The sequence below is a fragment of the Hibiscus syriacus genome, unplaced genomic scaffold (genome assembly GCF_006381635.1).
Source record: "Hibiscus syriacus cultivar Baekdansim isolate YM2019G1 unplaced genomic scaffold, ASM638163v2 tig00111095_pilon, whole genome shotgun sequence".
Taxonomy (NCBI): domain Eukaryota; kingdom Viridiplantae; phylum Streptophyta; class Magnoliopsida; order Malvales; family Malvaceae; genus Hibiscus; species Hibiscus syriacus.
The window spans coordinates 1035187-1107275 of record NW_024062980.1 but is presented as its reverse complement, the minus strand read 5'-3'; the positions used below and the strand labels follow the sequence as shown (position 1 = coordinate 1107275).

Here is a 72089-nt window from a genome sequence, read left to right as displayed (position 1 = left end):
TTGACCCGACCCGACCCGACCGTTGACCCGACCCGACCGTTGACCGTTGACTGTTGACCGTTGACCGTTGACTTTCTTTGACCAAAACTTAAAATGTCTTTGACCGAGCATTAAACGACCGTTATCTTTTCCCGAGTATACCTATCCTGATATTTCGACGTCCGAATCCGTTTCCGCTGTCCGTTTGTCAAATCGAACCCGAAGGCCTCCGAATCGACGGTCAAGTGGTTGACTTTGACTTTGACCAAGAATCTGAATTTTTGGAAAGTCAAACTTTATGTTTTTTCGACGTCCTGATTCCGATTCCGCAATCCGTTTGGCCAAATTCAGACTCGAAATACCCCAAAATGATAGTCAAACCCAAAAAATGCTTATATACTTAAGATTCTAGTTTTGAACAATTAATTAAGATTTGGGGCTGATAGATTATTATTGTTTGAAGGTACAAGAGACTCTCCGGATCGTTCGAAAGCTCGACCCAGCTCTTCTAGATCAGTTAAACCACGTGTACCAGTATTCACCCGTTCGAAAATTGTAGCAGAGCGTGGTGAAACCAGCAATCAGTAAATTTGCTATTTGAACCTATTGTCGATGTGTGTTCCCTACTTATATTGAACTGTTTTATTGGTTTAATATGTGGTACACCGAATTCATTGGCTATTGTTTTATGGATGCACCAATTTAATGTGACAATTTAGGAATATGGCTGCTATCTAATTTTTTGTTTTGAAATGGTATATGATTACCATGTTTTTGGATTTGTGAAATTTATGTCACGGTGCAATTGAATTGGAATTTAAATACGATGGAATAGCTCTGATCAAGCTAACTGGGCCTAATGTGACTCTTGAGGGCCCCAAGATGTTTCATTAGGTCGGCTTTCCTTTGCTGTGTGCTTAGGGTAAGCTATATGGACTTATTGACTTGGGCTAAGGATACAAGCTTCATAGCCTATCCTTAAGTCGGCTTTCTTTTGCTATGTGCATAAAGTAAGCTATGGAAATTTTTGGGAACTACTGATGGTGTACCAGAAAAGGGTTTAAACTATGATTTGCAAAAGTTAAACTCTTTACGAATTTATGAGATTACTGGACTATGATTTGTACCTATTGTGATTTTATGGAAATGTTGGGACACACTGAGCCTAGCTCACCTTTCGAAAATGTTTTCCCCTTTCAGATACCGTTGGTTAGATACCTCGGTTCGAGCACTTGGAGGATCAACATAGCTCTTGAAGTATATCTGATTGTAATGTTTTTACCTTGCAAGTTGACTTTATTTTGTTGATATGGACCTTATTTTAAAGTATGGGATTTTAATATGATGACACTTTTGCTATTACTATCGGTTTATCGTGATTTGATTTTTAAGATATGTTTTAAATTAATTTATTACCTATTGGTATATATTACAAGTTGGGTTTTGATAGTATGATTTATTATAATTTCATGTCATTTATAATGTGATTTTACATTGATTTAATAACGGTTTCGGAAAAATGTTGTAGACATCATTTTTTTTTTCATTTAAATTTATTATTATTATTAAATTTATTATTATTAGTATATTATTTTTAAATAATTATTACAAACCCATTTACAAATCCCAAACAATAACCCTAAACCCAACTAGGGTTTTCCATCTCACCACCAACGACGCCCTCGCCAGAAGCCTCCAGAAGGCCAGCTGCTCCCCACATGTCACGGCTATGGGGTGAGTCTCCACATAGCTCGGTGACTCACCGAACTTCCCCCTCTAGACCGGTCCGAGCATGGCTCGGTGGTGGCTATAAAAGCCACCGGATCCTGCAAAACAAAAGACGACAACAAATGGACAACAAAAAAACAGAAAAAAAAGACAGAGAAAGAGCTACACCAACGATCCCAGAAAATACAAACCAAAAGAAGAGAAAAAGAGACTACCGAGGAAATCACCCCGCCGAGAGCCTCCACGAGTCATCGGAGAACCGAAACGTCGAAGGAAACTATCTCAAATCTACGACGATTGGTAAGCTTTTAGGTTAAAACAACCTTAGATTGGGCTTTAGGGTAAATAGAACATCGATTTGGGGTGTTTTGTAATTTCCGGCCACCGTAGATGGGGGCCGGCGGTGGTACCGTGGCAAAATACGGCGACCGGTTGTTGTCTGGTTTCCTCCGACGAAGGAAACTATGAGAGGCGAGAGAGAGTTTACAAAACTCTCTCAGCTAGAGAGAAAGAAATGAGAAGAATGAGCTGCTGGCCCTTCGGGCCAGCTATGAGGGCTTAAATAGCCCTCCCCAAACGACGCCGTTTTGGGGAGGGATCTGTCCGTAATTAACAAAAAGATTAATCCCGTCCGCCATCCTTTATTTGTAATCTTTACCTTTTAGTCACTGAATCAAATTTTGATCCTTTTAATTTGGTCTCTACATTTTATTTATTTATATTTTAGCCATAACCGTATTAATAATATATTTAAGATAAATATCATATTTAGTCCTTTAATTTTAATAATAATATTTAATCCCGAGTATATATTTTTTAATTTATTTTAATATGATATTCGAATTTTATATAGTGTTAATTATCACCAAATTAATAAATAAGGAAAATAGCATGTTTAATCCCTGAAATTTTAAATAATTAATATGAATTAGGTTTTAATTTTAATTTTATTATAATTTAGTCAATAATTTTAAATATTTCATTTATTTATGCTTTTAGATATATTTCTAATTGTATTTTTACTGTTTTAATTTTTCTTGTTTATATATTTAAATATTTTTATTTATTATTTTTTTTCATAAATTATTTTAATATTTATTTTTCAATATCGAGGAAAAGGCAGTCTTAATACAACTGGATGTCCTATTCTGGTATTTTAAATATTATAAAATTATAATTTAATTTTATTTAAATTATTATATTAATAGTATCGAAGAAAAGAGCTGTCTTAAGACACCTAGAAGTCCTTTTCTGATATTCTAAATAAATAAATTTTATTATAATATATATAAATTATTTTTTCTCATAATTATAATTTGAAATAATAGGATAATAAATTAAATATTTTGAATTTTTAAATTTCTAATAATAGAGACAATTTATAATTAAAAAGTACCAATTTTGGGCGTTGTAGGGTGCTAATCCTTCCCTAAACGTAACCGACCACGAACCCCTTTTATTATAAAAAAAGAAAGAATTTTGGTTTAAACGCAGATCAGCTCATCTTTTAACAGATGTTTCTTAAAAACTCTGTTAAAAGATAATTTTTAGATATTCGACCTACCTGACCCAAAAGGCCGATGGCGACTCCCAAATTATTTTCAAAACCATTTATTCACATCACTTTTCCCGCCAAGTATTTAAAATTTGTGCCCGGACGAAAACCAGTTACGACATCTTGGCGACTCCGCTGGGGACCTGTCAAATTTAAAATCATTAAATTGTCTCTATTAATTAGAATTAAAAATTCATTTATTTAATTTTTAATTCTCTTTTCAAATTTTTATTTTTATATTAATATTGGTTTTTTATTCAGGTATTAATTATTTCATTTATGTTAGAGGTTTGAACATTTCTCCTCACACAACACTTGCATTGCATAACATAAAGCTCTATAATTGAGTTTGTCCCTTTTAAGTGGGAGGAAAGCGACGTCTTCGTGAGAATTTATTCTCCGTGTCAGACCTAGCCAGTACTTTCGGGGTTCATATGCTCTATGTCTTCGTGAGAATTTATTCTCCGTGTCAGGCATAGAGAAATGTATCCCCTCGAATTGAACTCGATCCACTTTAGTCTGTGATGGACTAGGATTGAGGTTAACGGCCCAAGGGGCATCAACAAGGACAATTCGAGTACCTTTACTCTAGAACTGAAACTCTGCATATTATAAACCTAGAAATTCACCTAATCTAAGACAGTACTGAACCTTGTTCATAGGTGTACACAAAGGAGAAATAAGCTCAGCTTTAATTTATTATTATTTTTTCTCCCTGAATAAATGCTGCGAACTAGAAATCATGCGATTAGGTTAATTTTTCCAAACAAGCATGAACTAGAAAGCATGAGGTTAGGATTTATTATATACCATGATAAATAAATTTTTTCTTTCAATTAGTTGGTATTAACCATTTTTTTTTTCTTATTTTCCCATGTATGTTATTTTTGCTCTAATTTGTTTAAATTATTTTCTTTTGTTTGCATTGCATGATCATGACCAAAAGGTGTTAACTGAAAAGACTGTTCATCAAATTAGAAGAAATCATAAATGGACAAAAGTTTTATTATCGAACAAAATATGACGCGGCCAAGAAAAGACATCCTAAGGAACTCTGAAGATAGAGAAGAGCTATGCACCCAAAGATTGTATGCCCATGAAGAGCAAAAGGAGATACGAGAAATAAGAGAGCAAGTGTCCAAAATGATGGATAGAATATCTGTTTTGGCCAAAGAGAGAGATTCTGCACAGAAAGAGAGAAGCTTAATGACATAATCCTGCAATCTCAAATATGCAAGGGACTTCTGATCTAATCAATTGGAGAAGTTACAGACAATCATCATCCGTATTCACAAGTCATCTGGAGATACCAAAAAATGATGACAATTGTAAAAGCTTCCAGAGAAGAGAAGAAATCATGTAACCTGAAATCATCGAAGTTTAGTATGCTCCGATATATAAAACTCAGGTTCAATTCAAGACAAAAGGTGGTTCTCATCTTGATACTATCCCATATCATATAAAGAGTTGTATGAGAAGCTACTTGAAGCACGAGAAGTGGATCCATATTATAAAACCGTTCTAACCTCCGTATCCAAATTGGTATGACATCAACGTTCATTGTGAATATCATGCCGAGCTCAAGGACATACCATCGAGAATTGTCTTGCCTTCAACGCCGAGTCCAAAGTATTTTGGATCATGGAACCTTACAATTTATGGTAATAATCGACCTAGTTTGGTAACCGAGGGTCCTGATAGATTAATACCAAAGTCTTCAAAGGTAAGAATATCAGTAGGGGCGCCCAGAGAGAAGAAGATTTGCTGAGGTTTGAAGCTCAAATACGTCATTTGAAGATTGAAAACGATAAATTGAGCACCAAAATGGAAACCATACATGAAGACTTCCATAAGGTCAATCAAGCCTTTCAAAATGCTGGTAGGAAACACCCCAGAAGAGTGGATAGCAGGGTCACCAAACTGAAAAAGAGTTGCAACATAATAGATCTTGTCCAAAAACTTTTTGAACACAAATGTTCTCTCACAAAGGAAAATGATCAACTCCAAGAATTGACATAGGAGATGAAAGAACACCAGAATGTAATGGAAGAAGCTGTAGTCCAGACAAGCAATATGGCCCAAAAGCTGATAAACTAACTTGGTTTTAGAGAAGAAATGGGAAAGTTATTCCCTAATTAAAGTTTTGTTGAAGTTAGGACTGAAAGTTGTCCCCTACATGTAAAAGTTTTGTTTGATTTACTGAAGCTTTTGTGTTCAATGAAATCTGTTCTAAGATGATCACTCTTAAGTAACACCTTTTCATACATGCATTTACATTTTGTATCTGTGCATTTTCATTTTGTATTTTTACTTTTTATATCTTTGAATTGCACATTTTGCATTCTTATTTTTCCATTTATGCATTTTTCACATTTTTATTTAAGTACTGTTATGTACTTTAATTACAAAACATGTAAATAATTCATGAAAGGTTTTGTAACAGTAAAAACCAAGATCTTCATTCATCTTACTGTACCATCATCATGAAAACAATGGAGCAATCTTATGAGGGACTACAAGATCAGTGGCTAGAACAATTGACAAGGTTACTCAGATATAAGGAAAGAAACATCAATTCAGTACCAGATGGATCAAATCAAATTATTCAGTATGTGACATCTGATAAAGAAGAGATAATTTATAAAGAGCAACCATGCTGTCAGATTGAAGAGTCGAAAATGGTAAAACCCTCCGGGGTATCCCAATTGAACCCAAAGAATAGCCTTGTTCATTATTCGCAATATGAGGAAAGATTCAAGAAGATGGATGAAGCAATCAAAAATATGAAATGTGTTGATACTTCCCACAAAGAATTAGAAGCAAGAGAGCTTAGCTTGGTTCCAGATTTGATTATCCCCATGAATTCAAAATGCCTGATTTTGAGAAATATGATGGCACAAGTTGTCCCCTAATCCACCTGAGAATGTTTTGTAGAAAAGGGAGGATATTTAAATTCTGATGACCTGTTAATTCACTCTTTCCATGATAGCCTTGTTCACCCAGCAGTAGTCTGGTACAATCAGTTAACCAAGAACAGATCAAAAAATGGTAGATTTAGCTGATGCATTTTTGGGACAATATCGGTATGTTAAAGGCTTAGCTCCAACCGTATGGATCTTCGAAGAGTAAAGAAGAAAACCAATGAAAGATTTCAAGAATATGCCTTAAGATGGAGAAGAGTGGCAGCACAAGTTCAACCTCCCATGTTAGAAGAAGATATCACGTATGTTTCGTGATTCCCTTCCGCGCCTTTCTTCGAGTTAATGCAGACAAATCCGACAAAGGAATTCGAGAATCTTGTGACAAATGGAGATTTAATTGAGAATGTAATCAATGAAAAACTCAAAAGTCACATCCAAGAGCCCAACGGATCAAAAAGCGAAAGCTGATGATGTGAATGTATGTCACATCAAATCCCCGCAACTGCAAAAGAAAAAGAGCAAGTAACTGTTCGGATCGACCAAAGAAAGTCATGCGATCAAGAAAAACTTTGGAAGTGTTCCAAACTTCTATTCAGACTTATACCATCATTTGGTTAAAGGTCAGTACATCACCAAGACCAATGAAAATGTCACCAAACCTTCTGCTCATAGCTATGATCAAGTAGTGTTTGTGATTTTCACTTGGAGTATTTGGGCATTCCACGGGCAATTGTAGGCAACTGTTAAAAGAAATAGAGATGCTTGACAAAGAGTCTTGACACAAAAATGATCAAGAAATGGGGGGCAAGAAGACAATGACTCTGATCTTATTACACAACCGACATTAAATGAGTGATGATGCTGAACAAGGAAGTGTTATCTACCACTGTAGTACCTTTCTATTTTCAGCATCTTGTTTGAACTTGTTTTTTTTGTTCCTTTCTCCGTTTTTTTTTTGTGCAATAAATAAATGTGTGTTGCTTATTAAGGTTATGAGCAAGGAATCAAGTCTTAACCTTAGATTATTGAGTATCGAGTATATTAAATATCCTTTTAAATTTGCAAGAGTTATAGATCTATTGACAAGTGATAAATTATATCTTCCATATCCCATCCAACACCATTACTCGACCTTTACCAAAACCAAATCCTGACATTGCATTTATCGAGACTCTGAAGAAATGTCTCTACCTGTTTTGAGACACCAACTCTAGATGTTTACCTTATCGGATAGAGTTGATTGATGATATTACCTTCCACCATATATACATTACTTTAAAAATCACACATTTATCCTTCCAAACACAAACCATCATAAACCAAAAGACCTCAAAAGAACCAAACTTTCAATTATTCGTGAATTTACTACAAGAAGAGACGAGATGAGGCATCATGGACCAACTCATTGTTGATAATTTCGAGTATTAGGGCATACTCAAAGAAGAAGGGGAAAGTGATTGATTGAAATAAATATATCATGCATTAATTACAGTTTTTCATGTAAATAAAGTTAATCTTGAATATTCATCCCTCTGTGGATACCTCTTTTACAAAGGTTTCTGTGTATGAGATGATGAACGGCATTGTTTCATTTATCCTTTAATATATATATATATATATATATATATATATCATTTGTTGTCCCGGTTGAGCCTGATGATTTTTCTTCTGATTCAACCCTAACCAAGGATCACCCTCTACATTGGGGGGCAAGGTAAAGGATATGGCTCACAAGAATAAACATTGTCAATACATTTTTTACAAAGACAAGTTTCCATGAAGTCAAGAAAGTTTTGAACTACAAAGTATTCAAATACAGAGTGCTTGAAGATCAATCCAATCAAGAATAATGGAAAACCTCCAAAATGCAAAAGGAAAAGGAGGTGATCAAAGCAATTGAAGTATTACTCATCCAGCAAGAAAGAAGGAAAAAAAAAAAAAACAAAAAAAAAAAAAAGAAAAAAAAAAAATTGAATCAAGATGGGTGAATTATTGAGCCTCAAGTTACAAGGTGATCAAGTACAAACAAGAAAGCAAGAAATGCTGAAGATATGAGAATGGAAATGAATCCAAAATTTGGCAGTCTAGAGGGATCCAAATGATGGAAAAATCCCAACAAAGCAGATCCAAGTTAAGCAAGCAAGATGATGGCATCAGAATGAATTGATCCTTGGTTTGATTACCCTTAAACACTTATTTGGGCTTTTTATCCCTTTTTTTCGTAACCATACCATGACTACGTTACGTACCTGAAAAGTCCATTTTAATCATACATGGATTTCTAAGTAAAAGAGAATATCTTCATATTCATTCCGCCTCTCAAGATTGATTTTATTTGCAAAAATGGTTTTTAAAATCTTTAATGCATGATATGAAAATGATAAAAGGGGGTTCAAGATGTAAATTTTTAAATAACATCTTAGAACCAAAAGAGGATTCGAGTTGAAAACCTGGAAAGGTGGCTCGAATATTGAATGGTGCAACAAACGACATAAGAGATGATCTTAAGCTCTTAAATGAAGCACCATTCTGGAATCAATAAGTATCTCTACAAGATGAGCATAACAACCATTTCTTCAAGTTAGTGGAAGCCCGAAGCGACATACTGAACCAACTGAGAGAACCTACTTTACCAGACCACTATACCTTAAATCAGTCAATATTTTTGACACTTGTTATAGGACTATGATTTTTGAATGATTTAAAAGTGTAGTTGATTTATTAGATATTCATTAAACTTATTGTTTATGATTTGATTATATTGTGAACCTGAAAGGGGCAATACTTTGTAAAATTCTTCAATAAACAAAGGGAAAAAAAACATTTTCAAACAATACAGTCTCAAATGAGGAAGGTCCTTAAAGCAATTGTTGCTTATTCTACCTCTGTTGTAGAAAAAGAATGAACGAAGCCAGAAGAATGAAGCGCTTCACATTTTTGAAGGCAAGTGGTCAAGAAGCCAGAAAGTCTGAGAATGAACTTGTGACACTCTCCTATGACATTAGCAATTCATCAAGAAAGATTATCGTTTATCTCATGCTGAGGGCGATAAGCATCACCAGACAGATTATTTTCCCCAACCATCAATTCATGTTCTCTAGAAGATTACATCATAAAGCCATGAACAAGTTACTACCTGCACTCTGGTGTTAGCTCAAGTCTTGATACATCATTGCTACTTCTTCTACGCCGATCACTTTCTTTGTCAAAATGATATCCATTATGTCCTTCAGAAGATTGTTGAATTTGAATTTGAGGACTTATGGCACAGAATAAGACGTTGGAACAAATTCTACATTTGTATGCCGTACAGGATTCTAAAAGTTGAGATAACCAGTTTTACCATCAACTAAACCTTTCCAGGTTAGGGAAGAGTGGATATGGCAGTGTGTATTTGGAGCAGCAGAATAGACAGTCATTGTGGCAGTCATTGCAAGAAAATGCCTAACAAAAATCTTCTAGTTCATCATGATGATGTTTATTTCTTCCAGTAAGGTTGTTACGCTGGATGACACTGACAACAAGGTCGAATTCGCCAAATTACTCATCAATGCTCCAACCGATCATCATTCAGTTCTTACACATCTGTTTCAAAGATATGCTAAGAATAAAAGGCAATCTCTGCATCACTGATTCCAGAGAAAAGAGACAGGACATTGATAACCTAGAGGAACATGTTCTAATGATCCTCCTCGTGTATGGTTTTTAGGGAAACCTAGAAGCATTTCCACTTCATCAGATTCAAGTGGAACAATTTTATTCTTTTTAACCATACCAGATTCCATTTCAGCACTCATCAAGAACATACTTCTGGATATTCGAAGGTGGCATTGTCATAAACTTCAAGAGCCTTACAAGTCCTTTCTGTCAATTTGGCACTTCCTGTACATATTTATAAATAGTTCAACTTTGTTCTTGGATCCCAGGAAGGCCATCATTTCTTTGTCAATGGAAAAGCATCAGCACATTGAGGAAGCAGAATAAGAGAAAATCTGTTCTCAATTGGCAGAAATATGAATATAGCCCTTTTCAGTGTAGTAGCATGAAAATGCTTCGAATCTACAAATTCTGGCTCTACATCGAATAAGTACTGTGATATTCCAGTCCAAACATTAACTGGAGCAAGTGCCATTTGCTCATAGTAGAAATAAGAAGACTCAATAGCATCTTCTGGAAGTGTTCTTTGAGTTATCTGATCTGGTTTGGTATGAACCCCAAAACCAATCATTGGATTTAAAAGATGAATTTGCTCATAGTAAAAATAAGGAGACCCAATAGCATCTTCTGGAAGTGTTCTTTGAGTTATCTGATCTGATTCGGTAGGAACCCCAGAACCAATCATTGGAATTGAAAGATGAACTGCATGATCATCTTCATTAAGAAGTTTCTTTTCAAGCTTCCTCTGCTTCTTCCTTTTCCACAAATCATAGCCCAAGTTTCGCCTTTGCTTGTAATTGGGATCATTACATAATGAATTCCTATCTTCTACTGAAAGAAGTGCGTCAGCAGCCTTAGCCATTTGGGCAGCACATATAAAATCTGTCAACTCTGTAATTGATGAATCTGGACCACATCTCTCCATGGTTATGAAGCCTCAGCCTCTGAGAATCTCATTTTTGTCAAGTATAACAGTTTACTCTCCTCATCAGAATCAGAATTCATGATTTCCTCGATATCAGAAGAACTATCAATATATGTGAAATCATCTTGAAAGATCGCTTCATAATCAGATGAGTTGTTATCAGAATCAACATGTTGCATGGGTGCAGATTTTTGATGAGCTTGTACCATTGTATATGTAGTCTTGCCATTGCATCAGATTATTGTTTGCATAAATTGGTTTCTCTCCCACAGAAAAGTATATTTCAGATATGGCCTTCGCTAAAAGATGATAAGCCACTATGTCAGCCTAGAACGGATTACCAAGCTATTTTTACTTCACTGTCTGACTAAATCCCTCCAGATACAGAAAATGGTCACCTCATTCAGAAGACACATATCTCAGACGTTTCTGTTAGAATGATTGAATACTTCTTAAGTTTGTGACAACATAAAGAGAATTTCTCCAGTTACTTGACAACATTGCTGTTTAGTAACACCAGAATGAGAGTATTCAAGATAAACAGATTTGGGGCATGAATAAAGCCACAAGTACAACAGTGTATTGTCAAAATTAGACCTCGTGGGGATCATGATATTCAAATCAAACAGACATTGAGAGTCAATCAGAAATAGAATATTGGGGCATTTTGAAGGCTCATAACAATATGAATATTTGGGCATTTTGAAGGTTCATCTCAATAAGAAGTAATGTTGAGCATACTTTTAGCATCTGTATCAGTAAATGTTGGGGCATTTTAAAGGTTCCTTCAGACAGATCCATGTGGGGCATTTTGAAGGCTCAGATTAAGAAGAAGCAAAGGTTGGGGTATGCTGAAATCACATTTCAATCAGAATCAAGAATGTTGATATATTTTGAATGCTCATATTAGCAAATGTTGGGGCATGTTGAAAGCCCATATATCCTGTGTCAAGATCATTGATTTGAACAATATTTCCAATGAGACAGAAAGATATGAAGAATGAAAATGGTGAAACAGTGACAGTCGAGCTGACTATACATAATTGCTTCATTCATCAGGCAGTTACATTATGATCATATTGCTGAACAAATATTTACTCAACAAGTATGTTTTCAAATACCTAATCTTCTTAACCGTATGTCACCTGACAGTGTGTCTTTGTTAAGCTACATCATGGTTGCATGAATAATGGTCCCTTTGTAGACCATTCAATCCAAGGATCAGTTCCTCTAGACCTCGAAATCTGAATTTGGCCTTTTGTGTGTCGGTGATAATTGAAAATATTTCTTTGAGATTCCTGGCAGTTAGTTTCAACCATATTGTTGAGGTTACGAAGCTGTTTTTCACAATAGTTTTTGCTTACTTGATGATATTGAAAAGGGAGACTCGACTCTCAATTATATTACTGTTATTCCCTTTGTTATTGGGATCATCATTGCTAGCCAAGATGAATTGAGTTTCCATCTATTTTGGGTTTTATCATGTGGTTTCATCCCCAGCAGCAAGAAATCTACGGATATCTTTCTATACATTGATCCTATAGCTGAAGGTTCCTACTTTCTACAATGCTCATTATGGAAAAAACATGATCAGTATCACATTTGCCTTTGCCCGAGATGATCAAGAGCAGTTAGTGTCTCCTATTCAATTCAACACTAGCAATTCTGGTGAATTTGACCAACTTCAAGGTCATACCACCATCATACTTGAATCCCCATGGATTTTTGTTCTCAAATGGTCTTGTGACATCATATAAAAGTTTTAAACACTGTGCAAAGAATTTTCTTGAACATCTGAGCAGAAACTACAGGAAAGGATGAATGTGTTATCAATATTTTACAACATCTGAGCAGAAGCCACATGAGAAGATGAATGTGTTGTCAAATGTTTACAAACATCTGAGCAGAAACTACATGAAAGGATTAATGTGTTGTCAAATATTTTACGAACATCTGAGCAGAAGCCACAGGAAAGGATGAATGCGCCGTCAAATGTTTTATGAACATGCTATTCTGATGTTGAACCAATGTTACGATCATATGGTTTCCATTTATTGATCAAGTCTGTCTTCTTCCACCCCAAGATTAGAAGTGAGATATAATGAAGAGTTCTTTCCACAGAAGGGAAGCAGAAATTTTAACAACAAGAAACTAGAGCCAACTAAGATTGAATGACAGATGTTGTTAAGCATCTCGACATGATATGATCCAAGTTACCTTGTTCGAGAACCAATTAAATGTGGAACATGAAAGGAATTGAGATAAATTCTCCTTGTGATTTTTCAAGAGTCAAATTAGAACAAACTCTACTCTCCTAATTAATCCCTGCTGAGTTAGACGATAGATTTTTTTTTTTTAAAAGATGACATATTCTCTTTTCAACGATGAAAGCTTTATCGGACTTCTGCACAACTCCAAACGAAGAAAATTGGTTTTATCCAAGGAAAAATGAGACATCAAGGTCATAGGTTAACTACGGCAAGAGTTCCACAAATGAAACATTCTTTAGAAACTTTCATGAAGCAAAGAAGACATAAAGATACAAGTTGATCAGATGATTTTGTAGAAATGCAAGCTTGACAGCATAAGTTTCTACACTGATATCCAGGTAACCTTGGCAATAAATGATAAATTGAAGGAAGACCAAGTTCACCACTTTGAAGTCAAATGAAGATTGCATCAACATTCATACATTCATAAAATATCATTTACAATAGACAATGCATTATATTGATACATCTGAGTGCATTCAAACATGAAGTTTTACAGATCTTCGGAAGAACAAGAAGATTCAGGGTAAAAAAAATACCTTACACGAAGAAGGTATTCAAAACCACAAATACAAGAATCATGCAAACATCTGAAGAAGAGAGGGACGCAATCCACAAAAATGAGCATTATCTTGAGATTGGGGCATGTTACCCAATCAACATGTTATTTTGAAAAAAAATGAGAAAACGATTTCCATAGTTTCTCATTCAATCTTTTCTAAAAATGAAATTGATGAAAAGTAAGAAAACGATTTCCTTAGTTTTTTTACTTAGTAAACTATTTCCCACATCTATAAGTCCTTCAGTGCATGATGTTTTCAAAACCTTCGGGTCATCTGTAAGTCCTTCAGTGCATGATGTTTCCAAAAAGCCTTCGGTAGCTTTTTGATGTTTTCAAAGCCTTCGGGTCATCTGTAAGCCCTTCAGTGCATGATGTTTCCAAAAAGCCTTCGGGAGCTTTTTGATGTTTCCAAAAAGCCTTCGGTAGCTTTTTGATGTTTTCAAAGCCTTAGGGTCATCTGTAAGTCCTTCAGTGCATGATGTTTTCAAAAACCTTCGGGTCATCTGTAAGTCCTTCAGTGCATGATGTTTCCAAAAAGCCTTCGGTAGCTTTTTGATGTTTTCAAAGCCTTAGGGTCATCTGTAAGTCCTTCAGTGCATGATGTTTTCAAAAACCTTCGGGTCATCTGTAAGTCCTTCAGTGCATGATGTTTTCAAAACCTTCGGGTCATCTGTAAGTCCTTCAGTGCATGATGTTTCCAAAAAGCCTTCGGTAGCTTTTTGATGTTTTCAAAGCCTTCGGGTCATCTGTAAGCCCTTCAGTGCATGATGTTTCCAAAAAGCCTTCGGGAGCTTTTTGATGTTTTCAAAGCCTTAGGGTCATCTGAAGTCCTTCAGTGCATGATGTTTTCAAAAACCTTCGGGTCATCTGTAAGTCCTTCAGTGCATGATATTTTCAAAGCCTTCGGGTCATCTGTAAGCCCTTCAGTGCATGATGTTTCCAAAAAGCCTTCGGGAGCTTTTTGATGTTTTCAAAGCCTTCGGTCATCTGTAAGCCTTCAGTGCATGATGTTTCCAAAAAGCCTTCGGGAGCTTTTTGATGTTTTCAAAGCCTTCGGGTCATCTGTAAGCCCTTCAGTGCATGATGTTTCCAAAAAGCCTTCGGGAGCTTTTTGATGTTTTCAAAGCCTTCGGGTCATCTGTAAGCCCTTCAGTGCATGATGTTTCCAAAAAGCCTTCGGGAGCTTTTGATGTTTTCAAAGCCTTCGGGTCATCTGTAAGTCATACAGTGCATGATGTTTCCAAAAGCCTTCGGGAGCTTTTGATGTTTTCGAAAACCTTCGGGTCATCTGTAAACCCTTCAGTGCATGATGTTTTCAAACATTTCCATCCTAATCAAAAGAAGCCAAATGAAAAAAAAATATTGTCTTTTTCGTCTTTACTCTATCCTTGTTAACACAAGGATGAGCAAAGAGGGGCAGCTGTAGACATCATTTTTTTTTCATTTAATTTATTATTATTATTAAATTTATTATTATTATTATTATTAAATATTATTATTATATTATTTTTAAATAATTACAAACCCATTTACAAAGCCCAAACAATAACCCTAAACCCAACTAGGGTTTTCCATCTCACCACCAACGACGCCCTCGCCAGAAGCCTCCAGAAGGCCAGCTGCTCCCCACATGTCACGGCTATGGGGTGAGTCTCCACATAGCTCGGTGACTCACCGAACTTCCCCCTCTAGACCGGTCCGAGCATGGCTCGGTGGTGGCTATAAAAGCCACCGGATCCTGCAAAACAAAAGACGACAACAATGGATAACAAAAACAGAAAAAAAAGACAGAGAAAGAGCTACACCAACGATCCCAGAAATACAAACCAAAAGAAGAGAAAAAGAGACTTACCGAGGAAATCACCGCCGTGAGAGCCTCCACGAGTCATCGGAGAACCGAAATGTCGAAGGAAACTATCTCAGATCTACGACGATTGTAAGCTTTTAGGTTAAAACAACCTTAGATTGGGCTTTAGGGTAAATAGAACATCGATTTGGGGGTTTTGTAATTTTCCGGCCACGTAGATGGTGGCCGGCGGTGGTACCGGTGGCAAAATACGGCGACCGGTTGTTGTCTGGTTTCCTCCGACGAAGGAAACTATGAGAGGCGAGAGAGTTTACAAAACTCTCTCAGTAGAGAGAAAGAAATGAGAAGAATGAGCTGCTGGCCCTTCGGGCCAGCTATGAAGGGGCTTAATAGCCCTCCCCAAACGACGCCGTTTTGGGGAGGGATCTGTCCGTAAACAAAAGATTAATCACGTCTGCCATCCCTTAATTTGTAATCTTACCTTTTAGTCACTGAATCAAATTTTTGATCCTTTTAATTTGGTCTCTACATTTTATTTATTTATATTTTAGCCATTAACCGTATTAATAATATATTTAAGATAAATATCATATTTAGTCCTTTAATTTTAATAAATAATATTTTAATCCCGAGTATATATTTTAATTTATTTTAATATGATACGAATTTTATATAGTGTTAAATTAGTCACCAAATTAATAAATAAGGAAAATAGCATGTTTAATCCCTGAAATTTTAAATAATTAATATTGATTAGGTTTTTAATTTTAATTTTATTATAATTTAGTCACTAATTTTAAATATTTTCATTTTTTTACTGCTTTTAGATATATAGTTCTAATTGATTTTTACTGTTTTAATTTTACTTGTTTATATATTTAAATATTTTATTTATTATTTTTTTTCCATAAATTATTTTAATATTTATTTTTCAATATCGAGGAAAAGGGCAGTCTTAATACAACTGGATGTCCTATTCTGGTATTTTAAATATTATATAAAATTATAATTTTATTTATTTAAATTATATTAATAGTTATTAATATCGAAGAAAAGAGCTGTCTTAAGACACCTAGAAGTCCTTTTCTGATATTTCTAAATAAATAAACATTTTATTTATAAATATATATAAATTATTTTTTTCTCATAATTATAATTTTGAAATAATAGGATAATAAATAAATATATTTTGAATTTTTAAATTTCTAATAATAGCAATTTATAATTAAAGTACCAATTTGGGCGTTGTAGGGGTGCTAATCCTTCCCTAAACGTAACCGACCACGAACCCCTTTTTATTATAAAAAAGAAAGAATTTTGGTTATAACGCAGATCAGCTCATCTTTTAACAGATGTTTTCTTAAAAACTCTGTTAAAGATAATTTTTAGATATTCGACCTACCTGACCCAAAAGGCCGATGGCGACTCCCAAACTATTTTCAAAACCATTTATTCACATCACTTTTCCCGCCAAGTATTTAAAATTTGTGCCCGGACGAAAACCGGTTACGACAAATGTCTTTAAGAATCATAATGTGATCCACTAGACTTAGTCGAAACGCATAGGCAGGGTCTAGGGGGTTACATTTACACTAGAATCTACAAGTAATTTTATCAAAAACATTTTTTTCAGAATTTTTTTAATTTCGAAATACAAAATTTTGTTTAAATCAGTGTTTTTGATTTAATTATATTGTTTTAATAAAAACTATACATATTATAATTTTTCAAACTTAGTTTTCAAAATATTTTTCAAATTTGCCTATTAGACACTAGTGTTAGAGATCCTTGAATATTGAGGACCCATATTGAGTTTTGGGATTAATTGTGTTACATACATATATTGTTTAATTGCAGGTATACCATTCCTATTCCGATTTAAATAATGTCTAAACGTGCTAGGTCTTCATCAAGTCGATTAAACCAACCACAAAACCCACCTCCTATTCCTCCTCCGAATCCAAATCCAAACGAACCTGAAATGACCATTCTAAATTCTTGTTTCAACAAACCTAACCGTAAAGGTCTCAACTCTAGGTACATTCAATATTTCGAGTCATACAACATTCGGGAAGAGCGTATCCCATCCATTCAAGCCATGGTTAACATGAACTTCAAATACCTTCCTACCCTCAAATCTTGGAAATTTGATAACCTTTTTAAGGTAAAAGCAGTTGTTTATTAGTAACTTTTCGTATTTTTATTCTAATGTCGTATGTGTACAAAATAAGTCCCAAACCATGACTAAAAGTATTCGCTCCTATCTCTTGGGGCAATACCTTAATATAGTCTCGGACTATATATCTAGATCATTTGGACTAGATAACAAAGGTTTAGATAATGAGCGAGATTTAGTGCCTTCACAATATGAAGTCAATTTGAGCGCAAACGTTCTAGACTATCAAGAACGTTTCCTACACTTCATGATCTCTTGGTGGTTTAGACCATCCAGAGGTAAATACTCTAGGTTAGAGCTCTTGACTTATGGTGGATGCATGTATCCAATATAAAAGAAAATAAATCTCCTCAAATTATCTTTGGGGAACTTCTAGAAACCGTAAACAACATTCCTTCAAAATGAGTTGAAACCATATTTTATAGTTGCCTACTAAGAAACATGTTTATCAAATAAGGTCTTAAAGTAGACCTAGACATACCCATCCCTTTGACCATCGAAATTAATCTCAAATCCTTACGAAAATTGGGAAGGACTGGTGACAAGGAAAATTGGGTTCGCTCAACAAACAAAACCCCCGGTGCTAGCTCTTCACGAGCTGCTCCGGCTCCGGCTCAGCTTGAAGACCTCTTACGGGATGTCGACGATCCCGTAACCAGACTGACGATGAGCCAGCCAGGCAAGAGAGTTAAATGGCTTCATATTTTCTCATTCATGGAGACATTCGACTTGCGGTTACATCCTTAGAGTCCCAACCATACTCAACATCTAAAGCAACAGCGGAAAATCAAGCATAAATGCTAGGATCAATGATCTTGCACGATATGGCTGCGATATGAGCACATCAATAGTAAGAAGGAGTAATTTTCAATAATTTTCAAAATGATTTTTCAAAAGAAAATCTTAAAATTTCTAAAATGTTTTGTTATATCAAAAAGGGGGAGGTTGTTGAAAACATGTTGATATTTCGATATAACAAATAAAGTGTTAAGTAATTTTAAGATTTTATATTGATTTAAATATTATATTCGATTAATTATTCGAATATTTCAAATATTACTCAAAGTTTCAAATATTAATTTTACTCCTTACTAAATGAAAATTTGTGATTTATACTTTAAATATATTGAAACAATTTTTACAAAGTATTCGAATACAATCGGTCAAAATTGAGATTTCATAAGGGTAGTATCGATACTGCCTCAACAGTATCGATACCCCCAAACATCGAAGCTAAAACGGGTACCAATACCCTACACGGTATCGATACCATGGTCAATGGTACCGATACTATCTCTTTGTTTTTGACTCCAAGTTTTAACATAATGCAATTGGGTACTGATACCATGACCGGTATCGATAACTTTACATAGTAGCATCGATACCTCCTGGCCAGTATCGATACCGTTGGTTTTGCAATGGTCGAAATATTTGAATTTTATACAGGTAGTACCGATACCCCTATGAAGGAGTACCGATCCCCTATGAAGGGTACCGATACCCATACGCTCCAGCAGACTTTTCAAGTGGATTTCACACAACAACGGCTTTATTGACTCCAAGATCATCACCAACGTCTAGAATTGATCTGAGATGTATTTAAACAAGTCATGAAGCCATTGGTGATTAAGAATTGAGAAAACAAACAAGAGAAAAAGCCTTAAACATCAAGTTTGAGCAATTCAAGCCAAAATCCATTCAATATTCATTTTGGCTTTCAAGAACACAATTTGTGCTCAATTGTATTCATTTTTTAGTGTTATTTCTTTGTTCTAGAATTGTGCAAACATCTTACCTTATAAGGTTTTTCTGTAAGTTTTGCAAAGTTTGTAATTTTCTCTTTGAGAATTGAGTATCTCAAGAATTTGGGGTATAATTCTTGAGGGAGTTGTAAGGTTACTCTTTGTCCTCAAAAGAAGACAAATTAGTGAATTTGTGGAAAATCCTTGGTGTGATAGCTAAGGTAGTGGACGTAGACTTTGGTTGAGAAAGTCGAACCACTCTAAATCGTTGTGCAAATCATTTCAATTTTCTGTCAAAGCTTCCACCAAAATTTTAATTGTCAATTCACCCCCTCTTGGCTATTTCATCTGATTGATTAACTAAACAATTACCTACAGTGCTTTTTTTTACCTTGCATTCTCAAGTATCTCAATCCCCCATTTTATTAGGTATTAGACAATTCCTTCCCCTTTGGACAATAATGTCCCTGAAATAATATAATTATTTCAAAATGATCACTCATTTTGTATATAATTACACAAGTATAATCTATTTTATTATTTTTAACAATTTATGAATTTTTTAATACTTATTATAAAATATATGATGCATATAAAATAAAAGTAAAATAAAAATATATCAAAATTTTATTTTGTTTTGATTATTTTTATGTATGTGTTCGATTCAATTTTATTTTTGTATATGTTTTATTACGTATATATTTAGGATTAATTTTCATAAAATGATTTTACATTATATTTTAATATTTTTTATTAATTTATCATATAATTTGATATGATATTTCATTGTACAACTAAGTGTTAAAATTGTTTATCATATAATTTACTATATAACTTATATAATTTATCATATAATTTGATATGATACTTGTAGCATAAATAAAAAATGTAGCAATTGACACATATTTTCCCAATAATATGTTAAGTAATGTAACATTGGTAAGTAATGTAACATTCTGGTAATGTCATTGTCAATGATAATCTTACATTCCGTGAACCAAACGACCCCTAAGTGTTAAAATTGTTTATCTACGTCTAGGTGGAGGTACGAGAGAGTATTTGATCGAGTTGAGTCAAAAAAATTTGAATTACTCGAGTGATTAGTCTTATTTTATAATTTAAACTTCATTTAAATTTTTTGAGTTGATTCGAGTTTACGAAATTCAAGTCGAGTTGTTAAATTTTCTGTTTAAATTTAATTGTAAATATTTATAATGTTATGGTACTATTTGATTTTAATTTAAATGGTATTTATAACCTTTATGATATCATATGTACTTATCAATATCTTTTTATATGTGATTTACATATATATGCAAAGTTGAGGGACTCAATTCAGACTTGAAAATCAATATACTAGTTACTAAAATTTTAAATTATTCGAATTATATTTTATAACTCAAGTCAATTTATAAAATTGTTAATCAAATTGAAAAAACTCAGATTTTTAGTAATCTTGTGCAACCCCTAATTAAATGCGGCAAGAAAATTAATTTTTTGAGTTGATTCGAGTTTACGAAATTCAAGTCGAGTTGTTAAATTTTCGTTTAATTTAATTGTAAATATTTATAATGTTATGGTACTATTGATTTTAATTAAATGGTATTTAACCTTTATGATATCATATGTACTTATCAATATCTTTTTCATAGTGATTTACATATATGCAAAGTTGAGGGACTCAATTCAGACTTGAAAATCAATATACTAGTTACTAAAATTTTAATTATTCGAATTATATTTTATAACTCTCAAGTCAATTTATAAAATTGTTAATCAAATTGAAAAAATCAGATTTTTAGTCTAATCTTGTGCAACCCCTAATTAAATGCGGCAAGAAAAATGTATCTGTTAAAGTTTAAAAAATCTCGATAACTTAGTAATCAGTTTATAAATGTTATAGTTCAATACCGAAAATGTAAATATACCAAGAATTGGGTGACCCTTAATGCAGTTAACAAACGTAATATTAAAAAAATAAAAAACAAGGAAAACACCAAGATCGTCAATCGTATCCTCTAGCGGTAGTAACACAAAAATTGGAAGAGAAAAAAAAAGCAAAAAAAAAAAAAGATAAGAGAAGAAGATGGCCCATGGTGGCTTAGGTAAGCGGCGCGTGGTGGAGGGGAAGCGCGTAGGAAGAAGATCAAAAGGACCTGGTCTAGACAAGAAGCTAAAGCCAAAAGCCGTCTCTCTTAAGAACCAGATACGCTCCATTGAACGCATGCTGCGAAAGGTAGTCTTCAATCTTCATCTCAATAATAAAAAAAACAATTTCATTTTTGGGTTTTTAAGTTGTACAATGAATCCTATGAATTGCATTCATTCAAGGATCTTACTCCTGAAGTTAGAGAAGCTCAAGAAAATAAATTAGAAGGGCTTAAGAAGCAACAAGAAATCCATACTCGACTCGCTGTGGAACGGAAGATATTCTTGAGGGATCGAAAGATTAAGTTTTGGTAAAATCATATAATATCATTATCTTCTATTTGCTATCATTATTAGTTTAATTTGGAATGAATAATTCCTTTATAGTTACTTTAATTGTTATTGAAGAAAGAAGAAATCGAAAGACGGATAAGGCGGTTGGAGAAGCAGCAACGGACTTCATCTGGTCAGGCACAAGACATGGAGATTGCTGAACAGCTTTCTAATTTGAAAGAGGATCTTGAATATGTCAGGGTAAAGCTTGTAGCTGATGTAGTTCTTTTGAATTTGCATCTTGTTGATTAAAATTAGATGATAGGACTGTACTATGTTTTCTCGTAATTTACTTTTTGCTTAACCACTGGTGTCCAACACCTAAATCCAACGCAAATCGGACCTGAGTATTAGGTTATGGTCCTCCCAAGCTGGGGTAACATGAGGCTTTTGTTATTTAATTGACAAATTCATCATATATGCTAAATTATGGAAGGGTGATGCTTGGTATTTTGTTTTTGAAATTCGTTTTTCCCCAAGACTGAGAAATATGTATCATTATTTACGGGAGGTGATGATTCAGAAGTGATTGATAGGAGAAATAGATTGCGGAAGCAGATAAAACCAACTTAGTTGCTGCTGCTGCCAGTGGGAGAGACTTGGAAGGTACAATCTTTCTTCTCCATGGTATATAATGCTGTCTGAAGTGATTTATTATACTTGATTGCATGATATAATGTAACTAGCTCTTTTAGAATAAACGCGTTTCAATTGTGCCGAGACTAATTTTGCAAAGAAAACTCTTCTATGTGAATTTTGCATAGTAATCGGACTTGTTGAACCTTTTTTGAGTTTTTAGATCAAAACTGTGTATTAAGTTATGGATGCATCATATTTTCTCGTAATTTATGTTGTTTTACCGTTTAAGTTGTTCTTATTAACTTATTTGTCATATTCAAAAGGTGTCTTCTGTTTGGATTTTGCTTAACAGAGACAGGGAGTGAGGATGATGGACTGTTGGATTTGAGCGATGATGATTTCTTTTTGAGTGGAAGTTCCAGTGAAGAAGCTGATGCAGATGATGAATGGACAGAAAGTACAAGGTATATGTTTGCACCATGAGTTAAAGTGCTCAATTGAACTTTTCTTCTTATCTTGATGGGAAGGGAAGTACGGACGCAGATACTCCCTTCACAAATTATTTGTGCTTCATAGATGAAAGTGTTAGTTGATGGCGTTTTTGTTCCTTCATATTGTTAGTCACATTAGAACCAGAATAAGTTACAGATATGATACACTGATAAAACTAGCACTAAACTTCGTTTCACATGGACCCGACCCCTTCATTGTGGACCTGGAATCTGCAGTTGGCAGAAACAGTAGGTTCTATTTGTATTTAACTTCGGCCTTCCACAGTTTGTAGCTATGATACTTGGACTCGGGTGTGAGGTGTTTGATATGGTTATGTATCTGACACAACTGTCTTCAATATTATCTAACTTTTCCTTGTTTTTCGAGGGTCTGAGGGTCATAAGGACCCATATCTGAAAGTGTGTGTCAGACACGGGCACTTAAAGAAAAACTGCAAAATCAAGGTTCGGGTTTCATCTAGCCGAAACTCATTGTACGAGGAGATGAAATGCCTACATCTAGCAACACATCTAAAAGCAGAAGTGCTCTTCCTATAAGGAGGGGATCCTCCAATTCAAAGGCAGGAAACGGTAGTAACTTAAGTTCCATTCAGATGCTCGCAAACCACGTCGAAAGAGGAGACCAAAAAAAGAGAAAGCAACAGGTTTGTTGATTGTGATTATGATTTAATTTACTTTTTTTGTTTCAGATTTTCTTTTCCCCTGCCATGATTCACAAACTACTGGTATCCGAAAACATAGTTTCATGGTAGTGAAGATGGTATCAATAGTTAAAGCTGGGACAATTGTACTTCTTCCTTGTCGATGCTACTTCTACATCATGTGTGGGGACTATGTTGCTCTGGTTTTTCGCCAACTTATATTTGGACATGGATTTGGATATCATCTTATATAGACATTCAAAATACATGAAATCTGAGAAAAAATAGAACATATACCTATTTCAGTCATATAGCCCTGTCTAACACTTGATTGAGTTAGAGTAACGTAGCTAGCGGAAAATTTGTTCATGTAGTTGTTTGTATATGTTTGGCATGGACGTCGACTGAGCTAAAATGTCTTTACCCTGCCTAAGCCCTTGAGATAAATGAACAAACTGTACTTCCCTCAATGGGACGAAAATCGTATTTCTCACAGGATGTTGACAAAACCGGATTAAACCGGATTATATTCCAACTCGATCTTATATATATTCTATTTATATATTTTTTAATATTAAATTATTGTGATTCATCGTCGAAAGTGTTTTAATCCGAATCACCTGAACCAATTGATTGGACGGAAAGTGGAACTCGTATGCGGTTCGATATCTGGTTAACTTGGTTCGGGTTTTCAACATTTTCTAACAACCATTTATTTTTCCATTTCTTTGATTTATAGGTCAAATATGATTTTTTGTTTCTTTTTTCGAAATTATGTTTTGTAAAGTTTTGGTGTAATATGATCAATAGTTAACATACTTGGGGTTAAGAGATTTATGATGGGCCGGCTGCTGCCTCCAATTGAGATTTAAGAACTCTTTTGTAGTTAGGGTGGCATTCGATCGAATCAATAAATTTTTTTTGAGTTATTCGAGTTGACGAGTCTTATTTTACAATTTGAACTTAACTTGAAATTTTTTCAAGTCGAGTCGAGTTTATTTGAGTTTATGCTAATTTTATTATAAGGCTTAATAAAAAGTAATGCTCAAACTTTGTCTCGAAAAATATTTAGTGCTTAAATATTTTTTTCCTAAAATATGTGTCTATGTTTTCTCAGTTATATTTTTAAGTGTCTATTTTTTTAATTTTTTAATGATAAAAATATTATTTTTAATTGAAAAAGAAAAGGAAAAAAGGTTTAATTTATTTACAAAAACAGCCAAACTTTTTACTAAAACGATCGTCGGCCATCTTCGGTCGGGTTTTGATCATAATTGCATGGTGCCTTCAATGGTAGCAGCGGTGTGGCTTATTATGTCGAAATCGTCGGAATCATGAAGAACGGCGACGGTGGTTTAAAAACCGACGAACCTTTGAATGTTTTTCTACGACAAACAATGGTATGTTAAGACGAAAGGTCACGGGGGATTGATCGGTGGTCGATGCCGGTGTCGATGATAGTTGCGGTGATGGTCACCGTATGTCGGCATAGAAGGGGAAGGTGGGGAGGGGAGAAGGCATAGAGGGCTGTTGAGTGGGGTTTTTTTCTTTGAAAAAATTATTTTTTAAATAAATTCTCAAATTACCAAAACATGACACGTATTATTTAATGAGTGTTTTTTAATGGCGGGCACTTAAAATTATAATGTTAAAAACACGAAGCACTTATTTTAGTGAAAAATTATTTAGGCACTAAAATATTTTTCGAGACAATTTGGACACTTACTTTTGTATTAAGCCTTTTTATAATTATTTATAGTATTAGGTTAAAGATTGGTTTCAAGTTTTTGACTTTCTCTAACCATATGAGATATATATATTTCATATTCTTTTCATATTATATAATGTTATTTAATATATTAAATACAATATAAAATAATAAAATATATTCACAATATTATTATTATTATTCTTTAATTTGATAGTAAAATATTGATGAGAGTATAAAAGAGAAAATGAATTGATAAAGAATTTGCAAACAATTATAGTCAAAAGATCAAATTAAGTAAAATGCAATGTTAAGAGTCTAAATAGAAAATATAGTACATCTTTAGCAAATGATGTGGTATATGAGTATGTGGTTCAAATTTGGTAAAAAACAGACTTGAAATAAATGATGAATAAAAGAAATGAGAAAATTATGAAAAAATAAGGGATTAAATTGAAAAATAGAAAACTTGCTAAAAGTACGAACTGAAATTATATATGTATTCTATGACGGTTTAGGATCATGTCGTTCAAATTTGATTAAAAATATAATTAAAATGAAGGAGAAATTGAAAGAATAATAAAATTAAGAATTAAATCGTAAAATTGTCAAAATGTATAGTCAAATTTTTGGTTTTCCGAGTAATTTGAAATTTGAAATTTCAATTTGATTTGAACTCGAAAACTGAATTGATAATACGAGTTGACTTGAGTAACTCGACTCGAATAACTCAAAATTAAAAAAAAATTGATTTTTCGAGTTGAATCGAGTTTTGGTCATCCTTTTTGTAGTATTTTGTAATTATCCCCCAAATTCTTAGAATAGTTTCCTTTTGGTTTCACTGGAAACTAATTTAGTGTCTTATTTTTAATCTTTTTGTCCCTTCTTTTTTTTTATAGATTTTATATCATTTTTTTCATAAATATTTAATGGCCAAAAGAGTCTTTATTTGGATTGATTTAGGGGTGTAATGAGTTAGACTTGAATAAGGTTGTGTTAACGTGACTTGAATGAATAAGATTGTGTTAATGTATGTTTGTTTATTTGAAGTTGTTTATATTGGGTTTTGTGTTCGTTTAAATTTTTAATATTGTGTTCGTATGCATTTATTTATTTTTGAAGGTGTTCGTTCGGTCGTTTAACGTTCGTGAATATGTTGTTTACATGTTCATAAAAATGGTGAAATTATTTAACTAGCCTTAAGCTCCTTAGAAGTCACAGTTTGAACTCAAAAGTTCACTTTGTGTTCAATTTAGTCTTTATCTTCATTAGTATTTAAACTGTAAAAAATAAAAGAAAAAGAAGAATTGGATAAACAACCTTATAAATGAGTTAGTAAATGAGGTTGTTTGTGAATATAACGAATTGAATACACTCTTGTTTGTTTATTAAACACATAAAAATATTTTACAATCGTTTATTTGATTTAAGAGGGTCCTGATTCGATTTTAAATTTCTTTAACTTATCAAAAAAACTAATAAAAATATAATTATATGGAGAGTGAACAATAATTTTAAAATATCACATCAATATTGTTGTTGATTATCAAAAAAACTCAAAATGTAGCGTTAAGTACAATTTTGAAGAAAACAATTAATAATTAAATGACCAAACCAAAAATAAAATAATAGGTGAGTGTCTAAATAAATAATTTATTAATTTTTAATTATATATGAAACTACCTTTGTTTACTGTTAAGTGGTTCCAGTCTGGTCTACTGGTATTACTGGTCTTATAGTGTTTTTTTTTCTTTTTCTTTTCTGATTAAAGTAGGGGTGAGCGTTCGATCGAGTCGAGTCGAGTCAAAAAATTTTGAATTATTCGAGTTGAAGAGTTCTATTTTACAAGTCGGATTTGATTTGAAATTTTTTCGAGTCGAGTTGAGCTTATAACATTCGAGTCGAGTCGATTTTTTGAGTTTCCATTTAAATTTAATTGAAAATATTTGTAATATTATTTGATTTCAATTTAAGTGACTTTCTATAACCATATACATAATACAGACATATTTATTCATATTTTTTTCATATGTGATATACATATATTATACAAAATCCAATGACTCAACTCAAACTATAAAATAAATCTACTAATTATTAAAATTTTTGAGTTATTCGAATTGCATTTTACAACTCTATTTGAAGTTCAAAAAAATTTTAAGTCGATTCGAGTTTATGAAATTGCAACTCGAATCAATTCGAGTCGAAAAATTCAGTTTTTGAGTCAGGTTGAGTTTTTCTCACCCCTAGATTAAAGTATACAAATGGGTCACCGATTATAAGGCGTTGCTTTATTGAGTTCTAAGACTATTAAAAGTTACAAAATGTTCTTCCAACTATAGGGTGTTACTTTATTGAGTCCCCGATCTATTAAAAGTTACAAAATGATCAGTCGACTATAAATTACTATTTTTTTGAGTCCTCCAACTATTAAAAATTATAAAATGATCACTTGACTATTCATATATTCCAAACTCATCATTTTTCTTTAAAAAATTAACAACTCTATGTGTTAGACGTTAACTTAGACTGAGGTATGATAAATCTTATATGAAAATCTCAAACTACTATAAAGCTCAAACTACTATAGACTGACGTTAACCTATAGACGTTAAGTTTAGATGATTGTCAATTTTTTAACAAAAAAAGATAAATTTAAAACATATAATTAATCGAGTGATCATTATATAACTTTTAATATATTCTAATATAAATTATAGAAATCAATCTCTGAATGAGAAGATGATAAAGAAACAAATAAGAAAAATATTCTTTGGCGTCCCATCCAAAAATAATGATTGTAATAATATAATAAGTTATAAAAAGTAATTAATATCAGGTTTAAATAAAATAATGAAGACCTAATCAATTCAACTTTTGCATCGGCTATTTAATTCTGACAAAAACCCTAATGAAAGGTAACGCCGTTTACTTTTTTGTTTATTTGATAGACGAGGATATTAATTTTGTGTTAGTTGTTGATCATTGATGTTTTTTTTTTCATTTACTATTTTATATTATATATTATATATTATATATTATATTCTTTTTCTTTTTTAATTTTTAATAATTTTATTTGTATGACATGTTTTCCTCCGTTTTTGAATACCTTTTCAATCTTTTTATCGTCATTTGATCGTTCTATTTATTTATCTTTTATTATTGTTGGAGTTTTTTGAATTAATATTTTAATATAACAACTAAATTGTAAAATTGACTTTTGGACTTAATCGATTTTGTCAAAAATAATTCAAATTTCAAATTAAGTTGTAAATTTGTTTTAAATATTTTTCAACTTAGTCGAACATTTTAAAAGACTTATTCGATCATTTTTGCGCTATAACTTTGAGTTTCCAAGTTATTTGCTTCAAAGGATCAATCCTTTAACTAAAGGATCAATCCCCTTGAAAAGGATCAATCCCTTGAATTCTAGTATCAATGGATTGATTCCTTCACCAAAAAGATCGATCGATCCCTTTTCTTAAAAGATGGATCCCTTCTTACAACAATCAAATTATTTGAAAAATGACCGATCCCTTTCACCAAAGGAACGGTTCTTTATGCATTAAATGTTGTTTTTTGTTGTAGGTAAAAACTATAATGATCTTTAAGCAAAAGGATCGATTTCTCTCACCAAATGTATAAATTTAAGGTCAAAACATCCCAAAGAGAGTTAGAACGATATTGAACAAATATAACAACATCAAAGAAGTCCTATGTGTTTAATTTTCAATTTATTCTTTGTAACAAACTTGCGAGTTTTATTATTTAATTTGCTCATGTATGATTTAGGTGAGAGCTTATTATTTGCAAACACGGGTTTTCTTTTGTTTGCTAAATTTGTAACTTCTATTGTGGAGAGAGTGTAAACAAGATTTTGAGTATAAACCTTGTGAGTTATTGTAAGGTTACATATCATCCTCAAATGTTCGCAAATCTACTGTATTTGAGAAATCCTTAGTGTGTATGCTAAGGTATTGGATATATACTTGTTTTAGAAGTCGAACCACTCTAAAATCATTGTGCATATATTTTATCTTCGATTGTTTCCATCATGATTTTTAAAAAGACCAATTCACCCACCCTTTTGGAGTATTTTGGTTGATTGAAAGAGCTAATAGATTTGACGTCGCCTTAACTGATCAAGATAACATTTATTTATTATAATGATAATCTTCCATGCTTTAGATCATCGAATTGGATTTTGATATGCGGTTTACATGAGTAGACAGTCTTCTCTTATTGCTCGACTCTAATTTGCGGTTAGCTTGTATTCTTTCAGTAGTTTGATCTCCTTTTATGGTTCGTTGTCGATACAATCAAATCATTTCGTATTAATCTTTTGTTTGATTTTTTAACATCTTTTATATGGTCTTTGTATGATCTCAAATATTTAACTACTTTGTGTCAGCAATTATAGAAAAAAAAAAGTCCAATTATGTGTTTAGTTTTCGTTTGTGTTTGTAAGCATTTATTATAATTTTAGATATATCATCTTTTTAAATATAACTCATTGTTTCTGTCAAAAGAAAATAAAACAATGATTGTATTTTGAAACATAAAACAACTTATAACAAAATGAGACGAAAAAAAATTCTTTTGATTTCATTCTAAAAACTGGTTTTAGAAGATATAATACAACATTAATATTATTGTCATATCATATATATATAAATATAAATCGGGGTATTACATCATAGATAAAAAAAGAGGAAAATAACCTCAGTGACCAAAAATCCAGATAATACGATTTTGACCAACTTTTTTTGGATTTGCGAAAATGACCAACAAAATCGCAATGCGATCTCTATTCGCATTGCGATCTCCAGTATCGCAAATTCGCGTTGCATTTCGCGTTGCGATAGTTGAAAATCGCGTTGCGATAGTTGAAAATCGCGTTGCGATTTTCCATTTCGCGTTGCGATTTTCCATCTCGCGTTGCGATTTTTCCATTTTGCGTTGCGATAGTCTACAGTTGTTGCGATAGTTAAAAAAAAGATTTTGTTTCTTAAGAATTTCTCTAAAAAGATATCCGCGCGGACGTGTCGAAGACACGTATACCACAACCACGACCACGATTTTCAACTATCGCAACGCGAAATGGAAAATCACAACACTATTTCAACTATCGCAACGCGAAATGGAAATCGCAACGCAATTTTCAACTATCGCAACGCGAAATGGAAATCGCAACGCGATTTTCAACTATCGCAACGCGAAATAGAACACGAATTTGCGATTCTAGAGATCGCAATACGAATTAGAGATCGCATTGCGATTTGTTGGTCATTTTCGCAAATCCAAAAAAAGTTGGTCAAAATCGTATATTATCTGGGATTTTTGTCACTGAGGTTATTTTCTCTAAAAAAAATTCATAACGATTTTATTATCAGAGATATTAATGTTTTAAAGATGAAATTAGAATGTTCAAAAAATTGAATTTTAATATAAATAATCATATTTGAAAATAAATTAGATATTAAGAGTTTAATCAACATTTAAATGACGTTCATAATTTAAGATTGTGTGCGGAGCAATTATTAGCTCCAAATTCAATATTCTTCTCCGTCTGTTTATGCTTCAACGTTCAAGTTGCTACTAGAGACCAAAAGCTTAAGATATTCAGATTCCAGATAGGTTGTTTAATAATTAAACTAATTTTAAAAACGAAGTAGGATTTCTATAACTGGGGCGGCCAAGCATCGGACGCACCCATGAAACTTGAGCAGAAGATAAGTTCTGAAGCGCTCTTCTCGTCCCATCCTCGATTGGTCGTTGGTTTCATTATGGATGAAGCAGAAACCGGCAAAGGCGAAATACATTCACTAATCCAAGATATGGAGAAATCATGGGATGATGAGCTCCGACAAATGGTGCAAAGCCTCCCTAAAGAAGAAGCTTGGACCAGTGGTTTGAGACTTTATCTCTATCGAGGCTATTGGTGCTCACCTATGTTGCACTGATACAGATATGGGGACAGGCACGAGGACGGGAAACGGTAATTTTTAAAATTACAGGGTACGAGAACGATAAGGGTACGACATATAAATAATTTTAAATTATAAATATATATAAAAAATCATAAATAAAGTCAATATCAAGACTCAAACCACAATATTAAATTTAGAACAGTAAAATAATAAACAAACCACAATATTAAAATGTTAAATTTCAATATCCAAACCACTATTAACTCTAAAATAATAAAATCCATAATCAAATCATAATATTCAAGTGTCAAATCTTAAGACTCAAACTATAATATTAAGTCTAGAAAATATTAAACCTAAATCAAACATTGTTAACATCCTAATTTAACTCTAATTAAAATCCTAACATTTGAGAATTTTTTAAAATTATAAAATTGGTGTAACACCCTAATTTAAATATAATTAAAATCCTAACATTTGAGAATTTTTTTCTAAATCACTAAATTAATTTTGTGGTCAATGTGAAAATAATGAAAAAATTGTTTCCATATTCGAAAGACCTAGAAAGATCAGGGATCAACTGACAATTAGACCAAAAATTATTTAAATACTATTCTCACTCTCTTTCCCAACCCGCGCTTCCTTTTCTTTCTTACTTTCTTGTTTTCACAAAACCGCCCTCGCTCATTCATTACTCATCGCGCTGCCGCCGTTTGCAGCTTGTTGTAGTTAAAATTACCCCTGGGGACGTCCCCGAAACATTCCCAAATAAACTCTGACCGTCCCCGAATTCGATCAGCCGTACCCTGCCACCGTGGCGTCCTCGGTACGTACCCCAGCCTCCCCGCACTGTCCTCGTGCCGGAAACATATCGGGTACTTTAAACGGGACTCCTTTGCCGTCCCCCTGCTTCATAGGTGCTCACCTCTTGTTCTTAAACCTTCAATTTCTTTCCGGACACATTTCCAAGCATTCGATTCTGATGTTATCATCTCCACTATCTCAAACCTTCCAAGGTTGGACGGTTGGAGAAGCTTACCCATGAGAAAATGGAAAAACCAGGTTTAACATTTAAACTCTCCTCCAAAACTTGAGAGGATAATGTTTCTTCTTCATGATCATGGGCTTTGGTGTATGCATGTTGACTAAAATCTTTTTAAGTCCCATTTATCTGTTGTAATCTACATTGGAGTTTTTTTATTCACAAAAAGAATAAATTGCTTTGGATGATGGTTTTTGCGAATTTGAAATTGTAATTATATTATTGTCAAAAGGTTGTTCACAGCTTGGTAATATCTGCACATACTTCTGAAAATACAATTAAAATAGAAAACGTACAAAGCATAGAGTAAATAACACAAGAAAATGTTATGCACTTCGGACTTTGGATCAACCAAATTCTTACCTAGAGAACAATTGAAATTCGATTCACAAATAACTTTTGAGTTGGATAAAGTGTGTTAGTAGTGCAAATTTTGGGTCATCAATACCTAGAGAATAATTGAAGTGTGTTTGTCATTTGATAATTGCTATTTATTATTCTTATATAAGGTTACATACCCTATAATTTTAAAGCGTTCACAATTCGAGCACAACTTTGGAATGGTTTTTAAGTTTGAGTTAAGCCCTCAAGCATCAACTTTACTTGAGTCTCTCACTTGAAAACCAATTCACTAATTACTAAAAATTTAAGCCCCTCAAGCATCAATGTCTTCTCATCGATAGAGATAAGTTCGCCCCATTTCCTATTGTACTTTGTAGGTCTTTTACAAGACAATCATGCCGACGGCTTCAACATCACCTTCTCAGACCATTTTTCCAGCGAGTGTATATTGTTCTTCAAAACTTCATCCGTGCTCGTTTCATCTTAAAAAAATATTAGAACTACTAATCCACTTAATCTAATCATTTTGGGCCTTGAATTCCATCCATGTGCATCCTTTTTAGAAGATCTTTTATCTTCACGAAGCACTTGCACCATCTTACAAGATTATTTTTAAGAATCATCAACTTTTCCTCATCAATGGATCCTGCAATATGAATGATCCCCGGATGAAGTTTACCTTCCGCCCTACTTTTAACTTCATGCAGCTGCACATCACTAGTTCTATTTCCTCCAAAAAGCATTGTGTTTGAAACCTCGTTATATAGATTCAATTTTGTTACCGTGAATTTTAGAATCGTCTAGATAGCCAATGGATACGTTCATTTCTCTTTGCCGCTTCGATGACATGTTTGGAGAAAACAAAGAGTTGCTATCACTAGATGAAGCCTTTGAGAAATTGTCTTGGAATATGTGGGTTTGGACCATTTTTCGATCACGTATTGGGTTAACACTAGAAGGCAAGCCAAGAAAATTCCAGTTAGATATTTGGATGAATTTAGGGATGAAATTGAAATATTCAAAAGTTTGGAGGCTAATTTAGAAAGGGGCCTAGTTTAGGGATGAAATTAGAATTTGAAAAGTTTAAGGACTTATTTAAAATGAGAATTGTAATTTGGGGATGAAACTGAAACGTTCAAAAGTTTAAGAACCAATTTAAAATGAGAGCTAATTTAGGTACATATGATGCATTTAACACTTAATCTATATGAAACTATTGCTTGATACTAGGGATGACAATTTAACTCGGATTCGATGAGTTCCGACCTGACTCTATCTCAAAAAAAATATATTTTAAAATAAAAAATGGGTTCGAGTTGGGTCAGGTCGGATTAGGTTTGATGTGAAAGTTTTTGGGTTCGGGTTGGAATAGGGTCTAGAGTAAAAATATTTGACCCGACTGACTCAGATATTTTTATTATATAATTTAAGTTATTTGTAGAAAAATGTCATCCAATATATAATTGTGTTAAGGTTTCTTTCTTACATATCTCCCCTTCTCCCTTTGCAGCTGCAGCTAAGTGTCTTTTTTTTCTTTTTCTCTAAGATTTGTTCATGTCCTTCCTTAAATCTGATTTCTCGAGTAAATTTACGAGTCAAGATAGAAATTAGAGATTATTTGCTCATTGCTAAGTGCGTTGCTCGATCAAGCAACCATTTATCATCTAAAGAAGTAGCCACTTACCTGGAAATTTTTCCTCAAATCTCAATCTTAGACTTTTTATCTTCACCATACTTAGGCAAGCTAGATCGCTACAAGCTTGGATCTAAAAGGTGATTTCTCCCGACCCTTTCACAAATCCAAAAGCAGAGGGAGCCAACCCGTTTACAACTCCAGAGTGGGTTACGTTATGAAAATTTTGTTTTTGTTCAATCTTTTTTTTTTTACTTATTTTGGATCGGATCGATTTAAGATCGAATTTATATTTTATTTTCGGAGTCGGTTCGGATCGGGTTAAACAATATTAAAGTCGGCGTCGAGTCGAAGTAAGATTATTGTTTCAATGTCTGAGGTCGGAGTTAGAGCAAGTAAAAACCCGACCCGACCCAACCCATACATGGTAACTCAAGACAAATAAGAATCTCAATTTGATTGAAATTTCATTAGAATAATTTTTAAGATGAGAGATTTTTGAATTACTTGAAGATATCAACTCAATTGAATAAAACGAACCACCACCATGTGAGGAAAACATCAATACTAGAGAGACGTATCCATGATAGTAGTCTTAACTGGGTGACACATATGCTAAACTCAACTCTAATAAACAACAAGAAAGAAGTGACCTCCGTGATAAAATAATTGTTGTTAATCATTAAGGACTCAGCTTCGAGTACTATAGATATAAGGGGTGTGAACCTTTAATATCAAAGGGTTAAAAGTAATCTTTTAACAAATGCAGTTATCTTTGAACGTATATTGTCTTATACTTGCCTAGATTACTAAAAAAAAAAGCTCCAACCTTTTGTAAACCGATTTGCTGCTATTACCCTGCAATGGCAAGAGCTTCAAAGCAATCCCCATGGCTATAAGCAGAATCCCAGTCCCGTGCTGTTCAGTCAACGGCTTTGTGAATTCAAGTAGGACAGTAATAAGTCACTGCCTTCCTTGCGGGTGTCACCATTGCTGTGGTGGCTGCACCAAAAATGACAATCAGAGAAATGACCAATATCTGTCCGATAAACGTGGCCATTGCTTCAAACACTAAAACGCCATACATAAAATGCTGCTCAAAACAAGAAAACAGAATCCTTTTTGGATAGCTTTTAGAATAGACAATTTCTTGTTTCCTTCTCTTTTCCTCATTTTTACTACCCTTTTTACATTCAATGTTTTGTAATGGATATCTTGTCATTACAGTTCAAAACCACATAGGAGCTGTTGCATCACTTTGGGCACCAGTACTATTAAGGTGCGTTACAGTTTAACTTCATTTTTCTATTCTTTTGATCAACTTATTGTACTAGGAACATGCCATTAGTTTCTGAATTTTTCTTGCAGGTTTATTCTGGTGAGTTTAGTGGAGTGATCGTCTTGGTGAGGTAACGCTTTCGAGTTTCGAATTCCTTTTTGGTTATTATATTTCTTACACTCTTTGTTTTGATCAGATAAGAACCTTGGGGATGCTAAGATCACGGTTCCAGTCCTTTCCTGGTGCCTTTAATGCATACTTCGGATCCTAGCCTGAAACTGATTCAGTGGCCACCGTTTTTGCTGGCAAGCAATGTCCGTAAGCTCCCTCGGACTCCCATTCGGTTTAGTTACTCGAGTTTTTGTTGACTCCATGTGTTCTTCTACAGATACTAATTGCATTGGACATGGCAGTTCAGTTCCGGTCCAAGGACTCTGACCTCTGAAAACTCATCTGTGCCGATGAATACCAGAAATGTGTTGTGATCGAATGCTACGAATCGTTCAAAATTGTCCTAAACACTATGGTGGTTGGAGAGAATGAGAAAAGGTTTGTTATTTTGCATTGATCATAGTTCAATGTTTATGGATATGCCAATAGAATAGAAAATGGTGATAGCAGCAAACCGGTTTACGAAAGTGTAATCCCTAAATTTTGGTTAGTCACCAAAACGTAAATTTTGAAAGTTTGATGACCAAAGTATAAAATTTAGAAAAGTTTAAGGAGCAAAATGGTAATTTTCCTGAAAAGAATTTTTATGCCATAAATGGATAGTTTGACCACAAGAGTGGTGTTTTGGTAACAATCAGATTTTCATTACAGAATTTAAGTTAAAAGCTAGAAAGTGTTAAAATCCGGTAAAAATTTAGTAAATCGGATCAATAGAAATTTTTAGAAAATTTGAAGGATGGTAAATTAAGCTTAGAAATATTATTTTCACATGTTAAAATGATGGAAAATAATATAGATCATTGGGTTTGAGGATTTATTTCCATATTCAATTTGGATCGTTAGATTAAAATGTCAAGATTGAATTTTTTGAAAAGTTGCATGGATAAAAATAAAGGGTGAAATATTTGTCCATATTTAATTTTGAAAAGATGATAAGGGTGTATGGCTTGGTGTGGATGTAAATATAAGGTTTCATTAATGGCAAAATAAGCATTTCTCATTAAATGAATATTATTTTCATTTAAGCTTAAATAAATACCAAATTAACATGAAATTAAGGAAAATTTTCATGAGATCAAGCCATTTCCAGCCCCAAGCCGTGAGCCTCCTTCATAGGTAAGAAAAATTTTATATTTCATTTTGATCAATTTCCTTTGGATTTTGGATCGAGCTGTGAAATAGAAAATTGTTTTATTCGAAAAACTCTATCATTTGGTACTATTATTACATGTTAATTTGGCTTGTGTTCAAGATCTCATATTCTAAGGTTATGTTCATATTATGGTTTTATGAAATGATGAAGATTTTGATGTTGTTGCTGTTATAGAATCATTTTCAAGCTTGTTTGATGATTAAATCATGAGCAAATCCCTTATAATGCACATATATGTTTCGGCCTAACCCTAAATTTGGGGAAAATTTTTGATTTGATGAAATTAAGTTGAGGGTTTGATTGTAGAGGTCTTGAAATGTTGATCGAGTTGAATTCATGCTAGAATAAAGTGTAAATTAAGGAGATTGAACCCCTGTAGTATTCGACCTTAGGGTTATTGTTGGGGAAAATTATGAAAATTTTCATGTGTCTTAGAAATAATATTTGGAAGGTTCTACAAGCCTTAGAAAATTTTTAAGACCATTTTGTAATTTTTTCAAAGTTAGGGGGACTATTCAGCAATTTTAAGAAGTTGAGGGATAAATGTGTAATTACTCAATAATTGATGTACATTGGTGGAGTTGAATGTTTGAGGGTTGGAATTGATGTTAAAATGTGAATTTGGGCTATTTTAGGAAGTTAGCAAAGTTTGAGCATAAAATGGAAAATATTGAGAAAGTTAGCGGCTTGAGTGATAATAAGAATTTGTTGAGGTATTTTTTAGAAATTAAAATGATGGAATTTATTTGAGCTATTTGGGACTTGAAATGTGGCAAGTGACCATTATGAGTAAAAAGAAAAAGTGGAGATGAATTCTAGAAAAATTCAAAAATAGTAGTTCTTTTGAGTATTATTATTGTGCTTTAAATGTTAGTAAGTATACTAACATGTATTTTATATTTGTATGTGCTATGTATTGATGATTGTGTAGACCGTGATAAAATTTGTGATACAAGCAAATCAAAAGGCAAGGAAAAAGTTCAAGAATAGTCGGACATCGATAGTAAGGCATATCAGGTGAGTGCATTTACTATGTACTTATATGATATGAAGACGACTTGGGTTGAGTCAACCTCGAGTATTTTTTATTAAACATGTTTTGAACAATTTAAAATATTTCATAAAGTTTTATGAAAATGATTTTATTGAACGATTATAGGATATCAACTACCCTCAAACAAATGGATGTGTTCACACTATTTTACATCTATTGATGTTTTGGAATAAATGATTAATCTGCAAATTGGATTTAATAGCCTATTGTATGTACATTGAGAGTCATAGGTGCAATTGTAAATACTTTGAATAAGGTGGTTATTATACGAGTACTTTGTGCACTATGCGTGCAATGGACATACTTTGTGTAAGATGGTTATCGATTGATTTTGTTTAAAGCATTATTGCGTTATTGGATCAGTACTTTGTGTACTAGGAGTAATATTTTGTGTACTATGACACTATGTTTGCATTGATGGTTTTCATAATGAGTTTGTGGAATACCATATCGAGATATTAGTATAGTGTCGATGTATACTACAATACATATACTTTAGTGGAGCACTAGTGTGAATTGGGCACCTTGCATTCTCATTTGTCAAACATTAGGCTGTGAATGGATTATTTTTAAATAGTTCAAATGACAGATATGTTACACATATGAAGAGTTGTTTCACGCGTTATGTGATTAAAGGCTTGGGTTATCAAGTCAACTTTATACGTGTTTATTTTATACGACTTTATTCGTATTTTGATCTTTTAATGATTGACACATGTTTTTAAAGCCTTACTTATGTTATTATGCCTTTTAAGTGAATACTTAGCGTGTGATTGTTTCACGCGTAGGTTATAGTGTACGATCGGAGTAAGGACTGCAACTGATATCATCTGTCAAGGGTTGTCTCATCGGTAATAGTATGACATCTAGATGTTTATTTATATTATTAGTGGGCATGTATCTAGATATTATTTGATATTCTAGTAGGATATTTGATATTTTGTTTGTAGTAATGTATTATATTCGAACTTAAACTACTATGTGATGAACTTTAACATTGTTTTACACACTAGTAGTTAAGGAACATTTCAATATTATATTATTAAATTGTTTTATTTAAAGAAACAAAATTTTAGTGGTTTTCAAATACGAAAATATTTTAAAAGATATGTGACACCTATGAGTTGTGTACGGGGGCATATACGAAAAATGGTTGTTACAAAAATGGTCTCCAGTTATGCATTTCCTAGTAGGATATTTGATATTTTGTTTGTAGTAATGTATTATATTCGAACTTAAACAACTATATGATGAACTTAAACATTGTTTTACACACTAGTAGTTAAGGAACATTTCAATATTATATTATTAAATTGTTTTATTTAAAGAAACAAAATTTTAGTGATTTTCAAATACGAAAATATTTTAAAAGATATGTGACACCTATGAGTTGTGTACGGGGCATATACGAAAAATGGTTGTTACAAAAATGGTCTCCAGTTATGCATTTCCATGATTCCATCATCATATTGTCTTTTGTTTTTTCCTGAAAAAGTATGTTTGTGTGTAACAGAAGAAGAAGAAAAAAGAAGTGGGTTTTCTGAATTTTTATTTTTTTTAATTTCCAACTCAAACGAAAACGTGGGGATTTTTTATTTTTATTTTATTTTTAATTACCAATTCAGAGTTTCTTTAATGGGTTAATGAAAATTAATGGCCGAGTTGAACCAAACGAACCGGTAACATAAGTGACCAAACAGACTTAATTAAAATATCGGTGACCAAAACCGGTGAAATCAAAATAAAAAGAACTATTGGCATAGTTTTCCCTTGTAATTTTATCTCTTTATTATACTTATGTATGGTATAACTCTTCTCACATGTTACACAAGATATATATATATATATATTATTATTATTTTTTTTCATATTTTTTTTCATATTTTTCTTTTAATGAAACACCAATTAAATTTTAGGAGAAGTATATAAATTGTTCTCTAACTATAGAGTATTGTTTTGTTAAGTCCCTTCCTATTAAAAGTTACAAAACATTAATCTATTTGAAACTATTGATTGATACATGGTAACTCAAACAATTAAGAATGGCTTGATTCATTGTTGAGTCCTCCAACCAAATACATATTATTCACCTCAAGCTTTATTTATTATATCACGTGTTTCTTATCAATTATGCATCGTATGATGTACATAATATGATATTTTTTCATTAAAATGAGGATAAATCAAAACTAAGACAATGGTAATTTAGATCTTCTACTTAATTTAGTTTGATGATGCATTATTAAAAAAATAGATTATTGTTTTTGTATTTTATATATTTTTTTCCTTTGTAAATTGTGTAAAATGAACTTTTTCATGTTAAAATATGAGAACATTTATATATCTATATATATATATATATTAATATTGGATTGTTTATATGCAATTTATTAATATTATGGTTGTTATTATCTATTATATAGTATAATAATATTTGCATAATATGTAATTGTTTTTAAGGAAATTATATATACATAGAATTTGATTTTTATTTTAAAATAAAATATATAAAAGAGTATATTAATATTATAATATTAAAATATGAATGAAGAATGCATAAATACAATGTTTTAAAAATAGTGTATTTAAAAAAAAATCATGCCCACAACAGTTATTACACGTTATAAAATGTCTATAGCGTCCGTAACCGCGACACCACAACCGCATCCGCGGTGTACACCCCAACCGCAATTTAATCCTATGAGTTTTAACATTTAAACTCTCCTCCAAAACATCAAAGGCATGACCATGGGGTTCTTTTCTATATTTGCATGTTGATGAGACCCATGCACCAGCTGCCTGTGTGATTAAAATCTCTTTTAGCCCCATTTATCTATTTATTTATTATCAATTTGTTTTTTGTTATAATATGTGTCGGGGTTCTCTTATTTATAAGAAAATAAATTGCTTTGGGTCATGTTTGGTGAATTTAGTGTAATGTATTTGCCGAACTGCAATTAATCCTTTTGAAAAAAAAAAAGAAACTAAACTATTTAACGGAATAATAACATAAATAATTATTTAAAAATAAAGAAAATTATTAAAAAAATGTTATGTCACCTCCGTCGTTAAGATTTTAACAACGGAATATTATGGAATAAAAACTAAATGTTAGATATAATTTTAAAAAATTAAAAATTTATATATTAAAATGAATCAAAACTGATAATTTAAATATTGAACATTTAATTTACAATATATATATATATATATATATATATATATATATATATATATATATATATATAACTGTTAAAAATATTACGATACAATGAACATGAATCAAATAGAATCTAGTTTGATAACATTTGGTAGAATATTTGGATTTGGTAGAATTTTTTAAATTTTTTAATTTTACATAGATTTAGGATTATTAGATGAGTGAAAATAAATGACTCAATTGACTCATTGTTTTTTTTTCAAGTGAATATATTCTCATATCCTACTGTTAATCTGAGTTATTTATTTTCACTCATCCAACAGTCTTAAATCTGTGTAAAATTAAAAAAAATTTACATTGTGTAAGTATATCCTACCCTATATATGATAACGGGATTTCATATATAGAGAAAATTAGAGACAAAAATATTAGACTCAAACATGTAAAAAATAAAAACCCTTTCATTGAGAATAACAAATATCAAAAGAACCCAATAATCTCGTTAAAACTCTGTTTTACGAAGTGATAAAAGAGTGAAGAACGAACCAAATTATCTTACAGGTAGCTTCACTACATAATCCTGTCGACAAACAACCATTTACCAAAGATAGAATCTGATTATACTTGACCACCAACTATACGATTTATACTTAAATCAACTTAATACATCAAAAATATCATTTTCACATATCACGTAATATAACTTATAAAATATTATGCCACTTTACTAATATTTTTGTGTGCATAATTGAGTCGCAATATTGCCAGAATATTCAAGATAGTTTTAAGCAAATAAAATGCTTCGAGGCTAAACATAATAAATAATGAATATCTGAATTATTTTCAAACTATGTTAATAGCTTATTATAGGCTCTTTAAAAACTATATAAAAGTAACAAGTTCGTCACCGGAAAACAACTCTCACCGTCGGGCGATTCTCTTCCCTGCTCCAAGTAACAATGCCTTCCCAATTATTCCTGAATGGAGTCCTAAAACCAAAGCTACGGTTCCACCTATGGCGATCCATTTCCAATCATGCTGCTTCCTCCTAACCCTCGTCTCTTCCTTCTCATATTCCCCGGAATCCGTGCTCTCGTTGGGAGAAGTTTTCGTGGTAATTCTTGCCATCAGAGCGCATCTCGACAAGGAAGTGTCAGTTTTCCTCGCATTCTGGTATGCCCTCATGCCGCAGTGCAATTTCTTAACAGTTCCCCACATCCCATGACGAACGCCCAATTTTGCCACATCTTTCGGGATCCCCATGTCTTCGTAATGTACAAGAGCAACCTCACAAGCAGTCATCTGCCCCTCTCCTTTTCTGGACTCCACTGCATCACGAATCAGATGACAAATATGAGACCATTGCCAACAGTGTCCGATGTTATGCTGCTATAAAATCGATAAGTTGACTGAAAAAGTCTTACCGGCCCTGATAACCCAACTTGAAAAATAAAGCTCCACACGTCTTGGCTTGTCGCGCTTCTGCAAACCAGGATATGGCACCCCCTGAAAACGTTTTATAGCTTGTTTTAGCACCCTCATGCAAGAAAAGAACACACTCCATACGATATAATAATTTTACTTCTTCCCACAAGCTTGAAGCCTTGAACCATGATACACACGACATTAAAACAGGCTCAAGCATCTTTAGAAGCCATGTTACCAGGACCTGGAGTGAATGACGAATTCGAATCTGACAAAGGTAAGTTCAATTTTTCCCAAAATTTTCATGCATTTGGAATGAATACATATTCGACATGAGTGTAAGTGTTGAATGGGTATATATTTGACGTAAATATGGTCAGATTTTTTCCCATGTATTTAGAGGATGCTTGGAGGTAGGGATGGGAATGGGTCGGGTTTTTGGTCCACCTGACCCAACCCGAGAACAAGGAGTCCTCCACCCGAGACCCGACCCGACCCGAAATAATAAAAAATATATTTTTATTCAATAAAAACAGTGACTTAATTGAAAAAAAATAATATATAGAGGGGTATTATTGTAATTATTCTAAATATATAAGGTAAAATTATATATATTTTTGGGTCGAGTCGGGTCGGGGTTTTTCACCCTAAACCCGAACTCGACCCAAACATCACATTTAAAAAAACCCAACCCGAACCCGAATTTTTAAAAAAAAAATCCGACCGATCGGGTCTGGTTGGGTCGGAACCTGTCGGGTTGGGGTCCCATGCTCATCCCTACTTGGAGGTATGTTGGACAAAAGTGTTAGACACGAGTATTTCAGGAAAAATAAAAGGTTGAGCAACATAGTTAGAGCTTGTACCTTTGTCACACAATAGTAAGCATTTCCAGCCTCCCATATTCTTCGAGCGATTATGTACTCTCGATCGCTACAGAAAAAGGGGAACTGCAAAAAGATGAAACAAGCCAAGGAATGTAAGTCCATATAAAGTCTTAAATACGAAACACACTTTGAAGCTCATGACTCCACAACCATCAGTAAAAAATAAATTTCCACTACCTTTTTTATCCAGTGGACAATCATTGTCCCTGTACGAGGGCACTCCTCTAAGATTTTAACATATAAAGCATTGTGTCCCACTGTGGCCGAAACTCATCATCCCAGAAGAAATCTCTGACCAACTCTGGAGTTGCATCCTCAAAGACAGTTCTACTACGGTAAATTGCAGGGGCATTCTGTAAATAAAATCGCCGTAAGTAATACACGTTGTGGCAATATGACCATCATGTATGCATGATCAAACATGGAATTCCATCTAAGAAAAACAAACACAAAGAAATAGTTAAGTATTATGTAAAGCAATTTGACATTTTGCATTGCTCTAATAAACCTCTGGAAATTTGAAAATTTAAAAAAAACAAACAAAAAAAAACCTAAAAGTTCTGCCATAAATCAAATGCCACATGAATAACGGAATGTGACATCACAAGATCTCAAAGCGATGCAAAAAGCTGGAAACCATTCAAGATCACAGGAAATTAAACTGCAGGGGTCTCCCAAATTGCACCCCATATTTGTTCTCTTTCCTCGGAGAGGGAAAAATCAGTAATGTTCTAAAACTATAACTTTTTATGTTGCAAGTTTGACTTATTAGAGTAAGATCCTACAAGTTTCATAGCAACTCTCAACATATCAAAGGAATTAATGGAATATGATGCTCAAAAGATAACAAATAATCGTAGAATGCTTAAAACCATTAAAGATCACAGGAAAGTAAACTGTAGGGATCTCCCAAATTCCATCCCACCTCTCTTTCTCTCTTATAGCCTAAAGGAGAGAGAGAAAAACGAAAAAAAATAGTAACTTCTTCCTAAAATTATATTTTTTTACGAGGAAAGTTTAACTTTACAAATCCTAGATACCATGGCAATGCGATATTGGAAGCACATCAATAATCAGAGAGCTACCTCCGGCTCATGGCGCCATGCTTGGTATGACATATTTGGGGTAGTCTTTTCCATCATATGTTGCCATTCCATCTCCCCTTCCTTCCCTTTGAGTAAATATAAGAGGTGAGCTAAGTCATTCTCGGTGACAATGTCCTGTTGTCTTTCTTCAGCTTTACTGCTAGAGCTGTAAAGAAATAGGCACCAATCATGAACAAACTCAAGCAAGAAAATCATGCCAGTAGTAACACAAGGTTATAATTACTGCAGCAACTAATATGCTTTACCGATGACATTAAAAAAGTAATATTATGAAAGCACACACAAAAATTATTTTAATATCAAAATTACAATGACCTTTCAGAAAATGAAAGTTAAACGTGCCTGCACTGGCAATAACACGGAAGAGGGAAATTCTCTTTAATCATATAGCCAAAACATGTTAGGATATTTTCCATTCAGCAGATAAGTGCAACAAATGACATCTGATAACTTAACAGCTTGAATATTTAAATCTTTTGGCATTTAAAACCTATCGATATAAAATACTTTCCTTTGGCGTTAATTAAATGTAACTAAGATATCTTAGTTCAACCTTGTTCTAGAAAAGTCATGAAACATGGTAACAACATTGAAAATTCTTTTGACCCCAACTATGACAAACAAATTTGTTAAATAATTCTAAGGTTTTCCACAATCCACATCAATCCCACAATTAGTTTCATCTGGTATAATTCGACCAAATATAAGCTTTTTCCCAACTATTTCTTGACAAGCTCAGTTTGCTCACTCCCCTATACCTTAAGGATGATGCTTAAATGAACCTGAGGCTTGACCAGATTGTTCACCCAGCTCCCTAGAAAATGGATTTTCTGCAAGGCAGGGATTCTACACCCCGGTCCCCCTTACCCAATACCAGGACATCAGCCTGCCTAAGAACCAAAAGGAAAAAGGGTGATCCTAAAATATTCAACATATAACCGATCACCAGTTTTTCACTCTTAAAATTTAACAATCCTACATTTTGATGAATTTAATGTAATGATTTGAGGCATGCTAAATATTACTCTGCATACTAAATACTGAAGTCATATAGACAGTGTTCTCATAAAACTAGCCCCAAATGGTACAGTTAAACCTTACTAAATTCTATAGATTAGCTAAGCCTTTTAAGAACAATTTGATATTAGTAACTTGAACTACAAATCACCTGTCCTACCATTAGGGGCCATTTGTTTCAGATTATCTTACATTTTTCAGGGAAATGTTAGATTACGGAAAAAGATTACCACCATTTGGTATAGAGTGTAATATCAATACATCAATGCCTTAGAATACCGGACGATTACCAAGGTAATCGTCATTTTATGAAAGTTCTACCCTTCTTTTTAATAATTTTGGTCAATTTTATTCCTTCATTTTATGATATTTTTTATATATTAAGTATATATATTTTTATAATGATTATAATATATTTTAACTAAATACAGTAATAAAAAAATAGATAAAATTATTAGTCATCACATTTAATATAAATATATACTATATTAACCGAATTAAAAAATTATCTAAAATAGTTTTAATAGAAAGAAAAAATTGTAGTGAAAAAATCGAGACCGATCTATTCAAAATATGAAATAAAGGTTTGTGCTAATTATAATAATACCATCTTGAAAACAAGATTAAGATTTTTTTTAAACAAAAATGAAAATAAAGTTTAATAGAAGAGCTCCATGAACTTCCATATCCATATATTCTAATTAAAGTTGAAGGAGCTAAACTTTTTTAAAAAACAATTCCATAACAAGGTTAATTTAGTAGGAAATGCTTTCTAAGGTAATTTCACAATGTGTCAACCAAACAATAAAACCTTACATCCTAGACAAATTAACCAAACATGGTAATTTAACATATCCCTGTAGTGCTAAGTAATACTCGGTGAACCATACACCCCTTAGAGTAAGCTTTAAGAGAATAAATGACATTAGCTGAAGGAAAGTATCTCTGGATGAACACCCAGTCGATTTCTTCGCCAACTATCCTGAATAGATTCCTAACCATAAGAACCATACAAATTCTTCACTTAGGTTTTACAAAAGCTTCTATATTAATGACCAAAATGCCAAGTAATAACTAATAACTATACCTTAAAGCTTTTGAGCTATCAGTTTTCTCATGACCCCGTTTTCATAATTAAGTGGAACTTTAAGTTCAGTTAGAAAGCTTCATTTATATTTACCTCGATTCATATCGTATCGATTAATAAACGAACCAACCAGCATACTATTTACCTAAGAAAAAAATAGCAATAAAGGACATTTTCAATCACATAAATACAAAAAACCTAAAACAGTATAAATAACACTAACCTGACAGTACCAGCCGCTCCTTCCGGCGAAACCCTCACCGTAGGCGACGAGGGTTGCAAGGGGACGGCCGAATTTGAAGCTCCACTGGTCGATTTTCTGGCTCTCCATTTCACGAAATTAGAGAAAACCGCGCGGAAAACGGATAGAGCGGTGAAGGCGAGCCAGAGACGGCGAGAACCGAACCCGGGAGGAGTAGTGAAAGCGAGCCAAGACGGCGGGCACCGAAACCAGAAGGAGCGGTCCAAATGAACCGGAACTTAGACCGGAGACCTAGAAAAACCAAGCTGGTCCACCTAGGCCGCCAAGACCAGCCGATGACGAGCCCGATCATCACGGCGAGCCATATAGGCACCGCGCATAGCAAAATGTCTACGAATGTTTCGGTTATCGTAGGTTTCTTCAAAAACTCCATTAGATCGAAGAGCGTTTCATCCATTGCGACGTGAGAGAATAAAAAAATGGACTTTTAAAAAAAAATTGGATCGGCGAGATAATGGAGATCGATCAGCCAGCCTTAACCGACGATTCATCGGAGGACATCATTTTTTTTTCAGAGCAGAGGACGAAAACATTCACGTTTTTTGTTTTTCATTATTTTCCTTTCACTTTTAAAAGATCAAAAAATTGTTAAGTGTAGGGTTGAAAAACGATTAAGCAAAGTCAAAAATTATTATTAAAAGATTTATCCATTAAAATTAGATTTGTGAAATTAATCAGTTCTAATCAATCAAAATGAAATCTTAAAATAAGGAGGATAACAAAAATAAAATAAAATAAAAATGGTAGGTTTGGTGAAAGTGGAACCACATGTGTTGTTGCTTTAATTTCAATATGATAATTAATTTAATATACGTTAGATTTTGTCAAATATTTTATATATAAAATATATATCTATGATATTTAATAAATAAATAGTTTATATTTAAATATACCAAGGGTAGACTACATATATATATATATATAGTGACTGAATTATTATTTTAATTTCATTTTGATTATATAATTATAATTTTTCAAAATAATCACATCACTTATGTTTCGTTTTGGTTACTCGTCATTAAATAAATAGAACCATTGATATGATAAATTTTTATTTTTTCAATTGTGGCGTGACATCATTTTATGGTGACACGTCAATAACATCGTTAAGTTTTTAAAGATTGGTGACCAAAATGAAACTAAAACATAATATTAGTGATGATTTACAGTTGGAGGTCGAATCATGTGAGATATTATTATTATGGGTACACTACACATTACTCACTAAATTTTACTCTCTTTTTTATTTCACTCGTCGTACTTTTAAGTTTTTCAATTTGCTCATTAAACTTTAAACATTGAATTTTTTTACTCACTTATTGATGATATGAATTATTTTATTATTTTTTCATATTACATGTCATATTTTTATTAATTTTTTAATATTTATTTAGGATTGTAATAAATAAATAAATTTAAAAAATATTAAACTATACCCCAAAACCTAAAACTAAAATTCTCACCCCTCACATTCATGTTTCAACTACAGCAGTGGGTTAGAGCCGTCGATGGCGGTTGTTGCAGTGGTCTTCGGTGGCCATTGAGCCTCAAATTTTCCATTCCAAACATTTTTTACCTCATGAACACGAATCTACCCTTAGTTTCATCGAAAAATGCCCTGATGTTAACGAAATTGTATTGAAATAATCTGACTTCCCTCTCTTTGATATCCATTGACTGTCGTTGGATGGAGCTCAAATGGAGATATGTTAGTCCCTTCGTCATAGCGTCACTTCTCACCGTTCGAATCTGTCATCCGATCACCGGATCTGTCCCATTTGAAAACCCGAAGGTAAAGGTCTTTATTCTTCCTTTTTTGATTTCTTTGCCCTTTTTTCTAAAAATTTTTGGCAACATTGCCGTGGTTGCTATCATTTGTGTTGATTGGTTGCTATCATTTGTTTGCTTGATTTGGATATGTTTTTAGGGGTTGTCATGGTTGTGTTGATTGGTTGCTATCATTTTTAAGGGATGCCATGGTTGAGGGTCGTGAGAGATGAATAAGAGAGTGAAGAGCATAGGTGACCATTCACCGGTGGAAGGATGATCGTCGGTGGAAAGGTGAAATTGTCAAGGGTGATGGTGGGTGGTGTTGTAATTTGGGGTTTAGAATTTAGGATAATTTAAGGGTATAATTGTAATTTTCAAATTTATTTTTATTTTATTCATATTTGGTATTAAAAATATTAATAAAACATGAAACATCATATGAGAAAAATAATAAAAAAATCCACATCATCTTAGAATGAGCAAAAAAATTCAATGTGTAAAATTTAGTGAGCAAATTAAAAAAATTAAAAGTACAGTGAGTGAAATAGGAGAGAAAGTAAAGTTCAATTAGTAAGAGTGTAATTTACTCTATTATTATTATAAATTTTTACACTGCTTCGGGATGTAGGTGGTACTTCAGCCAATCACAATTTATCACGTATGAATGTTCATAAAATTATTTAGGGAAAATTGTTTAATTCGTCACTCAACTTTATTTATACTCCTGTTTTGGTCACTTAAACAAACAATTTTCTTCTCCGACGATGCTTCTTATCAAACCACCATGTTGGCAATGATGAAACTGCTTCTAGCAGCAAAAGGCAGTGTGCAAATCACCATTTTCAAACCTTTATTTGTTTTCCCCATGGCATGAATTTTAGAAGAAAAGTGGCTTCATTGGATGCAAATGACGAGTGGCGAAGCACGTACCCATCGTGAAATCTGATTTTTATTCGATTACATGTATATCCTGAAATTTTTAATGTCAACCCTGAAATCTAATTTTTTTTCGATTTATTACTTATTTTACGGAAGATGCCCATCCTAAAATTTTATTTGTACTATCTCGTTTAAAAATTATGTGTTTTTAACATATGTGTGACCACCTTAAAAAAATATTTCTGGATCTCTCACCTCAAATGAGCATGGTTTTTCCCTTGATTTTATGATTGAAATCACCATAGCTGCAGACCATCCTAAAATGAACCCACCCCCAAAGGTCATTCATCATTCATTCACTCAATGAATTGTGTTTCTCGTTCACAAATCTTTTACTGTTTGTTTTCTTTCTTATTGACTATGATTTCTAAAACTGACGAGGGTTCAAGAGAAGGTGGTGTCAGTGGGAGATGTTCAGGGTTTGGGGGGAGAGAGAGGCCGCTCCATTAGTATGATATCTCATATAATATCAAAAATTAGAGTTCATAATTTGAAAAATCTGTTAACTTAAAATTAATAGTTTCTTTATGCACGTGTGAAGATAATTTAGTGAAGAAAAAGATTTTATATGTTTGAAATTTTTAATTTTGCAAAACAATTACAATAGGATAAATTTTGATATTTTATAATTTCGTCTTATTATAAAATCGGTTAAGAGTATCATTTTAAAAAGTAATATAGGATTTTCACATCTTTTAGGAATGATCTGAAGTACAATTTCGTCTTATTATAAAATATGTTAGGATCCTCATTTTAGAAAATAACACAAAATCTCTACATCTTTTGGGACGGATCTAAAGAGAGAGATACCAATGAAGTTTTGGGGAGGGAGACAACGAGAATGAGGGTATGAACTTGAGTTTGAAGTTTGGAGTTTAAGATTTGAGATTTAAGATCAAAACTAATGAGTTGGGGTTTGAGATTTTGGAATTAAAATTTGGGGTAAAACTTAACAATTTTTTAAAATCCTACATGGATTTTTATTTTATATCTTACATATCATAATTAAAATATTAATAAAAAAATCATATTATCATTATATATTAATAAAAATTAAATCACATCATCAACTGTTATTGAGAAAATAAAGGAGTGGTCAAAAAATTTTAATAGGTAAAATTCAGCTGTGAAATTGAAAATTCTAAAGCTTGAATAGTTAAAAATAGAATTGAAAAGAAAGATGAGTGATAAATTTAGTAATTTATCAAAAATTTCTCGATGGAATTTACGTCGTCCTGGGCGAATAAATTAAGAATCCATTAATCCAAAAAATTATTGTTATTATCGTGCTCGATTTTTTTTTAAAAAAAAAAACCTTTTTCAGGCTTTTTCTTTGCATATCATTTTCAACCTAACTTGCCATGTTTTGTATTAAGAATTCATCAAAACTCTAGTTAGGCTACACATTATCCGATCCAGATTAAGTAATTAATAGATCAGATACCGATAATTATACTAAAAAAATACTAAATTTTAAGAGTTCTCCATATCATTGAAAATGTATTCTCAAACATGATACAAAGTTAACTTTGAAAACAAAATGCAATTGTTCATGACAGAGCCATTTATTGAAATAATGTAGCCTTAAACTATAAAAACTATGTTACAACATATCAACTCAGAGACAACTTGGCCAAGGTTAAAGCTAATACCTTCACCCCATTTTCTATATCCTTAGGTGAAGCATATTCTTCAGGCTTATGGCTGTATCCTGCAAATAACAATGCATTTTAATATGTTCAATACAATTGCTCGAATGCAGTTCAAGAATCTAGGCAGTCCACGTACTACGGTTAAAAGGCGTGTTAATCGGACTTGAATGTGAGTGCCGAATACATGATATTATTAGGCGGATCTTACCTTTGTAACAGGGAATAAATATCATGCCCATCGGAGATATCCTGGAAAAATATAGAATTCAAATATCAGAATCTAATTACAGTATATAATCATGGTGGATATGAAATTGTGAATCCATTGACATGTTTTATACGTATTCATAGTAAAATCGTCCGTATTATGACTAATCCTTCAATCATGGCTTTTCCTTAAAACGGAAGCTAATACTCAGGTAAAGGTTCCAAATCTGGAATCGGTAGCTTTTCTTCTGTATGCAGACATTCATGCTAATCTCTACTTACAAGCTACTCGGGTTCAACTCCCAGAAAAAATAAATAAAAAAACTCGAACCTGGCTTTGAAATTATCAAGTCAAGCTCTAGCTATTGAGCAAGCCAAATTTTACTATCCTAATGTTTACTCGAATAGCTGGCATACCTAATCACACTATTTAATTAGTGTTGAAGAATATCAATTAGAGTTTAGCACAAAGAATCGAGCTTGAAGCCATGCGTGATAATAGAGTGAAGTTTGTTTCTAGGTAAACAAACTTACTAGAGCTAGCTTGAAAAGTTCAATTTTTATCTAGTACCAAATTCGAGCTCTAAGGGCGAAACCAGATCGAGTTGGAATTGTGCGCTTCAGTCCTTGAGTTCCGAGTTCAGCTTGAGTTCGACTTGACTTGTTTACACTCATGCCTAATGAGAATCCCGAAACCTTTCTGGGAGGACATGAATTCCCAAGAGCCATCTAAAGATAATATGGTCTAGTGAAATTGAGCAAGCCCAGTATTCAAAACAAATCAATATCTAGGGATGCTAAGATTGAATGTTCTCTCCAGTTATTCTCCTAAAATTTAAGATCTATAAGATATCAAAACAGCATGGTTTACATGTTCGAATAATTCTTCAAAGTGTCAGGAACTGGAACTTCGGCTCTGTGTTAAGCATATAGTTTTCAAGCTAGCAAAAGATTTAGTTGCTAAGTAACATCCCCTTACCTTGCCATAAACAGCGAGTCATGGTAAGCTCTGCTGACCATATACTTTCGCGTTAGCTTCAGCTCTTTAGATGCGGCTTCCGTTGCTTCGATTATTGATTTTTCAGAATGAGCTGGTGGGTCCTGATTTATGATCTTGAATTCTGATAAGGTGACATAGCGCTTTTTGGCAATTGCTTTTGCAGAATTATGGATTTTCTTAATAACAGCATTTCTACGGTCTTCATCAATATCTCGTACATCTAATAAGAAGCGAAAACATAATGGATTATCAGAAGAGTAATCTAGATACAGTCCAGATTGTTTAAAAGCCAGGTCAGACCTGATGCATATGAATTAGTAAATACAAATTAACAATGGTTCTATCTTATGTTACTTGGACTAGGGTGTATATACAACACACTGGCAAGCTACTAGGATTAAACTCAGAAAAAATTGAATTAGATCAAGTTATTATTACGCCGAGGTCAAGCTATAAGTATAGTGATATGATCATCTAAGGATTTTCTCCAAATACAATGAACTTTAAAAAAATGAGCATACACAGGTTTGACACAACCGAATCCGAGTAACATGGCATGATACATACCGATTTCAAGGTGTGCTTTACTAGGGATGCTGTTGATTGCTCCTGGGTGAAGCTCCAAAATCCCTGGTAAAACAATAGATAAGTTTAACAAAATCAGAAGCTTCATTTAGTGCAAAAGAATTTTTGTACAAGATCGAACAACCAAAGCATGAAAATATTATCGTCGTACTTACCTACTGTACCAACAGTATCAATTGATCCAGAACCCATTACATGATTCTCAACAGCTAGCATCAGCTCAGCAGCTGCCAGTCCAGCATCATTTCTGCGCTTAATGGTATATTTACAGATTATGGATATTTTCGATTTGATAAGAATTATAGAAAAAAGTATAACACGGATGATCTAACAAAATCCAAATCTATATATACCAAATTACTCGTACACATGAATATAAATATATATATGAAATATGCTTTAACAATCAGAATCAATGAAATGCAAAAGCTGCAAGTTTATAAGAATGTCACTCTATGTTACTTGGACTAAGTGTCTAATCTGGGTATGTTCAATTTTTCCCCAAGTTTTTCCATGTATTTAAAAGGTTCTTGAAGGGTCATACTAATTCCTAATATGTGTCAGACACTGTATTTCAAAGGCCTTTTAATATTCGGAGCAGTATAAATGTCAGTATTGATAATATTCACCTGTCTGGCATCAAGACGCCACCCGCATGACCACCATTGCCTTCAAAATCTACTTTTATACTAGCAGGGGCTGCAATGTTAGTAACTATACCGATAGATACTGAATTTAGGAATAAAACGGATTAGCCAATTCTGATATATCGTCTGAAAGAGAAAACCTTTACATTCGAAAGCGAGATACCTTCGTCCTCGAGAATCGGCCCTTGCTCAATATGCAACTCTACAAATGCAGAGTAACTATCTTTCTTCAGAAACACACTGGATAAATCATCTTCACCTCTTGCATAACCAGCAGATCTTGCAGCTTCTAGAAACGATATGTTTTGACCATCAACCATCGTCTTTAAAGCTTCAGCAAGTGTTTCACCGCCTGCCAATAAACGGCTGCATGTTGACAAAACATATCAGAGACTTCAAACATAAGCCAAGAAGTAACCCCTAGCTATGAGACAATGTTGAAGTTCTACGTCACTCAGACCCATTTGTGAGTGCCAGATACATTTCCGACACAAGAATACTCATTGTCTATGCTTTTTTATGTATTTGGAGAGTACTTGGAGGCTCATGGCCACATACCCATATCTGAAAATGTGTCGATATAGGTGTTGGACATGAGTACTTCAAAAAAGTCGCAAAAGCATAGTTTGAGCAACATAAATCTTCAAAACTGGAAAGCCTACTATTCGGTCATGCTAAATTGCTAACCTTCCCAAACAGCCAATCCCGAAGCGTGTCGGCTCTTCAGAAGTAAATAAAATTATCTCTAATGACCTTTTAGGTTTGAACCCGGACCTGCAATAATCCCAATATAAAGATCATAGAAAAGGATAAACATTCATCGACATAAAGATTGTTCCGTTTTGCTAGTTAATGAATCAAATACTTCAAAAAGTGACCTGTAAATTAGGGTTGAAGAATGTAAAGGTAAAAATTCATATCAGTGAAAACTTTTAGACCTCTTTAGTGCATTGATGGCTTCTATTGCACCTAAAACACCAACAACGCCATCATATTTCCCAGAATATGGAATAGCATCGATGTGAGAACCTGTTGCCACTGCAGTAAGCTCCGGTTCATAGCCATCCCTGCATTGTAGAAAGCATTCAAAGAATTGAAACAAAGCAATGAACACATCATCTTCAAAAATGAAGGTCTTGATATTAATGTAAGCTTGAAGATTAAATGCAAATTCAAATACAGTGAGAGCAGTAGCAGGTATTGCAACAGTTACATAACAACAGCATGACGAAACTGTGTTAAGCAAAATCAATCATTGAGCTCTCAGCAAAAAACAAGAACAACCAGCTATTCTTCAAAATTGTATCGCCTCCATCATTGATAATTAACAACATGAAACTGGTACAAATCATCAACCTAGTGTAATGAATAACCAAGATAAAGCATATTTGACACTTGAACCATAATAGTTACATCCGTAGAGTGAATCAAACAAACAAATGAATAGAAAACACATGTACGTTCAAAATTTTCAAGTTTTTCCGGGTATTTGGAGGGTCCTTGGAAGGTTATATTTATATCCCATATCCATGTCCCCACATACATCAGGATATGAATAATTAAAAGAAAAACAATGAAGAGTTGGGAGTAACATCAATGACGTTTTAGAAATAATCAAGCATTCGAGTAATCAAACATCAATCAAGCATTCAAGGCAGCATTAAAATTATGAGAAATCAACAATAATGAGAACAATCTTAGTAAGATGGGAAAATCGACAATAGAAAATGAAGAACAAACCTACCACCGACCAAAAATGTTACCGACAGCATCCTCTCTCACGGAAAGCCCAGCAAGCCCCATTAAATTTTTTATGTACCTGTAATTAAATGTTGCAAGGAAATTCCATGAAAAACACAAAAGAAAAATTACTAGAGCTCACAGAGAACACACACGGGACAACATTGTTCCAAGTTCCTTTTAACTTCATTGAACCTGAACCGTATACATAGATCTAAAATGCAGTCGTTATGTAATGCAAAGGGCAGTGACCGTGAAACAATGGAAATTGTAATTTTTGCATCGCACTTTACCCATTATGTAACATCTAGGACACAACCAAATTCCTTATAACACCACAAATGCACATCCACAACTGCAATGCATAATATATGTTTATGACACCCAGAACTGTGAAATTGCACCTGCGTCAAGGATAAAATCTCCAATCGGAATTTAGGAATATAATTGTAAATACAACTTAAACTAAGTTCCCATTTTCCTCTCTCTTTTATTTGTTTCATAAAGAAAAATATAACTTTTCATTACAAGCTATATTACTCGAATTCATGTGTCAATGCTGATAAGGGTAGACGTTGGACAAAAAATGTTCGGATTTTTCAAAGTCTATATATTTGGAGGATCCTTGAGATAATATCTCTATATCCATAATAAATAAAACAAGAGCGTCAACCATTATTACTATAACAAAAATGAAGAGTTGGATCAACATCGATTAGAAACTAACATGCCTATTCATTACCTGCAATGTAAAATTCCACTCTTAATATGACTAAAACCCAATAAAACAAACACTACACCCAAAAAAATGACATAAATACACCACTGTTTCAAAATCATTACAATACTAAATTAGATAAATATACAAACACTATAAGAATACACGAATTACCTGCGAGCCAATACATCATTCTCAGTGTAGAGAATCCTAGTAACTGATGGGGCAGGGGTATCCGAGAAAGTTGATAGCTCATCAATCTACAGAAAACCCCATTTCACAAAATTAAGCCCTAAAACACACAAAAAAATCAAAAGATACGGGAGAAAATCAAGAGAACCTGCTTTTGGAGAGCTTGAGCATCAACTGAAAGTGGGCTTGAATCCGAAGCTGATGAACCAAAAGGATTAGATGGCTCATCAAGTGGGTACCCAGAGAAACCGTGCATGGTTTTGAGTGTTGGGTCGTCATTGTGTTGAGTTAAGATCAAAGGAGTGGAACAAAGGAGGAAGAGGAAGAACAGTGGGTACCTAGACATTTTTTTTGGCTTGGAATTTTCTTTAGTATTTTATAAGCTTGTTATAATTGATGCAAATCCGACGTTGATGATTTTTGTTGTTTCAGCAGATTAATTTAAACAAAAACTGACAATAACACAGAAAAAAAGAGAATTTAAACTCACCCATGAAATATAAACTAGACCACACGGGTTTTTATTGGTTACTAGAATAAGTTTAAAATAATGAGAAATTATATAAATTAGGTTAACAATGTTGTGAAGCTTTCGAGCTTTAAAATTTGCAAAAAAGCTCTTATTTTTGTTAACCTAATTAAGATTTTATATTTTATAATCTTGTTAATTCATTCATTTGATTAGTGTTGATTGTTAATTTTAAATGTTATTTTAAAATAATTTATAGGGTAAAGTATACTAATGATCACTAATGTTTTAGTGAGTTTTCGTTTTTTCCCACTGAAGTTTCAAAGGTAACAAATTGGTCACAATGTTATCGATGTGTAATAAAATGGTCACTCCACTATTATCTTCGTTAAATTGATGACATGTGTTGAACTATGTTTCAATATAACAATTTAAGGCAAAATGGTTTTTGGACTTGAATTGAATTTACAAAATGTATTTGGACTTAATTGAATTTATTCAAAATTTACAAAAATAATTCAAAGTTCTTTTAATTTAAAATTGAGCCAAAAATGTTTTTATGAATAGTAATTTACTATTTGAACAGTAAATTACTATTTGAACAGTAAATCACTGTTTGAACAGTATCCCGATGCTCAAAAATTCCAGTATGTAAAAGGGGAACCGATTCCCCCTATTCTGGGCATCCTATTTTTGCAGAAAAATCATTCTCAAACGGCTCCAAAACATCCCCAACGGCTAGATATGACTTCAAACACATTCCAAGCTATAAATACAAGCTAAAGACACTTGAAGAAGTAAGAGAACAACTATCCAAGCAATCAAACACAAGAGAAGAGTTTTTCATTCTTATTTCATCTTTCTCTTGTAAATATTTTGTTCTTGTGAGCTCAATCTTGTAAACACATACCTTAGAGAGGTTTTCTTGTTTACATCTTTTATCCTATTGTAAAGGGGAAAGGTTCTAGCTAATCCCGTGTAAAAGCTAGGGAAAGGTTCTAGTTTAGCTCGGAAAAACTAGGGAGTTTGTAAGGTTACTCTTTATCCTCAAAAGAAAGAACAAATTAGTGAATTTGTTGGAAAATCCTTGGTGAGGAGCTAAGGTAGTGGACGTAGACTTTGATTGAGAAAGTCGAACCACTATAAATCACTGTGCAATTCTCTATCTTTCAATCTCCTTACTCCCTAAACACAAAACTGTTCCGACCCCTCTTTGCAAATCGTTCCGGTTGTCGTTTCGAGCTTCCGAAAATTCTAACAACATGGTAACGTTAACAAAAAGATAAATATTTAGTTTTACCCCAAAACTATTACTAAAACATTAAATAGGTTCTTATTAAATCCAACTGTTATAGTTTCATCCCAAACTGTTAAAACATCAATTAGCGTCGTCGCTAATGCCCAAGCTCATCAACGATTATTGGAAACTCCAACAAAACTCCAAACTCTCAACATCATCAGAATGCAAACATTTTGAGATTTTGTTGTATGTTTAAGCGTGGATTTTGAATGAAAATGTTGAACCATTTCATCTTTGTCTCATCTTCTTTTCTTCTTCTTTTTCTTTCATAGCAAATGTCTAACTCAAAGTAAGTAACATGAGCTTCCTCCATGTTTCTCATAGGCTCTAATCTACCATTAACTATTTATGTTATCATCTTGTGTTAAGAAATCTTTGTCTTTCCTACTTAACTAAAGATAATAGTGGAAAAGCAACCAAATTATAAAGGATAATATGTCAGTTAGCTAAAGAGGATTCATTTTGAGATTTTCATACAAAGTTGTGTCTTTCTAATCTTTTTGTAGAGTATGAATCCATTAAATGTGATGTTTTGTTAAAAAATTTTGATATTTAAGCATGTTGGGGGTTCTTGCTATATTTACATCTTAGATGATGTTATTCATGTAAATCTTGTATTTTTATGATGCTAGATGACCCTAAATAATGTTCTTAAGCTTTATGACATAGTTTGGGGTTAAACTAAAGTGTTTGAGAGGGTTTTTGAGTGATTCTCGAACCTTATTATGGGTTTTCTAGATTTTAGTATCGATATTGTTTATATAGTATCGATCATATTCATGTAGAATTGTATTGTTCACTTCGAAGCATTATTTGGTATCGATACTCCTAGCTTGGTATCAATACCATTGAGATAGTATTGTTAATCCTCGTTGAGTAACTATACCATTTGGTGAAGAATCTATACTACCTAATGGAGTACTTGTACTATATGACTAAGTATCAATACTCTCAAACACCAAAAGATCATACACATCTCTTGTCACACCTGCTTGTTTATGGATTGCTATGAAATGTGCAACCAATCTGGAAGAGATCATAATTTATGAAATAACCAAAATATCCTTGGTGAGTACGAAACTTTAAAACACCCTAAAATGGATGCATAACGAATAATTATGGATGACAGATCTTTACGAAGGATATGCTTGCAACAAGATGACCTACCATGCGGATAATGTGCTAGAGGTAATGAATACCATGTGAATATTGATAAATCAATAACGTACAAGTTGTTAGAAATAATAGTGATGTAAAACAATTTCGTTAACATTAACTAGCAAATAAAAAATCAAATAATGAAAGAGATAGAACAATTTACTGTATCTTGGTAGGGAAGCCGCTGTCTTAGAAGCAATTTTGTCCGGATTGGTGTAATCGCGAAAGTGGAAGTTGCCCCAAGGTACACAGTCTTTCAAACTTCAGACACCCGAAGTAAGAAAGTGGAACCCACTTGTGTTGCCTTATTTGACAAGAATTTTTTTCCAATAGGAAACATCGAAACCATTAATTGTGTATAAAATTAGAGAGAGACATATCCCTTTTATAGGAGTGATAAAGGGGTAAAATTGTCAATTGTCAATTACCCACTCCAACCCCATCCTAAAAATAGATAACCAACTCCCTAAAAATATCCCTTAATATTTGCATTACTAACGATCCCATCAATGCAAATAAATAAAGAATTTTAAATATGAGAAAAGAGTAATAATGAAATTAGTCACTTAAGTAGTAGTGAAAGTATCTGGAACTAATACATGGTGGAATGAGCAATTCTTCTTTTAACAAGTTAACGAATCTGAACTTGTTAAAATAGGAGTAAACTCATAACACACGACTAACTTCTTCACCAAGTAAGTTTCGTAATAGATAAAAAAAATTAGCCTATATACCTTGATATGCTAGTAAGTGCACTAGAAAGACCATCCAAACTATTTTATAGAAGATGGCTAATTCTTCATACTTATGTAGGTGATTTCATCAAGTTTATCTCAATATAGACCACCCAAATCAGGGATATGAAATTATTAAGAGCATTAGAAAGCTTAACCTCTCAATTTTAAGATTCGATGAATTCATCAATTTTGTCTCACAATGACCACCCAAATCCTAGGATATGAATTCATCAAGAACATTTAATAGTTCATCCTTTCAATTCGGTGAGTTCAACATGTCTGTATCATAAGTACTACTCAAAACTTATATTATGAACTTATTCCATTAATTCCTCTACCAAATGGGCTTAAGACCAAATCCCCTCAACTCTTAAGTTAAGAGATTAATATAATCCTCTTTTATCCTCTCGTACTTCAACTTGAGTACTATCTCTTTATTTTACGAACTCATGTTTTCTCTTATCATCGTAGACTTGGTTTGAACCATTCACATGTTATCTCATGAATCACGTAAAAGCACAAAGGGGATAAATAATTTTCTCTCTTTAAGGATTCTTAACAAGATAGATTCCTAAGGTATTCAACCTCTTGCTTGACTAAATCAAGACTTATCATCTCATGTTTCACAGTAGAGCTACTAAAACAATTTTCAAAGCTTTCACAAAAGTTGATCTACTTAGATAAACATATACCCACTTGATTTCACATATATCATATATAATTTCTAGATTAATAGAATTGAAATTCTCTTAGATTCATGCAATTTAAATAGTCATTCTCATACTTCATTACACAAAATATGATATCATAGATTCATTTTAGATGCCCCTCATTCTATATCATTCATAGGGTAGAAAATTATTTCCAGCTACTCCAAATTCTAAATTAATAACATATAAGTCATGTAAATACTTTTCTTTCAATTTTACTCGTGTAATTTGGAGTAAATCATACTAGATTTTAAACATAAAATCATAATCACGCATATTTGTATTTCTCAAAATATAACATACTAATTAGTATGAATACTTTCAAATTATGAAATTTTTTAAAAACATTTGTCAATTGTGACTTTATCTCTTTAAAAAGAAATTTCAATTTATTCCTAATTCATCAAAAGATGAATCAATAATTAAGAATATTACGGATAGACATACTCTTCTCCTTTCTCAATTCTAGGAGTAGAATAATAAAATTTCGATAGGTTTATAGTAGCATTGTTGTCTATCGTTTATTAATACATATTAAACAAATATTGAGTTTGAAGAGATAGTTGACAGTTCAACTACTATGACCAAAAATCTTATCTTAATAAGACTATCAAATTCCACTTTTAACTTCTTCTCTAAGTTAAACATTTTATGAATTAAAATAGTGAGCATAGAAACGAACAATGCACCAGGTAGTTCTCGGATAGAGGTGGCGCACTAGGCACGCTTAAATACCAAGTCTTTCTCAGAACCAATCTTATACATGCATTATCTATCACACTACTTTTCAATCAAACATATATAAAGTTCTCATAACAATTTATGCTTAGTATTTTTTTATCCATACTTAAGCATACAAAATTAGGCTTCAACTAATAATTTAATTTGATCTTAAAGGCTTGTTCAATAATCAACACAATTATGTAATATAAAACACGAATTATCAATATAAAGGTGTCATAACAATTTATGCTTAGTATTTTTTATGCATACTTAATCATACAAATTTAAGCTTCAACTAATCATTTAATTTGATCTTAAAGATTTGTTCAATAATCAACAAAATATTAAAAACACGAATTAACAAGCGATAAGTCTAAATAATTTGACCTTAAAATGTGATATTGAATTTCACTCATGACGTAATTTTCTCTGGTATTGCCTTGAAATCCTAGCTTTGAGTTTTCTAATTAAGCTACCAAGTCCCTTGTACAACCTTTTCCAACCCAACTTGGTCCCTTGGAAATCACAAAAATAAATGTACACATCACTAATCAATGAAATAGGGACTTAATCATAAAAATTAAAAGCTGAGAAGATTAATTTACATATATATAAAAAATAAGAAATCAAATTGAATAAAATAAAAAAGTGATATGAAATAAATTACCCGTCTTCAATTTAAGATACGCGTATCTCTTTATTAGTCGTATAGGGTAATGGGTTAATCCCAAAAGCCACGTAATTGTGGATCTGCACGTGGACTAATAGAAATAGAGTCTAGATGATAATCTAGCATAATTCTAGACCCATCATAATTCTCAACTAATTAATTAGCCCTAAAAAATCTCTTTGTTTAATGAAACTCATGATGTGAAATCACCCAAGTCCAGGTTATTCACACTACCCACCTTCCCGTTATCCATTTAGTGGGCGGTTGCCACTATCCTACTCCACATTAATCTGCAAAGTAGAGCCATGCAAGGATCACAGTTAATGCAAATGCAGGAATATCGTCGAAAAGGCTGCCACACTTGATTGCAGTGAGAAATCCTTGACCATTGACCCTTCTCTCTCTCTCTCTTCCAGCTTCATCAATGAAGTGAGATAATCTCGTCTCTTAAAGAAAATATTATTTTGATAGTTCGTTTGTTTGATTAAAGTTAAACGAACGAATAAATAAACAAACGAACGAACATGAATATATCATCTTTCGTGTTTGTTCAATTCATATACCAAATTCAATTCAGTTTTTAAATTGTCGAATTCGGATTTTTTTACCGGATTTTTTCTACTGTTTTACCTATATATGTAATTGAGTTGCGAAATTGACGAATTCAATTTGTGAAAATAACGTTGCGAATTTAAAAATCGTGTTGCGATAGTAGTGTTTACTTATTTCGGTAATTAGCGTTGCGATAGTACTCTTTACCTATATCGGTAATTAGCGTTGCGATTTTACTATTCGTGTTGCGATAGTACTATTTACCTATGTCGGTCATTAGCGTTGCGATTTTACTATTCGCGTTACGATTTTACTATTCGCGTTGCGATTTTCCTATTTGTGTTGCGATTTACCTATTCGCGTTGCGATTTTGGAACCTTTGGAATTCGCGTTGCGAATTTGTTGGTTATTTTCACAAATCCAAAAAATATTGGTTAAAATCGTATATTATAAAATATTTTCGGTCACTGAAGTTATTTTCTCTATTAAAAATAGAAGAGGTAAGCTGGAAAATTTACTTGGCCAATTGACAATTAACGTTTATATTTCTGTTGAAATTTGAACCCAATACCTCTAATAAGGATAACAAATCCTTTAACTACAAAGATCACTTGAATCATGCTTATTTAAGATTTAATGATTAAAATAAAAATAAAATCTTTTACTAATGAACTACGCCATCAAACTATTGATATTCAATGTCTAGTGATTAAAATTTAATAAAACGATAATATAAGTGATCATTTTTTTGAATTTAATGAGTAAAAGTGTATAAATATAATATGTTGTCCTGATATGAATACGGGAATAAATACATAACATATATGCGGGATATTAAACAATAATTTTTCAAAATTATACTATATTGATATGAAAAGGATATGGTAAATATAAATAAATTAAAATTTGTAATTATAATAAAATCACGTATTAGTTTCGTATATAATATTTTACTTACATTATCTTTGTTAGAACGAACATATGTTGATTTTTTCACGTCTGATTGAGGCATTTGAAATGCATTATGTAGACACCGTTTCGCCCTTATTATATAATACATATATTATATAATATGTATATATTATATACATTTTTCTTTTCTTCCTTCTTTTTACAGGCCTAGACATGGGGCCCAGAATCATTACACCTAGCCATTTACAAGACCAAGTGGCCCAGTAAATGAACCTGTGAACCCATCCAGCGCCGTTTTCCTCTTCAGCAGGACTCCCCGGTCGCACGCTTCCTCCGCTTTTCACGCAACACACCATCATTCTCGGATCCTCCGGCGCAAGATTATATATATGCACATATCAACCAAACAAAGGGGGATTCGGAAATTACCAGGGTCATACGAAAATACAGAGTTTCTTCAAGAAAATACCGAGGAAAGCATTCAAATCAAAGAGAAGGGTATTCGAATCGAGAACAAATCACAGGGGAAAAAAGAAAAAATAGAGATACCTCGTTTGAAAGTTAAAAAAGAAGAGTGAAAAAGAGAAAAGATTTGAAGAAAGCTTACCCCTTTTTTTCTGTCGAACACTTGGCCATAGCCTTCATCGGTGCCAAGGCCTTGTTTTTTAAGTTGGTTTCTTCAAGACTCCGCCGCTGAAGGTTCCTCTAACAAAGACGTCGAAGCTGAATACAGTGTTTAGAACACAAACAAACGATGAGACCGCTGAGAAAAATAGAATAATGGACTGTCGGTCGGTTGCATCCAAATTCATTTTTTGAGGCCCAATTGCTTTGTAAAGTTATACATTCCCTAGCTTTTCCATTCTTTAATCACGCCCATTAGTTTTTTAATTTATTTAAATAATTATTTATTAAGCATATTTTAGTTTCTGATATTAGTTTCATGACCCTTATATTTGTGTATCTTTCGTTTTGGTCACTAATTTGGCATGAAAGTTTATGATTAATTATCGATTAGTCCTTCATGTTCTTACTTATTTCAGTATAATTTTCTTTGTTCTATTTTTTATATATTATTTATTTATTAATTTTTTTTATTTTTTTATCCTTATGTTTTTTCTTTGATTTATTTAAATATTTATTTAATTTTTTTATCTAACATTTTCGACCATTTGTTTAGATATTCCACCTAATCGAAGGTAAGTAATTCGAATCAGTCATTTAAATTTTAATTTAAACTTTAATTTTTTTCTCGCAATTAAAGACAACCGAAAATATTAATTGGTACCGAAAGGGCGGTTCAAGGGTGCTAATCCTTCATTGACTGTAACCGACTCCGAGCTCGACACGTTTCTGGTACAACGCAGATCAGGTAAGATGGTGTCCGACCCACCTAAATTCGTTTTAAGATGGTCGGTGGCGACTCTAACCCAATCAATTCAAGTCGAAGCCCAATTCTGGGGCCCAACCGAAAGACGGTTTGACATCTTGGCGACTCCGCTGGGGACACATGTAAGTGAGTCAGGCCAGAATTAATTTTCGATTGTCTTTTTATGCGAAAATATTAAATTTTAATTTTAATTTCTTTATTCGATTCAATTATTTACCTTTGATTATTTTTTTCAAATAAATAGTTGTACTGACATTTTTTCTATGATTTCAGATTTTTGAAAAGTTTCTATCTCTGGCTCTATACCTGAGCTCCGAACCGTTTTAAGTGGGGTGAAAGCGACGCCTTCGTGTGAATTTATTCACCGTACGGGCCTAGCAAGTAGCCTTCGGGATTCATATACCTTATGTCTTCGTGTGAATTTATTCACCGTGCGGGCATAAGAGAATGTGTCCTCTCGAGTTTAACTTAGTCCACACAAGCCTGTGATGGGTTTAGGACTAAGGGTCTGGCAAGCCCAAGGGGGCACCGGCAAGGAAAACTCGGGTATCATTTTTTAGAACCTAAACCGGGAGACTATGGAGAATTAGAGCCCACCCCAAAACCTCATTCCAAACCCTAGGTTGTTTTGTTTCTGCTTTATTTTCTGTTCAAAGCATGTGAACTAGACAAATATGCTGTTAAGATTTGTTTGAAATTAGCATGCGGGATAGAGATCATGTTCGGGTAGGAATTAAAGCGTGTGGGGTAGATATCATGTGGGGTAGATATCATGTGGGGTAGGACTTTTATTTTTCATGATTATTTTTGATTATTTTCAACTCACAAACTCTTTTTATTTTTGTTTTCTTTTATTTTATTTTCATCACTTGCATCATTTAAAAGAGATGTTGATCCACCAAAAACGTGTTTGTTAAACATGAATAATCTGCATTAATGGACAAAGGGTTGTAATACAAGAGATGAAAATGAAGAGGACAGTCTACAAGGCGACTATGTGTCACATTCAATCCAGGAGACGTGGTACCCACAATTGAAGAGTATATCACTCTGATGCATTATAAAGGACTTAGGATAACCGGGTCTACATCAAGCACAATGAAAGTCTATCTTTGAAGAACTGACTGGCAAGGGTTGCAGGGGCAAGAGAGAAAACTGTTACTGACCCGGACGCTCCTTTCGAAAACTACGAGAACAAGATGGTGAAACCCTAGCTGAGCTGAATGTCATTGCTGACGAATTCAAGAAGCAAGTTTCGGATAGTTTCTATCGATGGAGGGCTCCAATTGTATTGTCGTTAGGGAACAAACTCAGCAGAGAGCGGAAGCCGGAGGTGCAGTCCTTCGAGATTTTTTTTGGGGCAAACAACCCGTCATTTGCACGGTTCATCCAGAGAAGCCAGAGCGATTCGACATGTTATTCAACCGGTGACAGACGAAGGCAGAAGACTAGTCAACATATCAGAAGCTGTCAGGATATTTTTGTCTCTTAAAAGATAAAACATTTTTGTCCCCAATAAGGATTATTCCTAATAACATACACATTTTTTGGATCAATGCCTCGAACATTGCATGCATCATGCATTTCTGCATATTTCGCATTACTTTTCTCTTTTTTATTACATTCACATGTCTAATAAAAAATGAGAACATTTCGATCCTATGACATATAAGGAGCTTTACCAACAGTTGTTAACGCACATGTGGTGTCACCATATCCAGAGAAATCCATGAGGCCCCATACCCCGGGTAGTATGATGAGAACGCTCATTACGAATATCATAGTGGTGTACTAGAGCGCACTATCGAGAACTACTCCACATTCAAGAGAATCGTACAGAAAATACATAACAAGAACTGGATCGACTTCAACAATTCAGGGGCATCCAAGTGAGGCAGATCATTTCATCATTTGAGGCATTCTGTTTGAGTTTGTCTTTTCATTTTTATCAAGTTTTTGTAAGAACATTTGAATAAATTTATGTTACTTTAATGATAACGAGCAATGAATCACATTTGAAAACTTGCAATTCTTTGAATATCAACTGAATTAAGAAGCTATGTAAATGGTTCAAAGTTATGAATCCCTGACAAAGTAACGTAACATGATTTAAAACAAGGACTTTGACATTACCCAGAATATACACTCAAACACCGTACATGCTCTTGCAATTAACCAATGTGACATTTTCCTTTCATAAGGTGCGGACAATATGAGGCATCCTTTTACATATGACATTACTATACTTTTTATTTAAGGTATTCAGTGATGATAATAATCTTCACAGATGGAATAGTCGAGTAAGCAAATCTAGTATAGGCCAGTTGCTTGGAAATTAAACTCTAAAGATGAGATTCCTTGACTTTTAACAACACTTAGGCTATAACAGGTTCTTCTTGACAATCTTAAGAAATTAAATCCGTAAAAACTGAGCTATTCCGCTAAGGCAATTGGTTATAGAGGAAACTCGAAAGCCCTAGCTTTATGAATAGATTGTGTTCAAACCATGACATTGCTCAGACACTTGGCAACTCGGTGTTTGCTCCACTGCTATTGTCAGGCTGAAGACTTTGTGATGAGATGAACCCTTCAGTTAACCTGATAAAAGTGATTATAATATTAAGCTTTCCCTCTAAAGTAATTGGTTAAACGCCCTGGCTTTATGGATTTGGCTAGCCAGATAATGGAAAATTAAATCAAATTTATCTAAACAAGAAATTTTCGGTAATGATGGACCAAGGGAGTTAAGGAACACCTGTTATAGTCAAATACACACGAGCACTCAAGAATTTCATTTTTCGACCGATATTTTTGCACTACCTTTGTTAGAGAAACTTACAAAACTTGAATAAATGGAAGATTTCAGAGGACTGAAATAAAAGGTCTAGTAATTGATCATGTTAGTTGCGTCATTTTGTCTGCACCCAATTAAAATGCCACACCAAAGAAAAAGCATGTTGCGATATTTCAAAAAATGACATTTTGGGTTACCGAAACCTTAAAAAGTAACTCAACCTGAAGTCAACTCATCCATTTGAACATTTGTCAAAGAGCTATAACTCTGAAAGCATTAAAAAGAGCTATTGATTCCTTTGATATACTTTGAACTCATGTTTACAATTTGATTCAATTGCGAACAATATTTTACATAATTTTTATCCTTTTTCCCTCCTAAAACAAGAAAAAAGAGAAAAATATTTTCAAACAGGACAGTCTCAAATATGAAAGGTCGGTAAAGCCAAAGATCGAGAAGCAAATGGGGCATGATCGATTCCATGGATCAGATTGGTAGACAAAACACGGGACTCCAATCCAAGAGATAAAACATAACTCATTCATGTTGCATGCATCTTAGAATTGTTTACAGCTTTTAGAGTCAATTTCAACTTCGCAGCGAAGGAGATTGGACTCGAAACAACACAATTTGCTCGAGAGTAGATTTCAACTTCACGACGAATGATATCTAACTCGAAGCCAAACTTCAAATAAATAGGTCATCCACGGTTTCAACTTCACGGCGAAGGGAATCGTGTCCACCGCAACATACAATACTTGGATTTCAACTCAAGAGGAATATTCAAGTCAAGGCTCAGCTTCACGACAGGGTCATCCGCGAGTTCACTCCACGACGGAGGATATCGTACCCACACATCCACGATTTCAACTCCACGATAGAGGATATCGTGCCATTTGAGGCTCAACTTCACGACGAAGGGGCTTCCCAATTTTAGAGCCAATTTCAACTTCACAACGAAGGATATTGGACTCAAGACAACACAAGCTCAACTTCACAATGAAGGGGCGGCTGATTGTCAACTTTTTCAGTTTCATTCAGAGTCAATTTCAACTTTACGGCGAAGGATATTAGACTCGAGACAGCACAAGCTCAACTTCACAGCGAAGGGGCGGCTGACTGTCAACAATTAATTTTCCAATTCCAGAGCCAATTTCAACTTCACGGCGGAGGATATTGGACTCAGAACAATACAACTTACTTGGATTTCAACTTCACGACGAAGGATATCCAATTACCATGCTCAACTTCACAACGAAGGGGCCACCCACGGTTTCAACTTCACGACGAAGGGAATCGTGCACACAAGCGACATCCATCTCTAGATTGGATTTCAACTTCACGATGAAGGATATCCAACTCAAAGAAGGAGTGTCTATCAACAAACTTTCTAGTTTCAGAGTCAATTTCAACTTCACAGCGAAGGATATTGGCCTCGGAGCAGTGTAACATACTTGGATTTTAACTTCACGGCAAAGAATATCCAATTCAAGGCTGAACTCCACGACGGAGGGGCCATCAACGGTTTCAACTTCACGAAGAAGGGAATCGTGCACACAAGCAACATCCATCTCCAGATTTGGATTTCAACTTCATGACGAAGGATATCCAACTCAAAGAATGAGTGTCTGTCAATAAACTTTCCAGTTTCAGATCCAATTTCAACTTCACGGTGAAGGATATTAGACTCGAAATAGCACAACTTTCATTGGATTTCAACTTCACGACGAAGATCGAGGGCCTTTCAATCACATGTTGGAGTCAAAGAACTACTTTCCAGTCAAATCTTTAAACCAAGGTCTTTAAATCAAGAAGAAGACCGAAGTGGACTACAGTTTGGCAATAAGAAGTCACATTCTGATTCTGAACTGCGGCTTCAATTTCATTTCAAGATGGACCCAACTTCACGACGAAGAAGTTATCTGCAACACTGAAGTCTTCAGGACAAGTTCCACCTTCACGACGAAGTATCTTGGGCTAAAGACGATCCAGGAGTTACTTTCTTGAGTTCGATTTCAACTTCATGACGAAGGATTTCATGCTCAGAATTTTCCAGTTTCGACTCAACCTCACGACGAGGGAGTCATTTCATATTTTAGTCCAAATTAACAAACCAATTTCAATATCGGATTTCAACTTTACGACAGAGGACATTCGATATGGGCGAAATTGGTATCTTTTAATATTTGCTCTATTTTTGTAACACGATAATGAGCAAAGAGAGGAAGCTGTAGACACCGTATTTCGCCCTTATTATATAATGCATATATTATATAATATGTATATATTATTTACATTTTTCTTTTCTTCCTTCTTTTTACAGGCCTAGACATGGGGCTCAGAATCATTACACCTATCCCATTTACAAGACCAAGTGGCCCGGTAAATGAACCTGTGAACCCATCCAGCTCCGTTTTCCTCTTCAGCAAGGACTTCCCCGGTCGCACGCTTCTTCTCCGCTTTTCACGCAACACACCACCATTCTCGGATCCTCCGGCGCAAGATTATATATATGCACATATCAACCAAACAAAGGGGGATTCGGAAATTACCAGGGTCATACGAAAATACAGAGTTTATTCAAAGAAAATACCGAGGAAAGCATTCGAACCAAGAGGAGGGTATTCGAATCGAGAACAAATCACAGGGGAAAAAAGAAAAAATAGAGAGGCCTCGTTTGAAAGTTAAAAAAGAAGAGTGAAAAAGAGAAAAGATTTGAAGAAAGCTTACCCCTTTTTTCTGTCGAACACTTGGCCATAGCCTTCATCGGTGCCAAGGCCTTGCTTTTTTGAAGTTGGTTTCTGAAGGTTCCTCTAACAAAGACGTCGAAGCTGAATACATTGTTTAGAACACAAACAAACGATGAGACTGCTGAGAAAAATAGAATAATGGACTGTCGGTCGGTTGCATCCAAATTCATTTTTTGAGGCCCAATTGCTTTGTAAAGTTATACATTCCCTAGCTTTTCCATACTTTAATCACGCCCATTAGTTTTTTAATTTATTTAAATATTTATTTATTAAGCATATTTTAGTTTTTGATATTAGTTTCATGACCCTTATATTTGTGTATCTTCCGTTTTGGTCACTAATTTGGCATGAAAGTTTAGGGTTAATTATCGATTAGTCCTTCATGTTCTTACTTATTTCATTATAATTTTCTTTGTTCTATTTTTATATATTATTTATTTATTAACATTTTTATATCCTTATGTTTTTTCTTTGATTTATTTAAATATTTATTTAATTTTTTATCTAACATTTTCGACCATTTGTTTAGAAATTCCACCTAATCGAAGGTAAGTAATTCGAATTAAGTCATTTAAATTTTAATTTAAACTTTAATTTTTTTCTCGCAATTAAAGACAACCGAAAAAATTAATTGGTACCGAAAGGGCGGTTCAAGGGTGCTAATCCTTCCTTGACGGTAACCGACTCCGAGCTCGACACGTTTTGGTACAACGCAGATCAGGTAAGATGGTGTCCGACCCACCTAAATTCGTTTTAAGATGGTCGGTGGCGACTCTAACCCAATCAATTCAAGTCAAAGCCCAATTCTGGACCCAACCGAAAGACGGTTCCGACACATTAGAAAGTAATTGAAAGACGGTCTATATGTAAAAAGACATTTCAACCCATAAATATTCGGATCACATCCGAAAATTTATCGTAAATAAGCTGATATTCTAGTCTTCAAAATCAACTTCAATTTCTTATTAAAAAAATCTTTTTTAAACTAAATCTAAAAAAATCTAGATACTCACTTGAAGATCAAACATCGTCACTAATATCTTTGATATAAACCCAAATTATACTCTTCTCGTATCTATCTCGGAAACATATTAATTACTTAAAATGACATGAAATTATCATACCGTACAACATAATAAATAATATAAAAGATATGTAATCATTCTACTAAATTATACATATAATATATGTAATGAATGAATAAATAAGGATAATACATTAAACGTTAGGTTATTAGAAAAAGGAAAATTACATATTTAATACTTAAACTATCAGTTTTGATCGGCTTTAGTACTTAAATTTTTAATTGTTTTCAAAATCATATCTAATGTTTAATTTTTGTTTCAATTTAACACACCTGTTAAAAATTTAACGTTAAATTTTGAAACAAATTAAAAGTTTAAGTACTAAAATAGAATAAAATCGATAGTTTAGGTACTAAACGTGTTACATTTTTAACGATGGGTACTAGAATGAAATAAAAATTAAATATTAGGTATGATTTTAAAAAAAATTGAAAGTTAAAATACTAAAACATATTAAAACTGATCATTTAGGTTCTAGATACGTAGTTTACCCTAAAAAATTACATTAAATGTTTGGTCTATTTACATATCGTTTTTCCTTCCGTTCACGTCTAAACCGGCACAAAAGAAGACAATTTAGGGGACGACTCAGAATAAAACG

General features: G+C 33.2%; 2 protein-coding genes and 2 pseudogenes across 3 annotated transcripts in view; 1 reads left to right on the top strand and 3 right to left on the bottom strand.

Moving 5' to 3' along the window:
- Positions 1-21343: 21343 nt before the first annotated feature.
- On the top strand, positions 21344-23209 carry LOC120152709 (annotated as a pseudogene).
- An 18580-nt stretch (positions 23210-41789) lies between these two features.
- Positions 41790-47329, bottom strand: LOC120152859 (annotated as a pseudogene).
- A 3743-nt stretch (positions 47330-51072) lies between these two features.
- On the bottom strand, positions 51073-56666 carry LOC120152858 (ureidoglycolate hydrolase-like). 2 transcript variants are annotated; one of them, XM_039164970.1, is made up of 12 exons: positions 56387-56664; positions 56221-56306; positions 55333-55407; positions 54527-54655; positions 54276-54362; positions 53749-53954; positions 53571-53670; positions 53097-53188; positions 52924-52986; positions 52336-52576; positions 51358-51398; positions 51073-51208 (listed from the first exon to the last, which is right to left on the bottom strand). In XM_039164970.1, the coding sequence occupies exons 1-12, from the start codon at positions 56582-56584 to the stop codon at positions 51111-51113; spliced, it is 1416 nt and encodes a 471-aa protein (XP_039020901.1). In that variant the 5' UTR covers positions 56585-56664; the 3' UTR covers positions 51073-51110. The 2 variants fall into 2 exon arrangements, with proteins under 2 accessions (XP_039020901.1, XP_039020902.1); XM_039164971.1 differs by lacking the exon at positions 55333-55407 and having other exon boundaries at positions 51105-51208; positions 56387-56666.
- A 15373-nt stretch (positions 56667-72039) lies between these two features.
- The window catches only part of LOC120152765 (uncharacterized protein At4g14450, chloroplastic-like), a 327-nt gene continuing 277 nt past the window's right edge, over positions 72040-72089 (bottom strand). The window contains exon 1 of the mRNA XM_039164910.1: positions 72040-72089. This exon is cut by the window's right edge and continues 277 nt beyond it. Within this exon, the coding sequence (XP_039020841.1) occupies positions 72040-72089 (50 nt within the window).

What these genes read in the sequence shown, in the direction of transcription:
- LOC120152858 (XM_039164970.1), bottom strand. Translation starts at nt 56,584, where the DNA reads ATGTCTAGGTACCCACTGTTCTTCCTCTTCCTCCTTTGTTCCACTCCT. An exon ending in GGCGTCTTGATGCCAGACAG is followed by an intron (nt 53,189 to 53,570) that starts GTGAATATTATC and finishes CATTAAGCGCAG; the next exon opens with AAATGATGCTGGACTGGCAG. An exon ending in ATTTATTCCCTGTTACAAAG is followed by an intron (nt 51,209 to 51,357) that starts GTAAGATCCGCC and finishes TGTTATTTGCAG; the next exon opens with GATACAGCCATAAGCCTGAA.